Source organism: Adiantum capillus-veneris, chromosome 12 (genome assembly GCF_014529385.1).
Source record: "Adiantum capillus-veneris isolate H3 chromosome 12, ASM1452938v2, whole genome shotgun sequence".
Lineage (NCBI taxonomy): Eukaryota > Viridiplantae > Streptophyta > Polypodiopsida > Polypodiales > Pteridaceae > Adiantum > Adiantum capillus-veneris.
In genome coordinates this window covers 90,694,580-90,766,668 of record NC_140942.1, presented here as the reverse complement: position 1 = coordinate 90,766,668, position 72,089 = coordinate 90,694,580, and the positions used below count along the sequence as shown (strand labels likewise).

The 72,089-nt window shown below is 42.8% G+C and overlaps 1 protein-coding gene and 1 pseudogene across 2 annotated transcripts; one reads left to right on the top strand and one right to left on the bottom strand.

The window, feature by feature from the left end:
- The first annotated feature begins 30,087 nt into the window (after nucleotides 1-30,087).
- On the top strand, nucleotides 30,088-30,636 carry LOC147446118 (pentatricopeptide repeat-containing protein At4g18520, chloroplastic-like). The gene has a single exon (XM_086524672.1). The coding sequence runs from the start codon at nucleotides 30,088-30,090 to the stop codon at nucleotides 30,634-30,636; it is 549 nt and encodes a 182-aa protein (XP_086380798.1).
- A 15,299-nt stretch (nucleotides 30,637-45,935) lies between these two features.
- Nucleotides 45,936-71,177, bottom strand: LOC147446117 (pentatricopeptide repeat-containing protein At2g13600 pseudogene; annotated as a pseudogene). The gene is made up of 2 exons (XR_015189856.1): nucleotides 68,996-71,177; nucleotides 45,936-46,148 (listed from the first exon to the last, which is right to left on the bottom strand). The product of XR_015189856.1 is annotated as a pentatricopeptide repeat-containing protein At2g13600 pseudogene (transcript).
- Nucleotides 71,178-72,089: the final 912 nt, after the last annotated feature.

The window sequence follows — 72,089 nt, the reverse complement described above, 5'->3', positions numbered from 1 at the left end:
ACGAGGCCAGGCCATGATGACATTTTCAGTCACAAATTGCTGACGTGTCAAGCCACTAAGACCAAGAGGGTTAGGACTCCCTGAGCTTAATCCTAGCCAACCTACAGATTCCGGCCGAGGGGTCTAAACCCTAGCGGAAGCAGAAGAAGAAGAAGTTTTTACCAACTTACAGGTTCTTGCCGAGTGGCCTAAAAAAAATACAAGGGTTGAGGAGTATTAAATCTTAACCTAACCCAACTTACTCTGCCCCGTCTAATGGTACACATACACTAAAGAAATTGCATACCGCAGAGATGATGTGGCAGCTATACGGACGCTCCACGTTTTGCACTGGCAATGATGACATGGTAGCAATGCACGGACAAGCGCTTGCTTTTAGGACTAGATGCTTTTAGAACTCAATACTTTTCATGTAACTACTTTTGGATGGGCCTAGGTGCTTTAAATACGTATTGTGGGCTCTCACGCTCGCATTCTACTCGTGGGAGATGTAAAGCATAAGTTGTACCTTGTTGAAGCAATATAAAGAAATACCGAAAGGGGCACTAGGGTCTGGGGCAGTGCCGTCTAGGAGCGGAACTCCACCACTTTGTATCTCTTGCATGGATTTTCTCTCTTTCTCTTTCAGTTCAGTTGTTTTAAAGACTTAAAAGTCTATTCAGTCTATTCTTTTCAGTTGGCAAGTGGTGCCATCGTGTAACATCTTCTTCATAGTCCTCCATTATCCACGCAGAAGTGAAAACTCTCTTGAATTTTACACACTTCTCAGGTGCTTCTCTGTGCAACAACAGAGTAGACCACTATGTCTCTGCATTTTCTTTCAAGTAAGATGCCACCCTTTGTACCTTGGAGCGTTCCAAGAACGACCTCCAAAGAAGGTGACCTCAGACTGCATGAATTAAAGGGCTCGATGGGGTCGTGGTAGCTTCTTTGTATCAAATTGGACTGCTTTTGACCCCCATCCTTGAACTCCATTGCTTGAGGCTCAGGAGCATCAGTGAAGCTGGAGGTGGGGCTTGGCCTCTTTATCAGATGGAGGAGAGGCAGCCAGATAGCAAGTGGATTGAGACTCAGCTAGGCCCGCTTGCTCAGGACCTGAAGAATATGAAGGAGATTGCAAAATCCTTTTACAGCACCCTTCTGTCAACTCAGCAGGCATGGTTGCTTGTCGAAGAGAGGTTTGGGCTCATGTTATTTGGAGGGTCACTAAGGGAATGGGCCTCTATAGCTTTATCTAGCAAAGTCCCATGAGCTAAAAACCGAGGTGTCATGAGGTCCTACTAAGAAAAAACTAAGTTTTTTCTCTAAAAGAAATTTGTCACTTGCCTATGAATGGGTCCTTTGCCAGGACTTTTAGAACTCCATAATAAAGCCTTTCTGTGCCTGTTTGGTTCCAACTAGAAAAGCCCAAGGCATCTCTGTTCAGCGTAATCCATCGCCTTCGATACAGGTTCAAATCCCAATCTGAAATGAGAATCCCTGTATCTCATAATATATTGGGCATTGACATATGTAATGGCTCTAAGTCACAGAGCTGGCATATTCGCTGCTCTTGGGGAGTAGAGAAGTGTATCTACCTGTCCCTATCTACAAATGATGGGAGGAGGTCCAAAGCTGTGCATACCAACGTCTAGAGTCTCCCCTCATGGCTAGCTGTCGAGAAGACTCCAAGGCCAATCTAGCATAGCAATAACCTGAAATCCCCCACAAGCCATGTATGTAAGATACTGATCCGGTCAGCGCCTCAGCCAGCTCCCAATTCCTCTTCCATGATCTCATGTGACATGGCTGGCTTACATCAGATGATGTAGGGACTAGTGGTTTCCATATCTCTTCATCCATCAACTAGACTACGATCGTCTAGACTAGGTCTCCCAATCTGTACCAACGCAATAATGTGAAACAACATCCATGTGATCGAGTCTCTTCAATGACAGCTTGAAGTTTAAGTAGAAGGTTAAGTGTAGAGAATCCTCTCCTAAATCCAGCCTTTCCCTATGCTCAGACACCTGTTCTCTCTCTCTGCCCAACAGCTCATCTCCAATCTCAGAAACATAAAGCTTGGCCAGTGAATGGCCCATCATGATGTTACCATAGTTACTGGGGAGCATAGGATCCCTAGCCTTCAATATCGGCACAAATGTGTTAGTGCTCCAACTCGAGAGAGAGACTTTGCTTATGGTGCTGATAAATATGTGTGCTAACAAAGGTGCTAATGTATCTCACGCGTGACATAAATGCTCAGTAATTAGAACATCATGATCATGTAATCTACCAGTCAATGGCATCATATATCATACTGACAGTGAAGAAGCTGGAAGTCTAGGGTCGAGACATCAGTGACAATATTGAAATACACACTCTTCTTTTGCCTCACCAGATGTCGGAAGGTAATCTGTCCACTGTCTCTGCCTCTCTCTATTATCTGGCTCTAGACTTCCAACACTCAGCTGCAGCTGCATGAATAGAGTCTAAAAGCTTTTGTGTGAGTTGTGTCAAAGGTGCATGGGGATCCACCTCTCCTATTAATTTAAAGATCTCAGACGCGTAGACATGATCTCTCTCCCTAGAGAAATGGCATCTAGGATAAGAACGTTTTTGTTGGCTATCCATGGATTGCGTTAGCATAGCAGCAATCTACTACCATGAAAGATAAGTATGCATGATCTGCAGCAACTCACTAGAATGGATAGCTCTTGAATATGTGGTATAGGAGCACATGGCTTGTTAGTGAATAGCAAGTGCTTCTCAATACCATTCTTGGCCCCGTATGATTTGAGTACTTTAGAAAACACGCAAAGAAAATAAGCTTATGAGACTGCATATGGCACTTGAGAACATGTATTTGGTTCTAGTTTAAGATGTACAAACTAATACAAAAAAAACCTAACCACATGGCTTGTTAGTGAACTCGGGGTGCCGACTAGGAAATATGTAAGACAGGACATGGAAACAAAATAAGGGATTTATAATTAGGTACATTTACAAATAAATGTACTTACATAAAGGGTTTTTTAATTGAGAAAGTGAATTTTCATACATAAGGGCTAGTTATTTTACAAAAATGCGTACATAAGGGGTACATATCATACTTGAAAATATTTAGGTAAGGGATTATTTAAATATCTCTTGTTCGCAAGTGCTATATGCAATTTTTACATAGTGGACTCCTCGGGTTAGTGAATAGCAAGTGCTTTTCAATACCATTCTTGGCTCCGTATGAGTACTTTAGAAAACATGTAAAGAAAATAAGCTTATGAGACTGCATGTGGCACTTGAGGACATGTATTTGGTTCTGGTTAATCAGTATTTGTGTATACATTTGAGGATTACTTGATGCTTATGAAATCGACGCCATACAGAATTACAACTTCTCAAAACAGAAGAATATGGAGCCTGCTTGAATAGTTGGGTATAATTTTTAATGTGCTTTACTATATGTCTTATTGCATGCCATCATCTGTAAAAGGTGAACAACTTTGTAAATAAAATTCATTATTTATAGTTGATGTTCAAATATATATACACACAAAAAAGGCTCAAATAACCTTATCAAATCTCATAATGTGGTGATCAAGGCATTGATTTGTCATTCGTAGCCTCTTATTACTTTAAGGCCAATGAGATAATAATGGACACTATCTAGACTACTCTCGAGAGTGTGTTGATGCATGAACATGCATAGATGAGCTCAAGAAGGAGATTAATTTCTTAAGAACATGTGTTACGCATGCACAAAGACGAGGGATATGAGGATGGTGTAGCTAGATGATGGGTATACGAAAAAATGAATTGGTTAGTGTTCAAAAAATTGAGCACAATGCTAAAGGTCTTATATCCCACAACACTCACTAAAGTTCAAAATTAATAAGCTGGATGCAATTTCTCAAGTTGCTAGACTTGTTCTCCTAATATAGAAGTTTTTAAGGATACTAAGGATGCCCTTGGGAGGTTATAAGAATGGGGACAAAGCAAATACAAAGAGTTTACATCTTCTTATCTTGAAAAATCCCTAGAAAAAATGGCAATCATCCATATGGAGTCCAAGGAAGAATTGTTTCAAAGTAATGATGGACAAACCTCGATGCAACAAATGTGAATTCCATTAGTGCTCTAGTCAATAACCACAATTTAGATGTCACAATTACTATTCATAATATTTTCAACCCATGTTTTTCCTTGCACACACACCACTCAAGTCAGTATCAGCTAATGCAAACCTAATGGGGTTGTTATTGCTAGCTTTCTACATATTTTGGGGGTACAAATAGTCTCAATTTTTTCTTGTCTTGTGGGGAGGACAGTCCATTGACTATTTTTACAATGATAATTGATAAGTAAGCCCAAGTACTAAATTGGCTTCATTGAATTCAAGTAGTGCTCCCGAAGATCGTTTTCTATACAAGTAGAAAAAAATGAGATATTGAAATTCACAATTACATCATGAAAAAACCTACAATCTTTTTATTTCACCAGTACCTGATTTGTGCATTGTAGATATTTATGCATGTCCATTGAACATTGGTAGAGTCCTTATTACTCCTTCATTAAAAAATTACTCAAACTCTAGCCAAGATGCATATGGTCCATGCCTTCATGAACATGTCATTTCCTTAGACATATGGGGCATTTTTGCACCTACTGCCTACTGGCAAGTAAATTGTAATAGCCATAACAATACAAGTCTGTTTGGCTTGTTTGTATGCTCAGAGTACTCAAGCATTGTTGGCTACTAAGAAATAACATCCTTGACATAAAAGGATAGTTAATTGTGGGAATCCAATCACATCTTTTTTAGGATCAAGACCATATTATAGTTGGAATGGCACATCTAAAGGATCCACCTACAATATGCCAAAAAGTACCAAATTAAAGTGAATTTATTTCGATATGGAAAATATATTGGAGTCTTGCTAAATGTTTTTGTAGAAAATCATAGCTATCAAAAGTAAAGTACTCCATGAGGACTAGGCACATCCTCTACAAGAATGTGGATAGCAAGGGGCTGAGCCCATTAGCAAGGGGTAAAAAAGGCCCCCCTCTTAACCTGCAATTGGGCAAACATTGGGTGATTCTTCAAAGGATTCACTCCCATGCTCCTTGTATCCCCTATGCATAGGCATCCGTATTGTAATTGTTATATGTAGTATGAATTAGAATTTCTAATCCGCATGACCTTATTAAGTACATTTACAACTTGGGGGGTGCACTATTAAGAACCCCCCTATATAATGTATGTTCGAGGTGTATTTAAAAAAGCCTTTTTCAACATGTTGGAATTAATAGAATGACCCCTCATTTTTGGATTTTTTTTCTAAAATGAAATTAGAAAACCAGTTGTTAATGTATCTCTATTAATTTGCCTAGATTTGTGTGAATTAAAACCCCTCTTGTTCAATTCCCGTGGTATATTAACATGATTATATAGTGCACCTCCCAAGATTTACACATCGCCATATGTTTGCTAACACATGGAGTGTTGGCTTTACACGTAGGGCGTATGCAATTTTCATTATCTTATTGATTTGGAATCTTTATAAACCAAAAGCTATATCCTATGGATTGAGCCATTGAATTTTGGCCACGTGTCCATGGATCAAGCCTCCAACCTGTGGTAAATTTATATGGTTGGGGTTGAAGACCATCTAAACTTATGGTAGTCCCCTTTTTGTTCCAATGCAAAGGCACCATGTGGGAGTGTTTTTATTCCTCCAAGAAAAATTTCCAAGCAAGTGTAGTTTTCGATCAAGCCATGAGATGGTGTGGAATCTTCATACTAAGTTGTCCTCTTTCATGTGCATGTTTATCTCTCAGGGTAACAAATTGATCTATATTAATCCACCACAGATAATTCTCAGACTCTTCATGACATAGACAACATCTGCTACAAACGGATGCGAGGTGTCCCTACAAATCTACATGAAATAGTATGTGACAAGTGACAAAACCACAAGTATGCATACTTGAAATATCGTACACACACGAATCAAAGTGAGATTGATAAGTGAGGATTAGAGAACGAGATAAGTATGATAGTATGTAAGTGAACCTCCTAGAGCGGAGTGCTACAGAGGTACGGAGAGAGGAGAGGTGAGAGGGGAGAAGAGAAAAGCAGGGCACTAGGTGCAATCTTCCTCCATGCAAGAGTGAGCAGTTTTCTCTTACACGTATTTATTTATAGGTTTCTTCAATGCTCAGAAGGATTACAAGTCATCCGCTTGGACATAAAGTGATCATAGCTCATGAAGGGCTCTTTAATATTAAAATATTAATAAACTTACTATCCTTTGTACATACCATAAACCAAGTGTGTCTTTATCATATGTTAGCTATAATAAATAATCATTGGTTCAATTCCATTACATACCTCTCTGTTAGGAAGAAATTGTCCTCAATTTCTATGTTTTTAATTTGCAAATCATACTTGTTAAAATCAATGGTTAGGACTATGTGTCAAAAATATCATGTATCAAAACAAAACTCATATTTACTTAAACAAATGAATTTGCCTATGCATATCGTCATCCACATACTACATGTTTTAGTGTCCCATACCACGATAATAAGCAGTAACTATCATATCTAGATATATCAGGATGTCATTGCTCAAGTCATCGTTCAATAATCAATTTTTATATGACAAATCCAATTTTATAAACACTTTCGAGAGAAAATTATCATAAATAAAATCCAAATTTAATGCCAAGTACAAATCTCTTGTTACCATATACATGTGGTAGTGATGTGTGTGAACACACTAGGAACGCCGGGGCAGTTTTTCCCTCTTTAGGAGGTTTTTTTCCACATGCATTGTATATACGCTCATCACTCTAGGGCTATCTATCTTTCCATAGCACACTAAGTAATACACTCTCAGTTGTGTGCCTTGAGCTTCCTTCGTCTTCTCCAAGCTGTGTGTGTTTCTCTGCAACCCTAATGTCAACAATTGGTATCAGAGCAAGTTGCGTCCTCGCGGGCTTAGTTGCCAGCACCTCCAGCACACGCTTGCTCACTTTCTCTAATTTTTGTGAGCTTTGGCAAGCATTCGTAGGTCGATAAAAATTTCGGGGTAGTCTGCTCAGATTTTTTATTCGGGCTCATTTTGGCCTCCATTTCCACTACAGCCAGGTCTGTGCAAGCAATTTTGTCATTTTGTACAAAAATTTTGTCAGTGCCGTTTTCTGCATAACAGGCATGAGGGAGGGGGGGAAATGAATTGACATGGGTGTTGGTATTTAGGAGGCAAGACAAGGTGAGTGAGGTGGGTAAGGAAGGAAGTAGAGATCTTGCCTCCTTCTAAGTGCAATATGCAAGGTACTCGAGGTCTTCTACATGACCTTCTACCATTCCTACTACTAGCTCCGTTTTGCCTTTCCATTTACAGAGAATCTTCACAAATTCTCTCATAAGTAATGAGTGGAATGATGCTCTCCTAATCACCATTAAAATCGTGTTGCAGTAGCCTGAACTTGATCTCAACACCTCGTGCTTAGGTGACTCTCTAAATCTACCCATGTCCCCTCCTTGTCACGCCCTCCATGAGGCCAATCATGCCCTCACATCATGTCGTTTCCACATGGCTAGCTCCCCGGCATGTACAAGCAACCTTTGCTTGTTTTACAAAGGGTATCTACTTAGATATCCACCTACCCATACTTATTTGTACATAACGTCTTTTTTGGAAATGCTCATTAGAGCTTGTTTTGAATTAACTCAAAATAATACATGCAAACATTGGCATATCCTTTGCACAAGGGCTACCGGTCAAGATGTCAAATAGGACAGTAAATCTGTTAATCGATGATGGACGCTTTATCACATTTTTTTGAGTCATGGGCCGGGATTTTCGGTCCTATAGGTGCTTGGGTGATCGTTGATGAGAGGCGCACCACATATCGCATGTGACAATAATTTTTACTTTGACCGACTAGTGTGGGCGTCCATGTGTGAATGGGCAAACCCATATAAAAGGGCCATTATGACCTTAATCCCTCATTCTAAAGGGTGCATGCTAAAGAAGAGTTATCTTGCCCTATCTCCATCTCCTTCACCATTGTGCTCTCTCTCTCTCTCTCTCTCTCTCTCTCTCTCTCTCTCTCTCTCTCTCTCTCTCTCTCTCTCTCTCTCTCTCTCTCTCTCTCTCTCTCTCTCTCTCTCTCTCTCTCTCTCTCTCTCTCTCGCTCGTAGAGAGAGAGAGAGGGAGAGAGAGCGATTGATAATTGCAGCGGCATCGGCGAGGAATCCTTCATGGAGGCGAGCGTAGAGTGATGAATGACACACCCTTGCTCTCTTTGAGCTTGCTAGGTTAGCTTGGTTGTGTGCTTGCACCGGCACCCATCCGTGGCTTGCACACGGTGCTTGGCAAGTCCCTAGCTCGGACACATGCGATAGACGTGCACATTTTTAGTGTCGCTAGAGCACGAGCATATAGAGAATTCTTGTGTTTACATGGGCACCCATTATCCCTCGACATTAGACTCTAGGCCCTCAGCAAGAACCCAAGGCAGTACTACTCAAGACCCCCACCTAGCAGTTAATGACTCTTCCTCTGACTCAGACGTGATGGAAGGTTATCCTATACAAAACCGTGAGGAAGAAGGACACACACCCACCGAGGCTCCACAACATAGTGCTAGAATGTTTTGCCATTTTATGGAGACATTTAGTAGAGCTACTCGCTCTAGACCCGAGGCCAAGGAAGCGTACGAAGGGGGTGGGGAAGTAGATTCTCTGTTCACATCTCACATGGGCTCCACATCCCCTTAGAGTGTCCATGTGGATTTTCTAACTACATCCTTCAATGCAGGCCCTACCGAGCTACCTCCCTTGGAAGTTCCCTCTAAAGTATCGACCACAAAAGGCAAAACAATGGGGAGAAACATTACTTCCACCTCACAAGGGACCTCTAACATGTCAAGTCTAGAAGGGTTAATGAAAATTGAAGATATGACCTCCACACTGAGATGTTGACGGATCTATACTCTGACCACTCCTACCATGTAGGTTGGATAGAGATTGTACAATCCACATGTAGGGCCATTAATATTGAGGAGCAACAAAGAATAATATGTAATGTCATCCATGGCATCATCCACTCGAAGAGGCAAAATCGAGGCGTAAATGTACCCTCAACTAGCCCCATGAGATTTTTGGATATGAGCAAGGCTCAGCCTACTCTATCACAAATGGAGACTCCTATGATGAGTCCCATGGACCCTTCATATGTCGTTTCTCCTAGAGTCCCGATGCACTCCGAACCCACAAACAACAACTTTAGTTTCCCTAATTTGGCTCAACTTTCTCTCAGAGAAACCGCGGCGCCTACTCTAGTGATGGATCTGATAGAGAATGCACCCATGCCATCTAGGGCTAGTGCAGTACCGCCACCTAGTGGCCTAGTACCTAACACTGGACCTCGACCATATGTGCCTGCAACCACTTATGAACACATGGCTCCTACACCTGCGATCATACCAATAGCATATGCTCCACAAGTGCCATTCTCGAGCCCTTATCCAACGAGGACCGATCTAGTGAGTCAATATAGATGTAAATTAAAAGTGGGTCCTAGGCAAGAAAAAGAGGAGCTATAAGAAGCGGCAATATCGAGAAAATGTGTGTGCTCGAATGAATGAAAAGAAATTCATTGTAGAATGGCTTTGTTATGTGGGAGCTTTGGCAAAAGCTAGTAGACAATTTGGGTAAATACCTCCAAAGTATCATGTGGTGCAGTCCACAACCCCATGACCCATTGCCCAAACATAGAACCTGGAGTCAATCCAAAAACAAAAAGAAGCGGAAGCTAAGGCCAAGAACTTAGAACAACAAGAGCCTGTAGACTTACACCCCGCACCTGAACATTTCAAATCTTATAGCACAGGAGAACGTAAGGTGGTCTACACCAAAGGCCAAAGGACGCCTATACTAGAAAGTAAGGGAGTATATGATGGTTCGGAAACGGTGAAGGAGATCAAATTATTAGAACCATGTGAGGAGTCTAAACCAGTCTTTATTTCCCAAGACCTCATAGAGAAGGAGGAGGATGACCTTAAAGCACTGCTTAAGGGATTCAAGGATGTATTTTCTTGGACATACCATGATATGAAAGGTGTTCCACCTTCTATGGTACACCATATATTTTCAATGGTTAGCATTGCTAAACCGGTCTAGCAACGTCCCTACCCAATGAACCCTAAGTATGCAAAGATAATTAAAGAATATCTTGACAGGCTTATCAAATGTGGATTCATATACCCTATTGAGCACTCTAGATGGGTGTCCCCAATTTTCATCGTGCCAAAAAAAATGGGAAGCTCGGAGTGTACGTGGACCTTCAAAAGGTTAATGCAGCCACTAGGAGAGATCACTATCCATTTCCATATTCATAACATCTACTTGAACGAGTAGCAGGTAAGGCAGCTTATAGCTTCCTAAATGGGTACTCGGGCTACAATCAAATTACAAATTCACCTTCATAATTGAACTTGGTGTATTTGCAACTCGAGTGATGGCTTTTGGCTTGACCAATGCCCCTGCTACATTCCAAAGATTAACACTGCCTTCAAGGAGTATCTAAGGGATTTTTTTTAGGACTTCTTAGATGACTTGTGTGTTCATTCCTCTTGGGAGGAGCATCTGACCTGTTTAAGAAAGGTATTTGGAAAATGCAAATTATATCGCATCTCATTGAACCCCTTCCAATGCCAATCCTGGGTTAAACATGGTGTGAGTGTCCAAAAATGAAATTTCTACAGATGAGAGCAAGATTAGAGTTACCATTCATGTGGAGACTCTAGATGGAGTTGAAACCATGGGATTCCTTAATGGGAGTAAATTCAAAAGGTACTATGATCCTCTAAGAAAACAGGAATTGCAAGCCATCCATCAAAAGAAGGAAGCCAAGAGACAAGCAGATCTTAAAAGATACAAGTCCAAGCCGAGGCTCGAGAACGACAACAATGTCTTAGACGCCAACGAGAGGCTAATTTGGAGATTACCCAAGAATTTTTTGAGGAAACCGATGATAATTCATTAGAATATGAGCCACCCCTATGATACTCGATTGAGCTAAAAATACCCTATGGGAAAGTGTTATATATTGCCTTGTTAGATACGGGAGCTCAACATAATTTGATGTCATATGGAGTATGGTGCCAGTTAGGAAAACCTATCTCCGAGTACCATGTAATTCAAGGAACTTAATAAGAACAAAATCACTATTTTTGGAGTCCTTTAAACAAGTGTTGCCTATGAAAATGGGAGTGTAGGCCAAAGCTTTTTGGTCATGCCTGCTGAAACTATGGAAGGAAACATAAACCTAGGACGGAAGTGGATGTTGGAAACCAAATGCACTAATGACTAGGGGACTGGGAGTGTGAAAAAATACAAAAACCGGCTCTTCTCTCTAAGAAAGTCAAGACCACATCACGTTGGATTCCTAAAACACCTGTTAGATTCCCAAGGATACTATGATGGGATGATCAAATTTGGGTCCCTAAACGTAAGGTATCTTCCTCTATCTCACTCGCCACACCACGCAGATTCAATTCTGCAACCCAAATCTCAGTTGAGGACTGTGGCAAATGGAAGATTCTAGAATACCCTGCCCTTGTTCAAGACTTAGTTTGGAAATCAAAGCAATTTCAATCTATTCCATTCATCTCAAAAAAGGAAGAGTCCCAGGAAGCTTCTAGTTCCTCATCTAATTCATATCTTTCTAAAGAAGCTCCTACACATCCTGCTCATACCATTGTGAATTGCAAGGAAAACATGGAAAACTCCATCATAGAACCTATAGAACCATCAACTACTGAAACATTTTAGGCACATTCATGGGAGATCCTTGATGTGGCACTTGGGGTAGTGAGAACCTATCGGCCTAAGTCACCTCCCATCACAAACTGAAACAATTGGTTCCAAAGGGTGACGACAACTTTTCAAAGAGTATGATCTACCCAAGGAAGGGGGAGGTCCTCACTCGCATCAGTATTTTGGATTCCTATCCTCTTAATTTTCCTTCCTTGACATCTCAAATTTCCAATTGAGGGACTGTATTACATAGCCTTATACTTATAATAACAAAAAAAAAAGAGAAAAACATAAAAAACAAAAAAGAAAAACAGTAAAACTGCAAGAGAGACTAGCAATGAGAGTGCATTGTATCAGATCCAACACATAGCCCAAATTCACCATATCACATCAAGTAGCACAAGAAAAAAACCCTTATGTTTTAGAGACCTAACCAAATCTACATGTATTCCCAAATATGGATAGTTCACCAAAGACGTGCGCTTCTATTTTTTATGAAAGGTACCCTTTTTATTTTTCTATTTTTGATGAAAGGTATCACTTATGGACACTCGCGTGTAAGAAAAATTTTGAGGAATTAGAATGGTTGATACGTCTAAGGAATACTAGTGATCCCTATCTAGTATCGAATGTTTCTCCAATAGGATATGCCTATTCTTTTGCACAAGATGAGTATCCACGCATAGTGAGATTCTTGATTAACATATGTGCACAAGAAGATGATGAAGAATCAATAAAAGACTCTGAGGAAGACTATGGCCTCATTGAAAGTGACTTTGTTTATCTAGATGATGAGGATAGAGGCCTAGCCTTAGGGATGCCACCCAATCTATATATTATCCTCTGCCCTTGATTCCATAAGTGGTGACAGATAGGTCGGTAAGGGGTCTGGATTCTATTTGAGCTTGTTTTTCTTGAATTTTTGGTCTTTTCACACGGACATGCATCCTTGAGGTATAGTTCCTTGTTGCTTGATATTTTTGTGTAGGAGCATTGAGAAAACTTATATGGATATCCATTGACGTGGATGAGGACATCCTCTTCAACGACATGAGCTACTCCATACAGAAATATGTATAATTCTTCCATGATTGCTTTTCTATTTTCACTTCCATTTGTTTTATGTGTATATGTTGCTAGTATGGCATGATCATAGAATGTGAAATTATGTTTCTACTTTGCCATATACATGGCGTTACCATACACATGTGGTAGCGATGTGTGTAAACACACTAGGACCGTCAGGGCTCTTTTTCCCTCTTTAGGAGGTTTTTTTCCCCCGTGCATTGTATATACGTCCATTCATTCTAGGGCTATCTATCTTTTCATTGCACACTAAGAAATGCACTCTCTATTGTGTCCCTTGAGCTTCCTTCGTCTTCTCCAAGCTGTGTGTGTTTTCCTGCAACCCTAATTCCAACATTTGGTATCAGATCAAGTTGCGTCCTCCTGGGATTAGTTGCCAGCAGCTCCAACACACGCCTACTCACTTTCTCTGATTTGAGCTCATTTCGGCCTCCGTTTCCACTACGGATAGTATTGCAGAGGCTATTTTGTCATGTTGTGCAAAATTTTTGTCAGTGTCGTTTTTTGCATAACAGGTCCTTACGGTCTTCTAGGGTTTGTGCTATATAGCACGTGTTGTTCTCGCTCTCCTTATCCTCTTTTCGGATAGTTTTCACATCAGGTGCAACATTTACCATGGCTAACAACTACATATATGTGTTCAAGATGTTTGCTACTAAGGACAGATTGGATGGGGACAATTACCCTATGTGGGCTTATATGATGCTACATGTTCTTGTGATCGAAGGGCGTTTGGAACATTATGTAGGGCATTGATGTACATCGTGGCTCTAAGGATGTAGGCGATGTTGAGGATGTTGCAGGTCTTGCTACAAGGATTGCTGATGTTAGAGTTATTTTGCCTACGGCAGAACAAGCTCGTTGGGATGTAAAGGATGTGCAGGCTCATGTGTTGATTGCGTTGTCTGTGCCTCCTCACATTTGTTCAACGAAATTTGCAAAAGAGGCTTGGGATATTCTAGCTGGTCTTTATGCAAGCCGCAATGAGGCAAAAATTGCATTGCTTCGTAAAGACATGGAGTCGAACATTATGCATGATGAAGATGATATGGAAACTTTCCTTGCTGTTGTCAAGGATATCAATGAACAAATTATTTCTGCAGGAGGTGAAGTCATTTCAGACAGTTCCCTTGTGCAAACTGCTCTCGATGCCTTACCAGATTCTTACTAGACTTTTGCTAGTACTTGGAGACTTATGACCCAAGGAAATCATGAAGTTGTCAAGTTTGATGCATTATGCACATTGCTATTACAAGAGTCACTTTCCAAAAAAAATTAGATTAGGCAGCGTGCAGTTGAACAGGCTTTTATTGCTTCTCAAAGAAAGGGTGGTAACAACAATGCAAACACTTCTTAAGTTTCTTCTGCGAGTGGAAAATTACCTATTCCTAATACTTCTGCTGGCAGCAATTCGTCTGGAAATGCTGGTGATAAGGACAAAATAAAAATGTGTTGCCATTATTGTAAAGCTAATGATCACTTGATCAAGCAGTGTCCTAAGTTGAAGGCCAAAGAGGCTAAGAAGAAAGAGGGTGGTTCCACTGTGATATTGATGTTGATGTAGAATGGGCTTTTAGTGCATAGTGCACTTACAATCCTGATGTCCATGATGCATGCATGTCAATTGCTGCAGATTCACATGTGTGGTATTTCGATAGTGGTGCTACGAAGCACATTACCTCACATTGTGAATTGTTCACCTCTCAAGAGTCTGTCCCTCATGGAAATTCGGTCACTTGTGCCAACAATTCCTCTTATACGATTCAAGGATTTGATAAGATTGTGCTGCTTATTGCTGCCAATGGAAATTCTTTCACACTTATTGATGTACCTTATGTACCTGGGATCAAGAAGAATCTTTTGTCTGTATCTGCACTTACTAGACTTAGACTTGTAGTCAAGTTTGTGGATGACAGATGTACATTCCATGATCTCAATTTTGGTGATGAAATTGTTTCATCTGGAATATTATGTCGTGGACTTTATCCTGACTTTATAAGCTCACTTTGTATGACAAGTGTCAGCAAAATTTTCCAAATGCAGTTATGGATTCAAAGGCTATTTCAGATGCAAAACTTTGGCATACATGTTTTGGTCATCTGAATTTTTCCAGTTGTGCTGCGTTTGTAGACATCTGATATGGTTGTTTCTTTGCCGCCTCTTGAAGCACCTATCAAACATGTTTGTGGAGGCTGTATTTTGGGTAAGATGCAGCGTTTGAACTTTCCAAAGGATGGTTCAGTTAGGGCCACATGCAGGTTGCAACTTGTGCATAGTGATGTTTGTGGGTCCATGCAAACTTCTTCCTTGGGCAATTACCTTTACTTCATGACTTTCATTGATGATTACTCGATACATGCATGCGTTATTCCACTTAAAGCGAAGTCTGAATTTTTTATGTGCTTTCAACAATTTCTAGCTATGGTTGAAAATGTCTCAAAAATGTACTATGGGAACCCTCCATTCCGATTAAGGGGGGGAGTATATGTCTCAAGAATTTAATGCATTTTTGGCTAGTCGTGGGATAAAACACCAATATATAGTGCCTTATACACTTCAACAAAATGGTGTTGCTGGGAGGAAAAACAGGTCACTTATAGAAATAACACGATGTATGATCAAAAGTCAAGCTTTGCCACATTCTTTTTGGCTTGAGGCCATCATGTGTGCCACTTATGTACTAAACAGGTGTCCTACAAAAGCTTTGCAGTCTATTACTCCATATGAAGCATGGCATGATAGAAAGCCTTCTATTGAGCACATGCGTGTTTTTGGTTGTTTGGCATATGCTTTGGTGCCACAAACACAACGCCAGAAAATTGGATGATAAGGCTGTCAAAATTATTTTTGTTGGTTATAGTGTTGAAATCAAAGGTTACAATTTGTATCATCCACAAACAAAGCGTATTCTAATTTCTTGGGATGTTGTGTTTATGGAAGATTCTGTTCAGCCCTTGCTGTGTGAAGGGGGTCGGGGAGCACACCACAGATGGAGAGTGAGAGAGAGAAGGAGACACACGATGCAGATATGGGTGGGGAGACTCAAAGAGTGAGCAGCCCCCTATACACTTATGTTATGTATAAGGTATACAAGTCAGTGGGCGCCCAGACTCTGGGCGGTCGAGCAAGGCACAGACGCCTATACCCCAACAACCTCCCACTTAAAGGCGACTGTGCCTTTAAGCAAGAGAACCTAGTCTAAAGACTACAAAAGGCGAGAGAAAACCGCTCTCAACCGATGCCCACTGGCTGGCTGTGATCGTGTGCATCCGGCTGTCCTGCTCCCGTGTAAGTCCATACACCACCAGACGTACCACACACGTACTGCAAGTATGTACGCAATACCTGCATATCTCCCTCGTGCACTATGCCATCATCAGTCAACAGACGACTGACAACCCCAACTGCAAATGCTCCCACTGCAGCTGCGATATCCGGTCTCAAGATCAACATCTCATACATGAGACCACTGAATGCCGATGCAATGCTAGCAGGCCCTGCTAGCTCTACGGAGCATGCATCAACATATATATCCCTGGAAATAGGCATCTCTGACTGACAAGGCGTGTCAGCCACATGCATCTCCTGACTGTCTGCAAAAGATGCATCAACCTGTCATGCAACCTCAGAGCAAACTAGCTGCTCTAGGTGTCTGCTGGAATACATATACTGCACAACTATATCCCCATGCTCACTGTCGAGCATAGAAAGGAATGACTGCATAATCGCTGACATCTCAGCCTCCTCTACAATCATCCACTGTAAACATGACCACTCAATCTACTGTGACTCACTAGAGCTCTCATGCTCTAACTCCGTTTGCATAGACTCTTGCACAACGTCCTCCTGTCGTGACTCACTAGAGCAAGACTGCTCTACCTGTCTATCCTGCATAGAAGTATCTCGCACAACTGACTCTCTGCTTTTCTCAGTCACTAGAAAAGCATGCATGTCTGACTCTGTCACCTCTCTATGTGACTGCTCAAGTCGTGCCCCAACTGTGTGCACAACGAGCTCACTACTCTCCACTCCATGCAAAGTACCCTGCAACCCATGAGCAAAAGAGACTCGCCTGCTCTCTCGCTCTCTACCTGGCTGCATGATCACAGAGACAACACCGTCTCTCCCGTGATCCACATGCAATGGGTAACCTGTACCACTCCTGGCACCTCTCGCAATCACTAGCGAACCCAAATGCATCACAAAATCTCACTCTCATAGCGAAATCTAACATCCACTATCCCGTAACTGTCTGACTGAGATCAAATCCCGTCTCAGATCTGGCACATAATGCACATGACGCAAGGTAAATCTAATACCACTGGGCAAGGACAAACATACGTCTCATGCACCCTCAATGTCATACAAAAAACCATCAGCCATGTGCACACAACCAAGTCTCCCACTAGAAAACGTGCTAAACCACTCACGATGCAACGTGACATGGAAAGTAGCATCTGAATCTAGTAACCAATGTGAAGACAATGTGCAATCCGATATGCAATCCGTAGACATAAGATCGTCTGAAGACAAGCTAGATGTGAATGTGACATCGCCGTCACAAGCATACTCAGTAACCACTGTACTGATCTCACTAGCATCTGTCATGCCCAAATCTGCATCACGCATCTGTCGCCTCCATTGTCTCAAACGCCTGAAACATCGACGCCTAATGTGCACTCTATGTCCACAATGCCAACATGTCAAGTCTCTATGCCGTCGAGACTTGCGTGTGGGACCAATCTCTCCCATGGACATAGAAGTGGGACTAGACTCCCCTGTAGACATGGATGTCGTGTACATAGCATGTAAACTCTGCCATAAAGCATGAGTTGTAGTCTCCCTCGAGACCTGCCAGTAAACAGACTCAACCAGATGCAAACAAATCGTAGACATGGCTAACTCATCAAGATCCTGCCAATCATCATCACGCATAGAATTAGGCTTCGCGGATAAACCATGCAAGGGTTTATCCTGCCCCAAATCCGCCAATGCAACAAGCATATGTTCCTTCCAAGCAACAAAATCTACACCATCAAACTGTGTCAGACCATAACGTTGGAAGTCAAATGAAAAATCAGTCATAATGCTCGCAAAAGAGCAATCAACAATGAGTAGCAAATGTCAACCAAATCAGCCCTAAACTGGCTCAAATCGCATCAACAAAAGTCTGCAAATATGGCTCAAAACCTGATGCAAAGTTGCACCAATAATCGTGCAAAGCCTTGCACAAAATCACAAGTCAATATGACTCAATCGCGCATAAATATCTGACAAAATTTTGGCAGTCTCCTTTGTAACTGGAGCAAAATCTCAACAGTAAACCTCAAAGAGACAATAATATATGCCACAATGGCCAATCCGGGAATAAACTCGACCGGAATCACCTCACAAAGTCATACATATGAGCATACCCGCTCTTGCCGGAGTACCACTCAACGGCACCTCAAATGACATACATGTGAGTGATGATTGCTGCCAAAATACCTTTCAATCGATGACCAAATGTCTGCCAGATAACTATAGCAACATTTCGCAAAACCTTGCAAGATCTGTCGCTATGCGCAATACGAAATACGGCACACAAGGGCATACACAAGTGACTCCAAACTCCAACCAAACGATGACTGAAAATCACCTGTCAAAGTGGGAGTAAACTCAACCACTAAACTTTCAAAGAGCAACCTACAGATACGTAGAATCTATGGCGAGAACCTGGATAAAATCCAACAGATTTCTTCTATAAATTGAGCCAAATCTCAAATAATCTCAGCCACAAACAAATACACAAATCCATATATGGCATACATAAACCGCCAAGACCATGGCAACATAGCTCACTCTCGCATGAGTGGCTCTCTGGAAAAATTCATATCCAAAAACCTGTGTACACCTATGAATTTGTTGGTTGCTGCAGAAAATACTCCGTGTGTGTGAGATATACCAAAAACAGTGTTTTTGGGACCCGAAAGTGCACAAATAAACCTGCTGCTGTACCTGCTGTAATTCAAAGCATAATTTCAGCAAATAGACATCACCATCACGTCCGGAGCATGCCAAAACCCTGACCTAGACTCCAGGATCATGTAGATCTGACTCTGTATGACGGAGCTATGCAAAAAACTGCGTTTTAGAGCCCGAAAATGGCAAAAACGAGCTGCACACAGTCTTGAACCTGATCCTGCTCCACTATGCGTGATGCAATGTCCTCTCAATGCAAGCTCCAACGCAAGAGCTCTGCCACAATAGCATCCAAGCACTCGAATGTCAAGCTCTCCTCCGTTGAGCACTTCTCTAATGAGGTCCACTGAGCTCAAAAGCTCCTATCACCAAGGAAGCCGCAACCGCCTCCTCGACCAAGCTTGACCACACCAAGCTCCTAAGCTCCAAAGACAATGCTCCTCAAGCTAAAATCTCTCTCCGTGAAACTCCACGATCGAACTCCACTGTCGAGAGCGAGCGAGCTATCGTCTCGAAGCTCTCAAAGCCGTCGTGCTCTCCGCGGTCACCATAGCTCTGATACCAATTGAAGGGGATCGGGGAGCACACCACAGACGGAGAGTGAGAGAGAGAAGGAGACACACGATGCAGATATGGGTGGGGAGACTCAAAGAGTGAGCAGCCCCATATACACTTATGCTATGTATAAGGTATACAAGTCAGTGGGCGCCCAGACTCTGGGTGGCCGGGCAAGGCACAGACGCCTATACCCCAACACTGTGATGTACTAGAGACAGTAATGTAAGCTCACATAACATTTATAACACTTTGTTGCCTCTTTTTAGTGGTGGAAGTACGAATATAAATTCCAAGGAGGCAAATGTACAGCCTATGGGGGTTTCAAAAAATGTTACAGATCAGCCTATTATTGATGTAGATGTATATGATGTACTTGATGAGGAAAGTGCTGAAAATGAGCAGGCTACAGGTATGTGAAAATGGTTGGTGCACACTATATGTGACAGTAAATTGGATGCTCTTTTGTCTAATTGTACTCGTTCAGGTTCTCATCATGCCTCTTATGCATCAGATTGTTATGCTTTGGCTATGTCTAGCTTACATGATGTTGAGGAACCTCTGTCTTTTGATGAAGCACAAAATTCAAAAAATTGGATGGCTGCCATGCAATCAGAATATGATGCACTTATAGAAAATGACACATGGACTTTATGTGATTTGCCTCCTGGAAAAAAGGCCATTGGTCCAAAGTGGGTTTACAAGTTGAAATGCAAGCCGGATGGTGAGATTGATTGCCATAAGGCTCGACTTGTTGCAAAAGGCTATGCGCAGAAAAAATGCATAGATTATGAAGAGATTTATGCTCCCACTTGTCGTATGACTATTGTACATTTTCTATGTGCATTGGTAGCTCATTTGCGGTGGGATGTACATCAATCAAACATTTTTACTGCTTTCTTGAATGGTGGTATATTTGAGGAAGTTTACGTAATGTAGCCTTGTGGTTTTGTCAAGAAAGGACAAGAGGAAAAAGTGTGCAGATGTAAGAAGGCTTTGTATGGTTTGAAGCAATCTCCTCGTGCTTGGTATGAAAAGGCTGACACTCATTTGGTCAAACGAGGCTTTTATAACAGCCCAACAAAAAGCACATTGTATGTCAAGCGTGAGGGCGATGTACTTCTCATTGTTGTTCTTTATGTGGATGATTTGTTGATCACTGGTCCCAATGAGGCACATATTGCTAAATTTAAGGCTCATTTGAATGCTACTTTCAAGATGAAAGAGTTGGGGCTGTTGCATCATTACTTGGGCATACAATTTAAGTTGTGTGATGGTGGTATTGCCTTGTGTCAAAAAAGTTACATAGAGACGTTGCTATGTAAGTTTGGACTTGAGGATTGCAAACCTATTGCCACTCCCATGGAAACAGGTTTGAATTTAAGTCTACATGCAGGGATTTCATTAACGTAATCACGATCGGGTGATTACGTAAATAACTCTAGTATTTACACAAAAAAAATCACGTGATCATGTTAATTGTTAACGTGACTTTGATGATGACCTGCAAAAACCTAAAGAGACAGTTAGCCCTTCGAGCTTTCATAATTTCCCTGCGGGAACCGCAGAGCTTTTTCGTTTTCCCTGCGGGCCCGCCGGGCTAATGCAGTACCTTGGCGGGCCCGCCAGGAATACGAAAAATCCCGACGGGCATAATTATATATAGTAAATAGTGTGCTAACCCCGGTCTTTTAGCTAGGCAAATCCTTGGGGAGTGTATCCGAGTGCCGGGTATTTTCATCTCCTTGTGATTTGACCTAAGGTTACAGAGTCACAGGTCCTTTTTTGGGCCGGACGTGATTCTTAATTCGGTAACCACTTCTAAAAAATTTGAATTTGTTTACCGACATAAAGGTACAAAACCAAAACAACTGAAAACTTGGGGAATCATGCTCATTGCGAAGAAGCCATTGGTCCAAATGAGGGCTGTAATTGGTTTTGGAAGATGAGCATATGTAAATGTTTAGTCGATAGTCAAGGGTCGCATGTCCTCTACTAGTGTACCGGCCATATAAAGATCCTGGAAGTCTTATATTTGAGTTGATTTACAATATAAGAGCTATAATCCTTGATTGGGTTAAAATAGCTTTTTTATATTGAATTGGTTGCATGGGTGGGCTACAATCCTTCACTGGGTACAAGTAGTCCCCAATTGGGTGATTATATTGAAGATTTATTTGCGTTAGTTCATGCATTGGTTTATACAGAGATTGCATTATTTATTACGATAGATTATTAGTGCATGAAATGACCAATTATATACTTTATTGCTTTCGTTTGTTTTTGTAGCAAATGAAATTAGATGTGTCTTATTGTTTTCAAATCAAAGTGGACATATAAATAATCATTATAATAATAATTGTATACAGAGATTCATAGCATTGTTATGGTTATTACGCCATGTATAGATTACATTGCAATGTGTATGGTTGCTCACAATATAGGTGATCGATATGTGGATTGACTAGCGTGCATTGAAAATCTCATATTGTGCATCATGGTTACTTTCATATTGAATGGTTTTTAAATTATAATATATATTGAAAATAAAAAAATTGTTTCCAGTTTGTAACATCTTGTTCTTTTCTCTTCAGTTTTAGTTTAAAAGCAATGGAGCAAAATGTGGGCATAAGTGGTACAAAGAAGCCAAAAGCTCCTGGCAAAGAGTAGGATTATGCTCACAACATATGCGACCGATATATGGAGTGGCAATGTAAATTTTATCACACAACAAAATCTGGCGGTGCACCACGTATTACGGATCATTTTCTGGGTAGCGCTAAAAACAATTGTAGAAATGTGAACATTCTCAGGCACCTGCAGTGCAAAGTGTTTGAGAGAAGAGCTCGCCAAAAAAGGTGGCGAGAAACGACAAATATATAGCTCTGTGCCTTCGAATCAAGAGTTCCCAGAGCCAAATATTAACTCCGTAGATCCTGTAGTGACGTCAACTAACCTTGGAGAGCAACCTGCGCAAGGAGAGGAAATTCCAGGCAGTATTCCTGTTAAACGTCACAATGAAGGTGGACTTTGTCAAATGCATCAAAAATCATCACATCAAATCTTTCGAGTGCAGTCTCTAGAAGAAGCACAAACAGCACTCGCCAAAGCAATATTCTTTACTTGAAGTGCTTTGGTCATGGTAGACAGCAATCATTGGAAGGCTGCTTGGAAGAAAATCGGTGAGTTTGGTCCAAGATTTTCAGCTCCTTCTTATCACACGATAAGAATTTTTTTCTTGGAAAAATGTTACATCGAAGTCAAAGAGCGTTGAATTACAAGGAGAACCACAACACTCAGACTTAGAACCAGATAACAACTCAACTGATTCAATATAGCTTGAGAGTAGAATGAGAAAATGTCAAAAACCATTGCAAAAGACCTTGTATTCAAATGTGTTTTGAGTAATTACAATGCTTCATATTCTCGATAGTACATAGTTTGTCGCGATATTACATAGTTTGTCGATCTCAATTGTGTTGCCCTGAAGCAGCATCTTGCTCATCAAACAGATTTCTAATTGTGCTAGGGATATCTGGGCGTGCTTGCTTGAATTTATATTCATTTGCCATGCCAAACATAATATACATTCCTTGTGGAATATCTTGTGAACACATTGCGCATCGACTATTGTTTTGCATCAAACGAATAAGACAAACTAAATGATAATAGTGACCACATGTCAATGTATAGTACCTACTCCATCCATCAAAATTCTTGTAGCAAACTGGACATTGGGAAGATGAGGATGCATCTGAAGTAGACGAGGGGACCAACTCTGGATGCAAAACAAGGTGGCTGATGTGTGTCCCTTGTACAGGTGTTGGATTCATTTGCTGTGTTAGGGTTTGAACGTCCTGACTTAAGCAGTGAATGCTTTTCTCCATCCGGACTTGTGAGGGTTGCGGTGTCTGGGTGGCTACAGAAAAACGTGTTATTTCTGCATCTTTCTCTGCCAACTGTGTCGCGTAAATATCCTTCTCTTTCTTTAACTGTAGCTCGGCGCCTTCCACTATCAATGCCAGCTCATCTCGGGTGAAAGTGACACAACTCTCCCTTAAATCATGAGTGGCAACAGTTGTCTCCTTTGATGAGAAGTCTACTGGTCTCGCTGTCGCACAAAGTGAACATATAACATTTTGGCAAAATATAGCGCACAATCTGCATTGTGCAGGGGATGGCCATAAACCTCCAAATAAATCCTCTCAGCGTTATCTTTGATACCATCATGCGTGCACTTCCAACCTTCCACCTTCCTTTCTTGATCTCTGCATCCTCACATGGCCATATTGTCTTGATCATGTCCTTTGTCACTTCTTTATTGATCTCTTTCCACTGCATATGGTTTGGATTTGCCCACTTTGAGAGGGTGAGCAGTACGCGTCGCTTGTTGTGCCGACATGCCGTGTGCCAGAGACTTCATGCGCTGAAATGCATTAACAACCGCTTGTTGTTGATCATCAGACAGTGATTGGGTGTCAATGTCTTGTTCTTGATCGGCCATTTTCTCTTAGAGCTGCAGTCAACAGAGTGGAAAATATTCAATATCATTGGCAAATATATATTCTCACTCATTGGGACACTGCGCTGAATCCACTAAAAACCACCACTTCAAATGCAACTAATTGAACCACAAGGCAAATTTGAAATATTGACAGTTAAATGAAAAATTTGAAATGATTAAAGATAATTGACTCAATTAGGTGAACCACTTCAAACCAGATAATACACTTCAATAAAAATTTGAATACACTTGACAAGACATGTATATCATAAAAATGTTTAAATCGGATAAAATGATGGTGCAAGTTCAACAAGTGGACGTTGCAAAGGATTAGGGTATGTCTTTAAATGTTCTTTGAAAAACATCAATACGTCAGAAGCATTCCTTCTTTGGTTCCGATCTTTTAACTTCATCCAGCAATCTACTTTAATTCGAATAGCCCTCATAACATCTTCGTCCGGGTGGTAAAAAACATCGTCTGGAAAATAAAATTTTCTGGCTACACTCCAAAAATCTCCAGCATGTCGAACAAGTAGCCCAATGCATAAATGTCGCTGGCTTTTGAGTTAACATCTGCGCACCGTGGATCGTATAGTTCGAAAGCAATCCACGATCGCTTAGCCATCTCGGCGTTCCCTGCTCTATGTGCATTCAAAACTGCTTCGTTCGACTGTGCGGTTGGAGATAAATAATTATTTGTTACGCGCATAGCAGGTGTTCTTAACATCATACCCCAATCAATGATATTGACGCGGAGTTTATTGGCGCGAGTAAAGTCCAACATTACGTTGAACGGGTGTAGGTCATTGTGCACTATACCGGCTTGGTGGGCAGCCACAACGCCGTCGATTAAGGCATGACAAATTGTCGACATCTTCTCGACCACTGCTTTGATCCGCACCGTGTCTATCTTGCTTACAGGGTTGTTTGCTATAGGCAATGACCTCCAGCCGTGTTGTAGCATGTGCATGTGTCGTCTGAACAATCCGTGAGCGAACGGTAAGCGGCACATCATGTCGCCCATGGTACCCCCATTGTAGTATGGGAATATCGTGATCCAGGGAGACTCTGTAGTAAACCCAATGCACCTTACAATGGAGGGGTGAAGCGTTTGCATTCCCTGCTCTGTCTGAAAGTTGTCAAATTTTTCCTCACTCCCTCCCTTGTAACATTTTTCCACATATGTAATGTGGTCTAGAAAAAATGAGATGCCTTTGATAGTGTACAATGTGCACACACCGAAGGAGCCAGCTCCAATCCTCATACCTTCTACCAAGGCTTCGTGAGGGATGCCGACAAGATGAGCGCACTTTGCATTCAAAGCAGTGCGCATGATTGTGCCGGTGCCGCTGGCATCGGATCGACCTCCCAAAGCTGCTTGTGCATCTTGTGCCATCTTCAATCTCTTGGGTAAAGCTGCTTGGTCCTGCGCTTTCACATGCTTCATCTTTACCTTCTTATCTTCCCAGAATTTATCCCAGAGCTCTAACTTTGACATGTCGCAAGCAGGTGGGATATCTTCCTTTAAGTCTCTGCAACATACTTTCATATTTCCCAACACTGTCCTGACTTTATGGTGGGGGTCAAATTCTCGTATCCCACCTGGACTCAACAACTCGTATTGGCCTTCAAGTCGCAACCTGCGCTTTGTGTTCTCCCATATAGCGCTAGTGATGCCTTTGATGTAGACATCACTTTCACTAATCTGTTGTATGCAGTCAGTTGCACATGATGAGATTGCCAAAATACATTCTTTAGGAATGGCACGCATAATACATTTCTTTTGATCTGGCGTCATATTTGCACTGGACAATACAAAAACAGCATATCAAATACAAATTCATGGTTGTGAATGACACTGCCACTCTCACACTATCTCAGGTAAACTCTTAACCACCACTTGAAGACTTTAACAAATGTTATGGAAATATTGATAAAATTGAATATAATCTTCACTTAAAATTGCAATCTGTTAGACGTGTAAAAAGCAATTTAAACAAATGGTTTATAAGAACTTAATTCAGATCAAACAATACATGTTAACGGTCTTTAACATTTCAGCATATATTGAATTTTGTAACTTATATTTTTCTCCGTGCGCACATACTAATTCAAACAAAGTACACACCAACTTAAAATCTTCAAAACATTTAAAACATTAGAAGTATACAATTGGACTAGCAAATTGTGTTCACACACTTTTTTACATAAGCATTTATGTAAATATAGCAATCAAAAAGCGATGATAATTGATGCTCTTTAAAAAGATATAAAAGAATATTTAACATGCAAATTGTATGTATTTAGATTTTTGCAGAGAATTTATGTAAATGAAGCATTAAAACTAGCGATAATGTTTGAGAGTCTTTTAAAAAGATTAAAAACGAATATTAAACATGCAGTTTGTGTGCAAATATTTTTTACATGTAATTTATATAAATGAAACATTTAAAATAGCGATGATTGATAAATAAAGTATTCTATATAAATGACACATTTAAAATAGCTATGATTGATGAATAAAGTATTCTATATAAATGGAACATTTAAAATAGTGATGATTGATGAATAAAGTATTCTATATAAATAGAACATTTAAAATAGCGATGATTGATGAATAAAGTATTCTTTTGAATATAATTAGCTAGTATATAATTTCAAATGGACAGTTAAAAACAACAAAATCAAACAATTCATACATTTTGTATATGAAATACTCTTCTAACAAACGACACTCTATTAGCCGTGTTACTAACCGAATGCCGCCTCAATCTAAGGAAAAACAATGGCCTACATACAAACATCTCTTAGCCGCATTACCGACCGATGTCTATATGTTTTTTGGGAAAGGGGAAGGGAAGTTGACTTACCATAAGGATACTAGATTCGTCGCGTTACTGTCGTAGTACCCAGACAGTAAGCCAATACTTACCACAAAGACACCATCTTCCCCGCGTCACCGAGGTGATGCCCCCGTGATAAGCACTGTTCCGGAGAACAGCTTACACACACACTCCCATTGTGTGGTAAGGTACCTTATTAATGCCGCAATACGACAAAAGACATGCTACCACACAACGTATACAGACACACACAACACATACCCGCATCGTGTGGTCAGGTACTCTGTTGCTGCCGCGCACTGCGACGCAGAGCACGCTCCCACACGACCCCCTCTCTCCTCTCTCATCTCGACGTACCTGCAAAGGTGGTGCAAGCGCTCTCTCTCTCTCTCTCTCTCTCTCTCTCTCTCTCTCTCTCTCTCTCTCTCTCTCTCTCTCTCTCTCTCTCTCTCTCTCTCTCTCTCTCTCTCTCTGAGGGCGAAAGCAGTAATACACCCAGCGGGCCCGATCGGGCCCGCGTATATATAACGCAAATAGCCCGCCGGGCTTTTTTGTTTCCTCGGCGGGCCCACAAGGAAAATAATAAAACCCGGCGGGCCCGCCGAGGAAACAGAAAAGCCCGGCCGGAGTTTTGTGGGTCTGCAAGTCACCCTAAACCGGTTTCTGTGTAATTATGTTTACTGTGATCATGTAAATGTGTCAATAAGACCTTGTGATCACACAAAATTTGACGTAATTACGTAAATATGAAATCCCTATCTACATGATGTTGGTGATCCTACTGATGTCACTCTTTACCAAACCTTTATTGGCTGCCTCATTTATGTATGCAACATGAGGCTAGACATTCAGTTTGCAGTCTCACAGGTCAGCAAATTTATGCATAGCCCGGGGTCTAAGCATTGGCAAGCTATTAAGAGGATTTTCCACCACTACTTGAGTGGCACTTTACATCTTGCCTTATTTTATCCCAAGGGGGGATCATTGCGCGCCAAACTTACATGATTTTTTGGACTCAAATTCGGCTGGTTGTTTTGACACACGAGTGTCCACAAGTGTTTTTTGTTTCATGCTTGGAAGTTCATGTATATCATGGTTGAGCAAGAAGCAACCTATTGTGGCCACTTCTAGTTGTGAGGCTGAGTACAGGACACTCTTCACAGCTATGGTTGAGTGTGTATGGCTCAGATGCCTTATGGCTGATTTGGGTGTTGGACATGATACTTCCAAGGCCCAACACTATCTATATGATAGCAGAGCGCATTGGAAGTTGTGAGGAACCCAGTTTCTCATGCTCGCACAAAGCACATTGAGGTGCATTACCACTATGTTAGGGCTCTTAGCAGGAGAGATCAGCTTGGCTTATGTACCAACACAGGACAACCTAGTAGATCTTTTCTCAAAGGATTTATCTCATGAGAAGTTCGAAGAATTCTGCAAAGCTCTGGGCTTACTCCCTTTTGTGGACTGCTCATGTCCTCAGGGCATGGCACTTCCCTTTCCTCATGTGTCAACTCTTGTTCACCGCATCACTCCAGGGGGGATTTGTTACCATATACATGTGGTAGTGATGTGTGTGAACACATTAGGACCACGGGGGAATTTTTTCCCTCTTTAGGAGATTTTTTCCATCGTGCATTTTATAGACGCCCATTCATTCTAGGGCTATCTATCTTTTCATTGCACGCTAAGAAATACACTCTTTGTTGTGTGCCTTGAGCTTCCTTCGTCTTCTCCAAGCTGTGTGTGTTTTTTTGCAACCCTAATTCCAACAAATGGATTGACATATTTATGCATAGCCCACAATCTAAGCATTCACAAGATGTCAATACGATCTTTTTCTACTTGAGTGGCACTTCACATCTTGGGTTGTTTTATCCGAAGGGGGGATCAATGCTATCAGATTTACATGAATTTCCGGGCTAAGATTGGGCTGGTTGCTATGGCACATGCTCAACACATGAGTGTTCGTAAGTGGTTCTCGTTTCATGCTCAATGGTTCATGCATATCATGGTTGAGCAAGAAAAGACCTGATGTGGCCACTTCCAGTTGTGAAGCTGAGTATAAGGCAGTCTTCACATCTATAGTTGAGTATGTATGGATCAAATGCCTTATGGCTGATTTGGGTGTTGGATAGGACTATACCAACATCATCTATAGTGATAGTCAAAGTGCATGGCAATTGCAAGTAACCCAATTTTTCATACACACACAAAGGGCAGTATCACTATGTTAGGAAGAGACACTTAGCAAGAGAGATCAACTTGGCGTTTGTGGCAACACACAATAAATTTGATGATCTGTTCACAAAGGCATTGCCTCATGAGAAGTTTGAAGTTTTCCACGGAGCTTTGGGATTTCTTCCCTTTGTGAATTGATCATGTCCTCATAGCATGGCACTTCCCTATACACTAAGTGCCATTTCTCGTTCATCGCATCACTCCCAGGGGGATTTGTGTGGTAATGATAAGGAACCCCAGCACACACTTACAGTGTGTGATTCCACCCAATCCTCTCCTCTCTATCTCTCCTCTTCCCTCCTCACATGTACACATCTATGCACACAGATATTTACAATTGGTATCAAAGCCCCAACTCTCTGTGCGGCATCCTCATAGGCATCGTTGGTGGGTACCCTTCTCTATGTGAAAATTTGAAGAAAAATAGAATTTAATATCTATTGCACTCACATGATAGCCACATGATTATTAAGGGACGCATCCAAGCTAAAACTACAGCTCTTTATTTTGGTGAAATGTTAGAGAAAAGTGTAGAGCCTGATAAGGTGCTCTTTGTTGTCTTTCTGAAGCCCTGCACTGACCTTTTGTCCCCTGACGGAGATTGGAAAGTGCATGCTTTTGCGGTTAGATATGGTTTTGAGCTCAATTCACAGGTGGGGAGTAGCCTCGTTCTCATGCATGTTGAACTTGGATTGTGCGCAAATTGTTTTTAACAAGATAAGGGAGCCAAGTGTAGTTGCATGTAATTCATTGATCATGGGTTATGTCAAAGCGGGTTTTAGTAGAGAGGCCTTTACTATTTTTAGAGCAATGCAAAAGGTTACTGCCCTAGATGACGTGACATTTCTAAGTGTGTTGCAGGCATGCATCAACTCATAATATTTGAATGATGGAATGGACGTTCATGCACAAGCTATTGAAAATGGCCTCGATTTGCACCTCATTGTAGGGAGCATCCTTGTTCACATGCATGGTAAATGTGGTAGTAGTGAGCACAAATATGTATTTTTTAACAAGCAAGAAGGATGTAATGTTTTTTCTTGGACTTCTATGATTACAACATTTTCCCAGTGAGGAACATGGGAGTGTATGTTGGACCTCTTTGAACAAATGCAATCGAAAGGTGCAGCTCAACCCAATGAGCTAACATATGCAAGTGTTCTTTGCGCATGCAGTGGCCTTTGTTTGGAAGAGAAATGGAGGCCGATGCATACATACATAGTAAAACGTGGCTATGACTTTGATGTTTTTATTGCAAGAACCCTCGTCGACATGTATGCAAAGTGCGGATTTTTGGATGACACGGTTCATGTATTTTCTTACTTTCCAACTCCAAATGTTGTCACATATAACTCCATGTTTGCAGGATATGCACGAGAAGGTGTTGGAGAGAAGGCGCTTGAATTATTTGAAACGATGCAAGAGAAGGTCCGAGGCCTGATATTGTCACCTTTGCAAGCATTTTGCAAACATGCTCTTGAAAAGGGCAAACCGATACATTTACAAATCATGAAAGATAGAATCAAGTCACATGTTGTAGTGGCAAGCAATCTAATTTCTTTGTACTCCAAGTGTGGCAGTATGGAGGACTCACAAGTTGTCTTTGATAACATACAAGATAGAGACATTGTGTTTTGAAATACACTAATAGCAGCTACTCTCTCCATGGCCCCTCGCAGATGGATTTTTCTATGTTTGAGCGAATGCAAAAGGATGGTTATAGGCCAAATTTAGTCACATTTGTGAGTGTCTTAAAATCTTGTGCCAGCCTTGCAGCTTTAGACCAGGGATGTTGTTTCTTTATGCACATGGTGAAAATTGGCATCGGTTTAGATTTGCTTCTTGAAAGTACCAAAAATCTCTAACTATTTTCATCGGATGCAAAGAAAGTATATCTCTCCAAATACAGTCACCCATACTTTTGTATTGAAGGCTATCTTACATCTTGAAGGCATGTAGCTCTACGCAAGTGCTCGAGCAGCTTCCTATCCGGAGTGTGGACTCTTCAAATGCACTGATAGTGTGTTTTCAATAGATGCAAAGCGAGGGCCTCTCCAGATGCAATCACCTACACAGGCATCTTCAAGGCATGTGGCTCTACGCAAGGTGTTGACATGGGCACAAAAATTCACAATTACATTGTTGAAAAAAAGATGTCGTGCTTGGAAGTCTTGATCGATATGTATGCCAAATGTGGTGTGCTTGAGAAAGCACAAAATGTGCCTGAGGAGCTTTCTGCTGCCTCTTGGAATGCATTGACTAGAGGATGTGCGCAACAAGTGCACGCCCAAAAAGCTTTAGGCTATTTTCAGCGGATGCAAAGCATTGGAATGCACTAGTCACGAGATACACACAACAGGAGCATGACCATTTGCGAAATGTGTGCAACAAGAGCAACATAGAGGCCATTGAAAGAAGGTTTCGTGCTTGGCACTCTCTTCGTTGATATGTATGCCAAATGTGGTGCCCTTTTACAAAATCACAAGAAGTGTTGCAACATGTGTTAGTGAGTGATTCTTATGTAGCTGCTAGCATGTCAGAGATGACACAAAAAATTTGAATGCATGAGGATTAAGAATGGTGCTCAAAAGCAGCCACGTCATAACTGCTAGATTGATGCAAGTGGAAGGGCTCGATGATGTATTAATGAAAATATAAAGTAACTGTGAGGCAAACATATCTAGTCACAGAATATCATATACACCTATTGTGCTCATCTCTGTCCCCTACCACTTCAAAAGAGCCTCTCAGCTCTTCCATACCAAAGCTTTGGTGATGCAATTTCAGTCTTTGCCTTGGCCACCCCGCCTCCAGTCTGCACATACCATGCTCAAAATGGTCACTGTAAAAGAGTTCTCTTGGCTCTTCCATACCAAAGCTTGGCAATGTAGCTTCAGGCTTTGCAATGTACACTCTGCCTCCACTATCATGTTTGTTTCGAGTAGTGCGGTCGTACGGAAGGTTAACTACAGCCTACTTGCATCAACGATAATCACATGATGAGTAAGCATTACCATTTTTTCATTTTTGACACTGAGAATGCAATTAATGAACACTGAAAATTACATGTTGCCGTAGGAATGGCACGTTCCCTCGTATTATAAAAATTGGGGAGGACTGTGCAAACTCCCCCATGCAAGGAGACTTTCCCTCGATTATAAAAATTGGGAAGGACTGTGCAAAGTCCCCCATGCAAGGAGACTTGCATGTTTTTCTTTTTTGAAACATAAAAAAGTAACAACAAACAATTAGTAACATTGACATCTTGTATGATTACGAACATTGAGATTGACAAAACTCTAACCCTTCTTGTGAGGTACACTTCTGAAACACTACAATCGGTATCCCAAGCACACTCTCAAGTAAAATAAAACTAACACTCGCTGATAAAAACCCTCTCTCTCTCTCTCTCTCTCTCTCTCTCTCTCTCTCTCTCTCTCTCTCTCTACGCACGCGCTTCACTTTTATGTCTTTCCTCCTAATTAATAAATATCTTAGACATAATTAATAGCATCAAAGAATAGAACTTGTCTTTTTCATTGGAGAAGTGTTGAAATGGCATATAAGATCTTTCAATACTTTGCTCGATCTCAATTCCATGTGAAAACAACTAACAAAGCACTCTATTTCCGTGCTTTGCCTTGTACAGAATTTGTTGCTCCCACACAAATTACTTCTTTAGTGCTCTATGCACACGATCCGTCCCTTAATTGCCCTTCCTACACGAAATATCCCTTGGTTTATACTTTCCGTCGAACCCTTTTTTTGTGTGAAAAGAGTAGAATTGTTTTAAAAAATAAACTGAGAAGGGTACAAAGGTCCCACAAGTAGGGGGTGGGACAGCCCCAAGGCTAGATTAGACATTACATCAGTTGGAGCATTTTGAACCTAATAGGATGATAGAACTTAAGAGGCAATGGATTTCCATTTTTGCCATCTCACTTCCTTGAGCATGGAGCAAACAAAAAGATATGTAGGAAGAGCTTCTTGAGCTTTTGTACATAAATTCAGGGCTGAATGCTTTAAATCATACTTCAAGAGCTATATAGGGTATATAGATTGATTCCTAAGGACAACTAAATTCCTCTAGTTCAAATGTACCAAAGAATGAGACCTCTCTAAATGTTCCACAACAAAATGTCTAGTCCTTTACAATTGCCAAGGATGAAGGTTTTGATGTCCAGAGCTTGCAGGTTAATTTGACTAATAACATCGTGCACCACTTTTCATACTGCCTCATTTGACTTACAATTGAACAATAAGTGAGCACTATCTTTCACTGTTTTGCAACACCTGGAGCAAATACCATTGCTCACACCTGCTCTTAGGACTTTACTCCCAGTCCAATTTCCCTGATGAAGGACAAGCCACATGAGAGTTGAATGTTTAATCTCCATTGGGAAAGCCCAGATACACTTGAACCTGTATGTCCACTGTTTATAGCTCCAATCAGTCTTCCAGAGTTTATTTAAACTTTTTAAAAAACTTTCCTCCACCCCTACTTTAGGACCATATTGCTTGAAAGCTTTTGCTGCAAGGCTTGACAGTCTGCTAGTAGTATACACTACTCTGGCTGGAAGGTTGATTTTCTCTAGCTTTTGGTGGACCCTTTCATGACACCATTTAGCTAGGGAAAGAGGGATTGAGTATGGCATATGCATCAGCCTGGCTGTCTTCACCTTCCCTTGAGAAAATACATATGCCCAAACCCTGACGCCGGCTTTATGGCACTTGTGAGGTCTTTTGCATGGCTTAGTCTTTGTTTTCCCTGCGAAAAAGCCAAACCAAAAAGAGTCTAACAAGAAGTTGATATGGTTAGAATCAAACTCCATTGTAGGCTTCGAGTTGGCTTTGATGGAGTCCCAGGCCTTCCACATCCTACACACCAGTTTGGTACCTACTGGGTGTATAGGAACAATAGAGAGCATTATTTCCCTGAGTTGGAGATAATTTGTCCACGAGCTGCAGTTCCAAGCATTTGGATTTATGGATGTCTCCTTTTACGCCGCTCGTTGCCTTCTCCCCCTTGCTTGCGTTATCTCCTCAAGCTCTGTACTGCTCGTCGACTCCAGCTGGTTGCTCTCGTGGCAAAGCGACCCGAGCGAGAGCAACCCGCAGTCTCCACACGCAGTTTTTGGATCTGCGACGTCCGGACCACAGGCTCACTGCATACCCATATGCTACATTCGTACATTTGCGAGGGATGGCATGGCTGCGTCTTGTTATCAGAAAAACAAGTGATAAAATCACAAGGCCTGCCTACAAGATAAAAGATAAGCAAACATATGAGAAGTGCATAAGGTAAAACATGAGCAAGTATATGAAGTGTATGTAATGGCTAGGTTTTGTATAGAGAATAGCGCTTACCAACAAGTGATAAAACCACAAGGCCCGTCCTTGGAGAATATCTTCTAAAAGAGGACGAAACAACATTCGAAAAAATTTAGAGAAAATTACCAAAATACCCTTGTAATTTGTGGAAGTTTCTAAAATACCCCTCAAATTTCAAAAATTCCCAATGTACCCCTATTATATTGGCCAAAAATTTCCCAAATGCCCTGAATTTTTTTCCAAATTTCCCTAATTAACCTCGCAAACATCTGGTAAAACATTTCTTTTTGCCACTCCTTGTAGGAAGAGTGGTTCTCATCAAAAGAAGACGATACCACTAGGATTTTAGATGGTAATTGACCTTTTTTATTTGAAATTGTTCATCATTTTGAATGCATATGGCTCTATTTGTGAGCTTATTGGTGAAAATTTTTTGTCTAAAATGCTAAAAGATAGATCCCCACTGTGATAAAACATTACACTATGCAAAAATTGGGACAATTCCATCCCAAAATGATGCAAGGGTATATTGGAACTTTTTGAAATTTCAAGGTTATTTTTGAAATTTCTACAAATTCTAGGAATATTTTGATAATTTGCCCTTAATTTTAAGAGTAGCTAGTATGTTCTCCAACAATTTCAACTTTAAATGAAACAAGTGACATCTTCTCTACTCAAGACTAAGCCGTGATGACGGCCATTGCTCATGATAGTGCATTTGTCTTTGCTTGGAAGGGAGAGAATCTTCAAGAATATTATTGGTGAACTGAGAGGGCCTTGGACTAGGGTCCTGGTGGTGGACCAGATCTGATTGCTGATGATGTTGGTGATGCCAATCCTTATTTATGAGAGTGTGAAGGTAGAGGAAGATAATGCCAATGATGGCACCATGCCAGATCCCTCCACTGAGAACCAGGAGTTTCAAATAGTTCTCACAATTATTCAAGATGTCATTAAGAAAGACCCAAACAAAATGAAGCACACACGTGTGGGTATTTTTAAAGAGACTTACCACTGAAGTGCACCACCTTTACCAAATGCGAACTAATGCAACATTGATAGACATGCATGGTTTGAAGACTTATCTGGAGCCTCAAATTGATCACTCGGTCCTCTCTGAAACAAAATCGCACATCATTGTGCTGGAAGGAGGGCATCATTGTGCTGGATCCTCCCTGAAATAAAGACGGGCATCATTGTGCTTGCAGAGGGAGATGATGAATTTGAGACATGCACTGGGCACCCCAGCACTTACGTGTCCATGAGTCAGCACTCCAACAGATGGGCTTACTTCTAGGACACCAGAAGGCTGTAGTTGTTCCTTATTCCATTCTCCAACCATGTCACATTTCATTATGAACATGCCATGTCACATTTCATGATGAACATCGGGTCTATTTCCCTCGATTCAAACCCAATATTGTCCCAATCAACATCAGACATGCTATCACCGTCCCTCTGAAACGAACACAACAATTAGGAAAGACCGATGACTTTGGAATCTAGACAATGTAGCCACATGCATCTACAGCAATCGGTTACACAAGCACACACACGTGCAACCGTCTTCGAACATACAGGCATGGTACCATTCGCTTTCAACTTGAAGATGGGAAAATTTCCTAGAGACTGAGCTGTTAGTTGAACTGAAAGATAAATGGGGCACCTATTTTCCCAAGTCACCAAGTCTAGGCTGTGAAAACTTATTGTGTCACCTTTAAAGCTACCGAAGTAGACATCATAGACCTTAACTAGAAAAATGCCTATTAGAGATCTGCAACAATGTTACTGAGATAATAAATATCCAAGAGACTTGAACTGCCATTGGAAACAAGGGTATCCTCTTCCAAAATGACCCACATACTTGCATCGATGCATACATACATATGCTGTCAAGAAAAGTCGATGACAGTGTTGGGGCGCACGGTCCACTACATAAACTTGGACACTGGCGTAGACTAGTCTAGAGAATCATACTTTAGCAGTACATTGAAGTGATTTGTACAAGAGAGATAATACTTCTACAATAACCTCATCCGACTTTCTATAATTTGAGATGTGTTGATGCCGTGCTCCTTCACAAATTAGGTGACTACTCAGTTGGAGTTGTGGAATGAAAGGAAGCCTGGCACATATGTCAAGCAAGTATTATATGTTTTTTCACCATTTGAACGAGAAGGTTGTTGCTCTGCATATGACCAAGCTTGGTACCAAGCTAATCAAACATTCCAAGGATCAAGCTGCTTACATCAATGTTGATGTGGAAGGCCCTTACAAGCCAGGTCACTACCACTATTGAGATAGACATACTTGATCTGATTAGAGTAGGGCAAGCTTAAACTTGAACAGATTCAAGCCGCACCTGGCTTGCAGCACTTGTGTGAGGGCTTTAGGATTGCAGAGATAGAGCACAAAGGTTGAGCAGAGAGAGGAGTTGGAAGTTGAGGAGGTTGGTGTACGTTAACTACAAAAAGAACCAACCTTCACCATAAAACCCTAGCTTAGTATAATTCTCGGCCAAATCAGGATGCAAATAAATATAAGCAAACTTATCAAACATATCTGAAAGCACACCTGCACAGTGAGCATGCAGTACGAGCTCCAAGCTGTGCACAACAGTGATCTTGCATAGATGCAATTGAACTGCAAGTACTCAGAAGTTCATGTCATAAAATCTAATATCTAATATCTAACCAACCCAAATGATTTTCTCATATTAAATTGATCACTTAATGTGGGAGAATAAATGGGAACAAGTGTTAAGATATAGACATGTGCTTATAGATCTATCTCAACACGGGGCCAATGGTAAAGGGGCCCAAATGAGATATGGTCTATCAAAGAGCAAGGCTAACAAATGGAGCACAAGACCTTAGGGTTAGCTTCATTGAACACCTCCAATAATGTGTGTAAAAGGCCTTTGACCTTAGGTAAGCTAGGGCTGAGAGCTTGAGGCACGGGAACCCGACCCAGCTCGAGGTGCTTGTCCTGCTTGTCATGCTTGATGATTGAGGTTCTTGAGATGCTTGAGGTGCTTAATTATTGAGATGCTTGAGGTGCTTGACATGCTTGAGATGCTAGGGTTGCACTTGAGGTGAGAACCCAGCCCAAGATTAAAGTGTTTATGAGCCAAGCTTGTGGTGGGAACTGGGCCTATACATGAGGGGCTTGAGGTGTCAAAAAGTCAAAGATTCAATCCCTACAAGGAGGGGGTGAGCCCTACATGAGGAGGGATGAGAGAGAACACCCACACACTCACACAAGGCATGCATGGTACAAAGAAAGCAAAAGGGACACTTGTCAAGTTCCTCCTCATGCTGCCCTCATGGTGTGCCTAAAGTCTATTGGTTGGCCACCCAAGGGGTCCAATAATAATTTAGGAGATTTAATTAATTGATTTAGCATTTATCTAGCCCTCTCTCTCAGAGGGGAAAGGGGGGCACTTGTCTCAAGGCTACCCTTGCTGCTTGTAATGCCTCCTGCTTGTGATTGGCTAGGCCTGGAGGGGTCCAATGAGCTTCAAGCATGAGCTACAAGGGGGGGTCGACCCAAGCAAGCTAGGGGGTTGCTTAGGGGGTATACTCACCCACACACACTCACAAACACTCTCATTGTGTGCTATGCAAAGTGCAAGAGCTCCCTCTCCTTCTCCAAGCAAGTAGAGGTTGAGAGCATACACCAACACTCTTGGATATGGAGTGCAAATCCAACCAAGAGCCATGATTCAATGCTTAAGCTTGCCATCTCCTTCTTCTTCATTACTATGCTATTACGTATGCTAGCAACAAGAGTTATGATAAGTGAGGAACTAATTCTTTCTCCTACGAAATGTTTCTTCTTCCTCTTCCCTACCCTCATTCCCTGCTAGCTCTCTCCACCTTCGAAGGTGTTTGAGGTCTTGGGACTGAGGCTTGGGATAGTTAAAGGTTTCTTCAAGTTTATGTTATGTTTGTGATGCATGAAGCTTTCCATCTTCATTGCATCACTTAGGTCACAAGGAACACAAAGATTGTATTGTAATAAGTCTCTCTTAATGGGAGAAATCATAATACAAATGCCTATTGGAGGGGAGACCGGCTCCACATAAATCCGGTCCTCAACTCTTGTCATGTTCTCTAAATTCTCTCTCTTTCAAAAGTATTGTTCATGCCAAATTAACTAATTGCTATGATTATGTTTCTATCTTCAATTATGTTCACCCGCTATGCTCACAAAGTCATTTCTCAAAAGTACTCTCATTAATTTCCGCTACTCTCAAATTAAATAGGCCAATTCCATTACATTGGTATCAGAGCATTTGGTTTCTCTTTTCTTGCTTAAGAAGAGAGGTCCTTAAGTAGCCTATAAATGGTTGATGTTGTTAATTATATTAGGGTAAGTGGAACTCGGATCTATTATCGGTTTTGTTGAGCCCACTATGTGGGGGCTGGTGCACACCTCGGGAGCTTTGGACTTAATAATGGATTCTTTTTAGACTTGCCTACGGCTTTACCATTATTGAGCCATAAGAAGTCCGAAAGGAGCTAGCCCTTGGCAACTCTGCTATGTTAGACCTACTCCTATACTCTCTATAATTAACCACTTCGAGCCGTGGGTGTAGATACTTAAGAGCCGATTTTCAAAGGCTAAGAGGAGTGGCAACTAAGGTTTTGAATTGCTAAAGCATACACTAAGTACATACATAAATTTTGTTAACATGGCCAACAATAATCAAGAGAGTAGAATGAACATTGATAGCTTTGATTTTGCACATGAAGGTGCTAATGATGATGCTCCCATGTTTGTGAATTATCTCGTCACTAGGTTGCAGCAAGCTATGGGCAACCCTGCTTTGCAAGCCGAAGTTACTCAACAACTTCGTGCTTATGGAATTTCCCTTCCTCTCCAAGAGGAGAGAGAGCTTAGGAGGCCTCTTGAAGAGACCCCCAAAAGAAGACTCTCTCCCATTTGAGAGGAGGAATCCAAAGAGCAAGAAAGCAATGAAAGTTTAAGTTCCTCTGAAGATGTGGCTCCACGAAGACGGCGGTCTAGACGATCGCCCACTCCTCCCAAGAGGAAAAGATCAACACATAGTCCTTCTCCTCATCACTCTGAAAGGCAAGAGAGGAAACAAAGGAAGAAAAGGGCTAGGAAGAGGTCACCCTCTTCTCCTTCTTCTTCACCTTCCTCCTCTTCTGACGAAAGTTATGGTTATTCTCCTAGAGAATACAAGAGGTGAGGACATCGCAAATCATTTCCTACATGGCGAAGGTCACAAAAGCTAAAGAAGTTCTAGGAGGGAGGAAAGAGTATCTCTTTTCTCACCTATGATGGCACCTTTGGTGCTACCGACAAAGTGCTGGACTTCATCCAGCAATTTGATGCAGCCTTTGGAGACGAGGGCTTCACAGAGTCCTCCAAGCTACGCCATGTAGCTATGCACTTCCAAAAATGAGCTCGTCAATGGTGGGCTAGCCTTCGTGGCAATGGTGAAGCCCCAAAGACATGGAAAACTCTACGAGTTTCCATAATGAAGCAATTCCTTGGAAGCGATGCAAAAGACAAAGTGCTTACTTAATGGCGCAGCTTGAAGCTTCTCTCTCATGAGTCTATCCACAAGTACGTAGACAAGTTTTGGGATTTACATCTCAAGGCTACTGTCTTTCAAAAGATAGACTTTGCCGAGCAAAGGCAGCAATTCTGTGCGGGATTACCTGAAGAGATGGCCGAATACATCAACTCTCAACGGCCTGGTACTATTAGCGAAGTAATCCATCACACCATGGTTGCTTCACGCATCAATTTCCATCAAGGGGCTAGACGTAATGTCAAGCCCATGGAAAACAAAGACAAAAATGATGCAAAGGGGAAAACCAATGTTCAAAATACTTCCCAAGTCACTTCCAGCAACAACAACAATCGGTCCAAGGAGAAGGGAGTTTACAAAGGTAAAAAAAAACTCTCTCCTGAAGAGCTTGAAGCTTTTCGCAAGGACCATAAGTGTTTCAAGTGTGGGGAGCAAGGACATGGCTCTTGTTCTTGCCCCAAGAAGAATACTCGCAATGAGACTCCTAGGGCTTCCACCATCGAAGCTCCAAAGCTGTGTCGTGGACAACCCAGGCTACGAGGGGGAAAACGTTAGCCCTCTAGCTAACATCAGAGTCTAATTACAGCCAAGTTGTAATATTTTTATCCTTTTTAAGCAATAGACGTCTCTAGCCTTAAGCCTTTGTAATTGATTGATCTTTGGATTTAATTTGTAAACAGTTGTGTGATTATGAGGCAGACAAAGTGGGGCTAAATTCTTCTAGATTGTATCAGTAAAATCCCAGGCTATAACAGAGTTAAAAGACTCTTTCCATTTTTGACCCAAAACCTTAGGCTAAGGTAAAAAAGGTAATTTTTATAAAACCTAAGGGAATATTTTTGGATAATGAGCGTTACAACATTTTTGTAAAGCACCGTGTACTCTCTTGTTTTCTTCTCAAGCTCATAACTCCCTCATGAGCTCATGGAAAAACTGTGTTTCTGCTGCTACTAACCTCCTCCTTAATCTACTCATAACTTAGGATTTACATAACAAAGCTGCATTTAATGCATTGGAGGGGTGTTGAGGCATCATTGCTAAGCTCTAGGGTGCATTTGGTCTTGAAAACGGTTAGGTCAAATCTGCCATGTAGATAATGAGCGTGATTTTGGCCAGTAGTCAAAAGGTGGATCTGAGGGCATGGACATGTGTCTTAAAAACGGTTAGATCAAATCTACCATGTAGATAATAAGCGTGATTTTGGCCATTGGTCAAAAGGTGGATTTGAGGGCATGGACATGTGTCTTTAGATGTATCCTATAAATTTTGTCTCGTTTGAACTTTGCTTGCTTAGTGAATCAACAAGATTGCCTTGCGGTGTCATAGTTGGCATTTGTTGTCTAACATGCAGTTGAATGTAGCTTCAAGTAAATAGGGATTGAGTGTGGTCTCTAAGAGATTGACAACCTCTCGTAGCATCCATGCACTATCAATTCAACTCCATCCCACGATGTGACATTTATGTTCGTGTTTCTCGTTGTCACTACAATAAGATAGCGAGGCTTGGCAATCGAGGAGATACACACAGCGGCTCTATTGCATCATTGGTTGTGCTTGTCTAATGTGGCATAAGTGGTGAAGGTTTCAATGGATGTGCTAGGGAGTTCAGATTGGGTGGAATCCATTGTTAGAGGAGAAAAGGATGCACAATAGATAAAGATGAAGAGCGAAGCAAGAAGAGGAAGAAGAAGAAGGTGGTGAGACGACAAGAAAGGTGGTAATAGGAGGGAAAAGAAGGCCATGAAAAGATTCAAACACTCTTTTGGGTCAATGAAAGAGACCTTCTTGAGGTAAAAACACCACCAAATGTAAAGTTACCTCACATCGTGGCTCAAAGAAAATTCACTTTAGAAAATCAAAAGCAATTTTCAAAATCAAGGTCTCGTAATGGAAGTCCTTCTCTGATTGGCCTAGAGCAATCACTCTCTCTCTCTCTCTAAACATTACAAGGCAAAAAATTAGACAAACTTTTCCTAATGGTAAAGGCGATATGCCTTGCCTAGGCATACCGGGACATACAGTATGTGTCCGGGTGCCCACTCCATTTTATATCTCTTATTATTTATAGATAAAAGAATAAGAAGATCCCTCTCACATAGCTGATGAAGAGGGTGCTCCACCCACATTGTGTGTCTCTCCTTCTCTATCTCCTTCCTCACCACATAGCATGTACATGCTCCCTGCTCCCCTTGCACTCTTCAAGTGGTATCAGAGACACGGCTATTGACTTGGCTGCGGAGAGGGATTGTAAGGTACCTCCTTCCTCACCACATAGCATGTACACGCTCCCTGCTCCCCTTGCACTCTTCAAGTGGTATCAGAGACATGGCTATCAACTTGGTTGCGGAGAGGGATTGTAACGTACCTCCTTCTTATCCACTAAGTTAGAATGCTTTTACTACAAATAGCTAATGAAAACTCCAAGTTAGGTAAAATATGATATTTTATGAATCTTAAGTTGAGCATTACTTCACATTTAGAAAAATCGCTATAAAACAGACAAACTTAGACCCTTGAAATTCAGATTGATACTTTATTGTAACCTTAGACTTTGCAGATCTTTTGCAATTTTTAAGGGCTACAAATATGCAATCCTATTGGTTAGAATGGGTAAAAAATCACATGGATTCACATGGGGGACAGTGTGGAACTTTAATCAGTCATGGCTTGGAATCCCTAGAACTTGACCAACTGGCTAGAAGTTATAGGTGGCATGCAGGATCTCATGAGGTAGATTTAGAAACATGTGGTGAACTCTACAAGTTGGGGGCTACTAGCTCTTGCAGTGGGGGGGGCAACGTCAAGCAGGCCCCCTGCTTTACAAAAGTTATACATAGGCTTAGAGACCTCACTCAATCACACATTGTGTTGGCCATATTCTATCACACTGGAGATATATACTTCTACCACGAGAAGAGCATCCACACCACTTAGAGATCAATACCTCATAAATTTACGAGGTAATTAAGTGTTATTATACCAATTTTTCCTTTAAAATCTATGCACATGCTCTCTCTCTATGTTAGAATCTCTAACTAATTTCTCACTTTATGCCTAAACAAGAGTGATTATGCTAATCATGTTTGGTATATTATGCATGATTAAGCTTAATTAAAATTGATTTAAGAATGATAATGATGCTCTCATTAAGCATAATGCATCACTAATTTATCAATTAAATATTTTACGTACTTATATGTAAAAGAAGTATTGATGAGCTTCATTTTAATTAGTGAAAATTAGCGAGACTATAACCTAATTTTAAAAAGTAAATTTTTAATTGTATTCTCTATTCCATGATTAAGAGACGTACATTATCAAATTTTGCAATTTTAGCCACATGCCTAATTTGGGCTATTAAAATAGTGGAATATAAGTTTTATCCCTAGAAACATGGTACTTGGTTGTAAACTAAGAAAGAAACTATTTACTAGCATTGATATCAGGTGGTGGTAGTTGTCGTGGCATGAGATGATGCCTAGGGGTGCATCATTGTCGCTATGATGGGAGTATGTTCAGCTTGGCCCAACGGAATACTATAGACTTCTTGTTTTTTTGTGGCATGAAACAGTATCCAAGTTGGCACTGTTGTTGTTGTAGCAAAAGTACACCACCCAGGTTGGCTCAATGAGTTTCATGAAGGGCGGTATGGGATGTTTAGAATGGCAAGGGTTTTTGGATAATGTATACGCAGATCTATCATGATTGTGCAAGTACAATTTCTAAGAGGAACTTATTCTAAGTAGAATTTCTAAGAGGAACTTATTCCAAGAGTGTCTTGGAAGAAAATAATATAACTTATTTATCTTTACAAGAGAGTTTTTCAATATTGTTTGAAAGGTTGTTGCAATGAACATGGGGTATAAACTAATAAAGTGTAAAGTTAAGGAGGATCCATAAAGACTTTTATTCATATTAGCATAATTGATAAACACATTAATTAGACAATGCGAGAGAGAGAGAGAGAGAGAGAGAGAGTAGAATCAAATGATAACTTGTGCTCTCACATGCTCACAAGATGACTAGATTGCTGATTGTATAAGAGGTCGTGCCCATAGATTTTGAGAGGTCTATACAAAGGCCATAATCCCAACATAAAGAACTTGAATGGTAGTAATTAAAAAAAAACCAAAAAAAAGTGGTGTGAGTAGGGTGTGGATCCACAAAGTTGGGACTCACAACCCTATAGTGCTTGTGTAGAGTTTAGAAAGTAGAACGTCACTAGCTGGTTATGGTTTTTCGTTTATATTGCAAGGATCAAAAAATATTGGAGCTTTGTGAGAAAGCAATGGGATCTTGTGAACTCAATTGAGGGTGATGTTACACATTGTACATGAAAGTGCCCTAAAAGCTGTGTATACTCTCACAACAACACTATTTTGTAAGCCACCTTCCTCCTTATAGGTTGCATATATGAGATTTTTCATGTCATGCCCCTTTCTTTTGACGTGGTCTATAACTCTGCAAAAATGAAATAGTTTCAAAATTCCTCACCGTTTTGCTACTATCTTGCTCAAATTACATATAGAAAATTTCAATGTTGAAGATGCAATTTAATCTGGTGCAAAGTGCAATTTAAAGTTTTTGACACATTTGGGGAAAAAAGAGTACAAAAAGACGGTGCAACTCAATTTTCTTTTTCTTTTGTTTATCTCCAAAACATAGTTTTTGCATACCTCTTATGGACTTGGATATAACCTTGGAATTTAACCAAAGGTTTTGACATGCTCCAAATGCATTGGTGACATTAATTTTTTCTTTTAATCTTCAGCCAAATGTGTTTTGTGGCTTTGACAAATGTTTGGTGCAGTTGAGAGACAAAGTCTTTGAGATTGTGGTTAGCCATAGAGTGGCTTGTGGATTGCTTTCTATAGGTACTATTGCACATAGGTTTTTACAAGGACACGTTAAACAAGTTTCCCATATTGGCAATACAAGGATTTCCTACATATTGATGAAATGTGAGATGTGCATGATCGTTTGATAGCTCTACGTCTATGCATATGTTAGCATTGAATTGACGCAATGACTTCTCCATTTTGATGTGGTTATTGGATATCTATGAAGTGTAATAAGCCAATAAAATTTAAGACACTTCGCTTGATGTACAAAAGGTTCTCAAAGGTATTATTAACATTCACTTAAGACGCACAAGCAACTTTATCCAAAAGCTAGCAAAAAGGAATCTCAAGTTTCCTAATGCTGATACTAACTCTCTTTCGCTACCCCCCCCCTCCAAAAAAAAGGTAAAACATTATGAAAGTGGGATCATGTCAATGCCTTCTCAAAAATGCAGACTTAAGTGCACTTAGAGAAGTATGCTTTTTTTTAAATAACATTCCCCAACCTCAAAATGGAAAACCACACAAAAAGTACCTCACGCCCAACACTCAAGCAAAAAGAAAGCTTGAGAATGGTACTAATAACATAGAAATAGAATCTTTGAGACCAATATCCAATATCTTATTCTTTCGAACGCTCTCCATGCCAACATCAAGCAAGAGTGACATGTTGCATTGCATATGCGTACCTAGGTAACACACTAAGGAGGTTTATCTAGGTACATATGTGCAATGCACTCTTCCTAAATGCCACCTTGATGTACACATAGCACTCATTTTGCACTCCCGTTTTGTACTTCCTCCGGGTGATAGGTTGTCGACCATCCCCAAAGGTATATTTGTATACAGTATACAGCTCCATTTACCCACCCCCAAAATGCACACACACCGAGAGGCCAAGGTTCAATCAGCTCACCATCAAGAAGGTCTAAAGACGTACTATGAGTGTACAAAAAGTATACAACATTGGTCGACTTTGGACCAAATCCAAGGGCCCACATTGTGGCGGCAATGAAATCCCACTGCATTGTACCAAAAGCCTTTTCAATGTCTACCTGCATTATGAGAGCATCCTGCTGTGTATACTTCGCATATTCCATTCCAATCAATACATTAACCACACACACATGTACCTAGATAAACCCACAAGAGCCTAGTTTCATTGCTAAAGGAAGACTCAACCATGATGAAGCCTGGCAATAAATAAAACAGTTAATAGGCATACTTCTTAAAACAAAAAGGCAGCTGGTGGGACATGCACATCACTAATGATGGAAAAATCCAACACCAAGTCACCTTGCCACATCGATGAACTTTCACAATATGAAATCCACATGTCCACTGATACAGCTGTAGCATGTACCCATGAATCTATGGCTAATGTTCGGAAAACAGCACGGCCCATTGAAAACCTGTGACAAGAAGATGACTAAAATTCATAAGAAAGTGATACCCCTGAAATAATAGAGAGAGGGTATTAAATAGGGGGGAAGAAAAGTCTTTTTTATTCCTGCTACCAATTGTCCTTATTCTACCCACCCGGAACCTGTAAAGTAAAGCTCTTTAATCCCCTACATTGTAGTCAAGCAAATGCACGCACTCGCGCGGTCCTAAAATCTTGCACACAGAAGGTCTGTTAGACTTACACCACTCTGCTGCTTCACAGGTCTAGGGCATACTTGTACGGCTAGTATGTCTCCGGGTTGGCCACCCATAGTCTAGGTTGTACCTGGTCCGACCGCCTGAGTTTGGGGCCAGCCACCCACTTTGTCCAGGCACCCTCCTATATTTCCATATATCATTTTCTTGTTGGGTTGTGGGGGATTTTCCGAAGTCACCCGGAGCTTGGCTTGGATGGTAGTGCAATTGCTCGTCTATACTCTTGATCATTTGGATTGCTACCTTCACAGTTGCTTACACTCACTTCGGTAACCTTACAGCAGACTCATCCCCTAACCTGTGCAGCAGGTCACTCCCAGCTCATTCACATTGAGAGCCACACTAAGCTGCGGTTTGGTGGCAATGCTGGCATGGATTCAGTTTTGGTTGACACCGGAGGATTGGAGGCAGGAGATACAGGGAAGAAGGCACAGACAGATTGGTCTGGCCACTCCTCTTCTCAAAGGATCTTCACAGCGCAGACTGCTCACTCTGGCTTCCCTTCTTCATATAGGATGATTACAGTGCAAACAGCTTGGTCCGACCACACCTCTTCTCGAAGGCCCTTCACAGCGCAGACTGTTGAGTCTGGCTTTCCCCTCATCTTGGATTACCCTACCTACTGACAGGACACCATCTGGTGGTGGTCTGTGCGGTCTGTTGGTGACTGCTGCAGCTTACGGTAGCTTCTATAGTGCAGCCTGATTAGTCTCACTTTCCTTGATTTGGAGGACGTTTACGGCGCAGATTGCTACATCTGGCTTTCCTTGAGTTTTACACAGCTTAGCCACACTGGGTTACAGGTTCATGCATTGACAGGCTTCTGGTCATTATCACGAAGGTTGCTGGGCTTCCCCATTTTTTCCAGACGGTTTGACTACAGACACCACAAATCCTCTTGGGCAGGACACTTGCACTTCTTTCACGACAAGGAGTTGTTTTCACACTCAGTTCAGGACCTTCACGCAGTGCATTCACCTTGTATCGGCAGAGTATAGCAGTTTGCTGCACTGCCCGTGAATCTTCATCATTTGCCTCACATCTTCTGCTTCATGCGGTTTGTTCAGCATCAGGTGCTGAGAGGGGGTGTTAGACTTACACCACTCTATTGCTTCACAGGTCTAGGGCATGCATGTACGGCTAGTGTGCCTCTGGGCTGGCCACCCTTTGCATATGCATTTAGACTGCACTGTCCGGCCGCCCACCTTTGTCCGGGTGCCCATCTTATATCTCATATTTCATTTATTTCTTGTTGGATCGTGGGGGATTTTTCCAGGCCTTGCCCTACCTCCCCTTGGCCACCTATTTATGAAGCCAAGGGGGTACCCACTTCCACACTATCTGGTCATTGTGTTTTGGCGTTTGTGTTCTCTCTCTCTCTCTCTCTCTCTCTCTCTCTCTCTCTCTCTCTCTCTCTGCGCACGCACACTCTCACAGTCTGTCCCAGTTTCTCCGAGGGACAAGTGCTAGGGAGTGAGGGCTGTTTTGTGGCCGTGCCCGGCCAGTGTGAGGTAGTCTCTCATGTCTGGTCGTGTCTAGCCATGTTTAGCTCGGGTTTTGGCTTGGTTCCATGATCTCTTGTGTTCCTGCAAGCTAGGAATATTATTCCCCAGCCTAGTCATATTTTTCCCCCTAAGCCTATGGGCATCCGTAGCCCTCTCCTATTTTCCCCTCTTCCCAAGGTCGTGGGGCTGGAGGTGTGGGTCGGGCAAGCTGAGTATTGGCCTATATAGGCAGCTAGGGGGGGATCAACTCATGCAGTGTGCAGTTTAGCCCCAGTCAAGGGCACCTTCTCTTGGGTGCCCCAAGGGGGCAGCTTCTGATGCCTGTACTAGAGGGCCGGAGGGGATGGAAGCCTGCCATCAGCCTGCAGAGGAGGGTCAGCCCAGCGTTTTTCGTGGGCAGCAGGAGCAGTGCTCAGAGTTCATCTCTACGTGCAATACCACCTCAGGGCAGTCTTTCATAGCCCTTGTGACCATGCAGTGGCAAGTTTCCTCGACCGAGATCTAGATCCACATCTAGATCTAGCCAGGAGTAGATGCAACAGATCTATGCTCTCAGAGCATGTTGGAGGTAATGCACATGTCGAGGTCGTGTCAGTGGTCTCGAGTGCAGGAGCAGTTGGCAGTGTCAGTAGCAGTCGCAGTTGTGTGCACCTCAGGTCTATTCATTGGGCATGTCAGTTCTATGCCGGACCACCCTTGGTCACTTGTATGAGCAGATTGTTATTAGCATGGAGAGCCTTTCCCAAATCTCTCTCTCTCTCTCTCTCTCTCTCTCTCTCTCTCTCTCTCTCTCTCATTCTCGCATGTCCTGTCTCTTTCTACATCAATTATCTCTCTTCTCCACAGGTGTGCCTTCTTCATGTGTTTGGCATTGCAGGTGGAGTCGAGATACCCGCCGGATCACGAGCCAGTTCTTGTCTTCATTGCATATTCCGCTGTCACTTGTGACAAATACCTCTCTAGCAATAGAGAGGGGGCCCCTTGGAGGGAAGTTTGGGACCCCATCTGGTGTTGATCTTCTCTCTCTTCTCTCTCTCTCTCTCTCTCTCTCTCACACACACACACACACAATTTGCATTCTCTCTTGTTTTGGTCTATTGCACAATCTCTCATGAAGTAAAGGGGGGCTCTCTCTCCCCTGTAGTAAAAGGAACCTTGGGAACGAGCTGAGCACTCATCCTGAGCATTAACCATCATTCACTTCCGCTACACATTACATCACCTCCAAGGGCAAGAAAAAAGAAGAAGAACGAGAACTGGCATCAGCACCCGCACCACTCAGTACTCGTAGCATCAGGACCTGGCGTTTTTCAGCAGCACTCCATCGTAGCAGACCAGCGTTTTCAGCCATAGTCAGCAGCGTTTTTCAGCCCACAATCCCAAGCATTTTCAGCCATAAGGGTTTCATCCCTTCATCACCAGCTCATTACAGATTCCAGCCCTTCCGAGCATCAACGTTTTCAGCATTCAGCCTTAGCCTCGCAGTATCAAGTATCCAACGCAAGTACCCCTCAGCATCTCAGCAGTACCTAGCATCTCTAGCAAGTACCCCTCAGCATCTCAGAAGTACCAAGCAAGGTAGCTAGGTACGTAGTGCTCGGAACAAATACGATAAGTAAGGTACGTAGTACAAAATGGATTGAGTTTTTCGGTACGTATTCGTCCTTTTTAAAAGAAAGCCTAAAACTGAGAGTACTTCATAGCTTTACTTATGCATTCACCAAGACTTCAAATAAAAATTAGAGTCCACGACTCTAACCGAATAGTGAAAACACAAAGCTAATCAATGTCTATAGCCAAACAGTGTCGAATGTCTTATGTCGTTGGTCTCATAACACTAAGAGCATTAAAAAAAAGTACGTAATGATAATCCAAGACTGAAGTATGAAGTCCTGACTCTAATAAATTCTACAAACCTCACAATGCACGATTTTTTCTCTTTGAAAACAAGCAATATACGGATCCCTATCCATACGTACGGATCTGTATTGTACGGCTGTATTGTACGGACCTATCCGGATGCAACCTTGGTACCGAGCATCTACACCAAGTACCCATCAGCATCTCAGCATGTAGGATCATTGTAACAGCATTGTGCAAGTAAATAAAGAAAGTACTTGCTCTGTTAACAGAGCAAGGGTGCCCTTGAGGGTGGTTGAGACCCGGCATGCAGTGTCGTCTCTCCTCTCTCTCTCTCTCTGCCTCTCTCGTTCATTGTCTTCAGTTCACTTTCTCTTTTCAAGTGAAGTAGAGTAACCTTATGTTTGTGCCTGTGCAGAGTACTAGATCCGAGCAGAATCCTTAAAACCTAGCATTGGTATCAGAGCTCTGTGCGTGCTTCGGCTTCGCGAACTAAACTAAGAACCCAAGCAGAACCAAGAACCCAAAGAACCTCTCTCAGTTTTTTTTTCTCAAAGAAGCTTCGCGCCCGTGCCCCGGACTTATTAGCCACTCCCACCCTTAGCCCATGGCGCATCAGGCGCGCTCCCTTCTTCGTCACTATGTCTTTGGACAAAAATCGACATCGGATACGCAAAAATCCAAATCTTGAATACCAAGATTTGCTTTCCTTGTATGCGGATATGGCAGGAGTTGGTGCAACGATCCCTAACCCTCTTCTGCATTCGCGTTCGCATGTGGCGTGCATCCACTTCCGTCGACAAGTAACCCTTGGAAATACCTCTAAGCACCTTACCTTTCATCTTCACCCGCAACGTTTTCACGACAAGGCTATTCGAGTGGTAGTACTTGCTCAAGGCAAAGTCAACGTCAAGGCTGGTATTCCGCGATAGTAGTAAGGCTACCTAGTAACATGTATGGTCGGTGTTTACATCGCAGTAGTACCTACATCTGCAGTATCCACAAGTTTCAAGGAGTTTTCATATGGTGGGGTCAGTTTATGGCTACTCGACCCAGTATGGATTTTCTTTATAAAGGACCTAGGGGGTCACCTCCTAGGGCAAGAGTCCCAAGCGTTTTCAGCCATAAGGGTTTCAGCCCTGCATTGCCATTCCAGCCCTTCCAAGCATCAGCATTTTCAGCATTCAGCCTTAGCCTCGCAATATCAAGTATCCACCGCAAGTACCCCTCAGTATCTCAGCAGTACCCAGCACCTCTAGCAAGTACCCCTCTAACATCTCAGCAATACCAAGCATCTACACCAAGTACCCATCAACATCTCAGCATCTAGGATCATTGTGACAGCATTGTGCAAGTAAATAAAGAAAGTACTTGCTCTAGTAATAGAGCAAGGGGGGCCTTGAGGGTGGTTGGGACCCGACATGCAATGTCGTTCAGATGCTCTGCAGAGTGAGGCCCTAGGGGCTCTTTTATTCTTACAAGGGATGCCCAAAAGAAGAGCCCCAAAAGCAAGCAGGTTCAAAAGCACTAAACCCAAAAGCAACTGATCCCAAAAGCTCACGTAAAAACTGCCACGTCGGCAAACCAACGAAAATTGCAAAAATCTGTACAGCCTGCCACGTCAGCATGTCAGTGCGACTTACAAAAATCTCTCCCAGAGTCCAGGCTTTTGGTCTTTAGGGTTTTAGGCCCCACGGCCGGTGCTTAAACGTTCTTCAAGTTGGTCGGTTCAGTTTCTCTTGTCCACTCGGCCATTCTCTTCCAATTGGTCATGCTACGTCATCACTTTGTGACATGTGAGTGGCAAAGAGGGGCAAGCAATGCTCCCTATAACTAATTTGGACCCTTAATTGGATTTCAAGTAACTAGTGTTTGAAACCATGGGTCGGAGTTCAAGGCATATACATCTGGCAGGGAACCAATCAGACATATCTAAAACACTATGAATGTGTCCACCAATCCATTGTTGTTGGCCGGATTATAGACAGGATGTGTTCCAAATTTCATTATCCTTGAATATTTTGGACATGATGTGTTCACAGTTCGCAAATGGGGGTTCTTAGATGTACTGTGGTCTATAATTCAAAATTTTTTGAAAGGCAACCAATGCTTAAGATGGCATTCCTCAAAGGTACAAAGTTGAGGGTAGCAAATCCGAGGTGTATCCACCATAACCGGTGTTGCTGGGGTGTCCATGGTAGCTTCTTTATCGACTTGATCTCACCATTTATGTCCACTATGAGCTACAGAGAGGGTGTTAAGTGTTATGGAATCTCAAGTGAGCTGCCCAATGTAATCCCATTATTTATTTTGGCTTTTAGGTATTTATTTTACTTATTTGTCAAAGTCTGGGTAGGGCAATTTACTAAGATGGGTATATATGAAACCCATTGCCCCCAATGTATTAATCATCAATTATTCATTGCCAAGATTGATTGGTTTAGGAGACTCTCATGCTTACTCTCCTTGGTCTCTACGCTTCCGCATCGTCAACTTTGACAATCTGAGCATTACCTTAAGGAAAGATGCCGCCTTTCCTACCCAGAAGATTTTGAGAAGGGGACCCCAGAGAAACTGGTGTCAAACTATTGTATGTAGGCAACAGCTCAAGAGGCATCTGTAACAGACTTGGACACTCCAACTCGAGAATCTACCGCGACAGGACAAATAACCACTTCAAAACAGTTCACAGTTCACAATTGATTCGACACTGACCCGGCGGAGTTCCGTGTCTAGAGATATTGGCCCCAAAGACTGACGCCCCTTCAGTATTTCTTTTTATATTAATCTGTGTTCAAAGTACAAGAGTGTGGACAGGCGCTCACACTCACTCTGCGTCCAGATGCTCTGAGTTGTGAGACCTTGCCCACGAATTTAAAGAGTACAAGGGATGCCAAAGACAGAGCCCCAAAAGCTTCTCATAAAAAACTGCCCTCTCCCTCCCAACAATTGCGTAAAAAAGCAATCCCAAAAGCTTCCAAAAGCTGAGCGCTGCCGCAAATCTGTTGCCACGTCATCAGCTGTCTGTGAAGTGCGCTGACACGTGTCACTACTGCAGCCACTTCATCGCTCTGCCGAATCTGCCACGCCAGCATTTGGCCAAGGGAGGGTGTCTGTGAGCGAACATTGAGCAGCCACGTCATCATTTTGTGACATACCCCCCTCTTGAAAGCATTGTAATCGCCCTCGATTACGCCTGCAAAACAGACAGAAGCCATAAACTGTCTTAGCAGACGCTGACTATTGGTACCTACGCACCAGGAACACACGTCTAACACATGTACCAATCGACAGTCACATCACACGACATCATAGGACATCACTTGACATCACAAGACATCACATGACAAATCACATTCAACATTCATTCGGATCTTAGACCATGATTTATCAGCAATGCAGTTAGCAATCGCATCTAGATCCACTCAGGACCTCATAGATGCCTGATTGACTAACCCCTATTGCAACCATGTCTATTCGAGATCAATTAGACCAAAATGCTGCAGTCATTTCATCTATCAGTTCCTACACTTAAAAACAAGTCAAGAACAAATTAGTTTCATATTCAGGAATTCCATTTCATAAAGTCATACAACAGAATACTGTCAGCTCTCAGTATCCCTGAAGCTCAAAGAGACATCAGTGAATTCTAGTATTCAAAAATCAAGGCATCTGTTGACAAAGGAGCGGAGTAACACCCCTCTTGTGCATCCCACTACACCATATCTGCGGCCAAGCTGAATTCTGGGTTCCATTTGGAATAGACTATGCTAAACCAAAAGCTTCAAGGTAAAGGTTCACAATCTAAGGAGTATCTGCTCGGTCCTCCTCCTCCATCCACTTCGCATCCAGTGCAGAATAGTTCTTGAATTTAACCAAGAACCGCCTTCTTACTTTACCCTTATTCTTTGTGTCCTTATGTGCCAAAATCTCTTCAGGAACAAGGATCTCCTCGTTTTCTTCCACTTCAGGTTGCTCATCAGGCTCCCCATCTTCGGGCACATCACCTTTGAAAGGTTTCAAGAGACTCATATGAAATGCATTGTGAATCCTCCAAGTGTTGGGCAGTTTCAGTCGGAAGGAGACATCGTTGATCTTTTCACAGATCTGGAAAGGTCCGTAGTATCGTGTCACGTGACACATCCAATCCTATGTGTCCGTGGACAAGCTACAGCACGACAAGGGTTCAATCAGTCCAACCAGTCTAGATTTAGAGGTGATCTGGCACTTTTGTGAGTCTATTCGTAGACCGTGCATGCCCAGACACTTAGTGTAGATGCATATCCTCTAGTTGCACACAGCATGATCATAAGCATTCCCATCAAAATCCATCAGAATCCTTCACGGAAATTTTCCAGTGCATTTAGCCTATTTTTCCTATTATTGACATTTTTCACTTATTATTTTCAAGTGTCTTTTGTTGGAAAGTAGGTAGGGCAAATTGAGTAAGTTTGTATATATGCAAACCTAGACTAGCACTAATTGGCAGAAGAGGCAGCAGGAGCACCAGTGCTCAACAGGCCTTCTCAGCAAGAACCTCCCTTGGTGGTGTTTTCTCCTCCAAGCAGACTCACCTAGCCCTAGCGTTTTTCATCCAGACTAGCCTGGCGTTTTTCCTCATCAAATCAGCCTCGGCTACCACAAGACAACAAGAGCCTTAGCGTTTTTGCAATAGAACAGCAGATCAGCCTAGCGTTTTGCGTAGCAAGACAACCGGCGACAGATTTGCAAATTTTCAGCCCTAGCGTTTTTGCATCCCCTTCACACCCTAACGTTTTGCAGATTCACCGCGACGGAAACTCAAGAACCATCAGCGTCTTCAGTTTTCATCCCTTAGACACCGTAGATCAAGTCCCGAACCTCGTAGATCTCACCTTCCTGCGGCAGTTCCTCGCCGCACGGTCAGTTTCCACAAGGTTTACAGTTTCAGCCCGGAAAACGCAGATTTCAGCATCTGCGTTTTCAGCGCGTCGTCGTTGTCGCATCGTCGCCATTGACATCGTCACCGACATAGAGTCAGAATTCAGCAGATAAAGATTTGCAGATTTCAGCCCTTAGCATTTTCAGATTTCAGCCCGTCTCGTCGTCCTCAGAGTCGTCGACATCGTCGGTAAGTCCAAGCATTGTAGAGATTTGTGCAATCATAAGTAGACCGCTCTCGCCATAGAGAGTGGGGCCTTCGGAGGAGGGTTTGACAACATTCCGGTGTCGTATTCTCTTCTCTCTTTATCTCTCAGTCTCATACACTTTCATTCACAATGTCCCTTCACTTGTTTGTGATCATTGCACTCTCTCATTAAGAACGCAAGGCTCTTCCTTCCATAAGAACAAAAAGGAACCTTGAGCACAGTTCGAAGCACTCATCTTGAGCAAAGTTCAAACATTCATTCCGCTACACCTAACATTGGTATCAGAGCTTTGGCAGTGTTTTGTATCACTCAAGGAAAGAACCACAAGAATCACAAGAATTTTTTTTGCTTGTTGCGGTCACACGAACCCAAGTTCGCTTGGGCGTGTCAATTCCTAATCATGTTTTTGAAGAGTGACAGGAATCCCAAGAAAGAAGGTCTTGTCCATCCTCCCCTTGTGCCTCTTTTCACTCATTGAGAGCGGACCGTGCACTTAACGGCCGGCCAATCGACGTGAGGTGGGAATAAGCAACCTTGGTGTGAGCGCAAGGCCGCCAAGGGGTGCGCCCACGGAAAAGAGCAGAACTCGGGTGAAGAGAAGATCCTTCTGTAACACAGATTGCAAGCGAAAGAAGAACCACAAGAACCCCAAGACCCTCAAGAACCTCAAGACCCACAAGAACCTCAAGAACTCAAGAACCCAAGAACCAAGACCCCCAAGAACCCACGTTCCTCGTGAACTTAAGAACCCAAGACCACAAGAATCCACACGAACCCACGACTTCAGTAGATGGTCATCACTCGAACCGGAATGGATACTTCGCTTAGAGGTGATGAGCATGAGAGAGGCGAAGAAGAATTTTCCCCACCAGGAGGTTTTTTCGACCCTTCCCCTTCCCCGTCTACAACAAGGATTGCACTAACTCCTATGGAGGCTTTGGACCAGATGTTTATGGAAAGGAAGTTAGAACGCGAAGCAAGACAAGCAGAAAGAATGGCAGAATTTGATCATGAATGCAAAGAAAGAAAAGCAGAAATGGATCGCAGACACGCAGAAAGAAAAGCAGAAAGAGAAGTAGAAAGAAAGGCAGCCATAGAGCGTGAGCATGAGCAAGCGCGACACATGCAAGAGTTGTTGCGACTCTTTTCTCAAGTGCAAGCACAGATGCAAGAGATTCAGGAGAAGGAGACTCTCTCAGTCTCTTCTTCTCCAAAGCATGACACACAGGATTTGCATGATGATAATAATGAGCTTGATGATTTGGATGACACTGACAAGCATCATGATTTGCATGATGATCAAGATGTGATTTCTCACAAGCATGATGATTTGCATGATCAAAATGTGATTTCTCACAAGCATGATGAGTTGCATGAAGATGATGTGTTAGTTGATACTTTCTCTAGTGAAGCTAATCTCATTGCAGATTCGATCAGTCACGAAGAACCGATCTTGGCTCTTGAGCCTAGGTCCAAAGAACCCCTTCAGGAAGAACCGATCTTGGCTCTCGAGCCTAGGTTCAAAGAACCCCTTCAGGAAGACCAGATCTTGGCTCTCGAACCTAGGTCCAAAGAACCCTTACAGGAAGTACTATGTGTTCGAATGATTTGTCAGCACACATTGTACGAGTGTTTCATTCGTGATCGTTTCTTGTATTTTCATGAACGTCTTTATGTGATCCCTTTTCCTAGGCATGACATATTGTACGTTGAGCACGTTTCACTCATGAATAAGCACGAATGTATGCGGATAGTTCATGAAAAGCTGAAAAGTATGCATTCAAGGACGTCACATTCTATCTCCCTTCCTTGGCATGACACATTCGTAGAACGAGCACATGAAAGTATGAGCACCAAGCATGGGCATTTCCGTTGTGAATTGCCACAGTTGATTGCTTTCGATCATAAGAGAAGATTAGATCTCATTGTTTGCGTATGTGTGGTGAACGGTTTGGCACTCCGTCTCTTGGTTCATCTACATCGCATGCACAGTCTATTAGGACGACAAGAATTTTCCACTCACTTTACATGGAATCGGTATGTTCATGGTTTTGTGTTGGAAATGGTTTCGGGAATTTTCAGCCATGGAGATTCTTGAAGAAGAAAGAAGCATGACTATCGATGAAGTTGAAGCATCGAAGGAGCCACAAAAGACTTTGGGTCGCTTTCGGCGCGGCCCAAAGAAGAAGGCATTGCAGACCTTTATGAAGTTCAAGTATCGCACGACCCACACATCAGAGTGGTCCGGCGAAGAGTCCCTTCCAGGATTCCGGATGCTATTGGCGATCTCCCTCAACGCCATACACTTAGGTACCAGTACCTCGCTTTGAAAAGGAGGGATGTCACGTGACACATCCAACCCTATGTGTCCGTGGACAAGCTACAGCACGACAAGGGTTCAGTCAGTCCAGTCAGTCTAGATTTAGAGGTGATCTGGCACTTTTGTGAGTCTATTCGTAGACCGTGCATGCCCAGACACTTAGTGTAGATGCATATCCTCTGGTTGCACACAGCATGATCATAAGCATTCCCATTAGAATCCTTCACGGGAATTTTCCAATGCATTTAGCCTATTTTTCCTATTTTTGACATTTTTCACTTATTATTTTTTAAGTGACTTTTGTTGGAAAGTAGGTAGGGCAAATTGAGTAAGTTTGTATATAAGCAAACCTAGACTAGCACTAATTGGCAGAAGAGGCAGCAGGAGCACCAGTGCTCAATAGGCAACTTCTCAGCAAGAACCTCCCTTGGTGGCGTTTTCTCCTCCAAGCAGACTTCCCTAGCCCTAGCGTTTTTCATCAAGACTAGCCTGGCGTTTTTGCTCAGCAGATCAGCCTCGGCTACCACAAGACAACAAGAGCCTTAGTGTTTTTGCACTAGAACAGCAGATCAGCCTAGCGTTTTGCGTAGCAAGACAACCGGCGACAGATTTGCAGATTTTCAGCCCTAGCGTTTTTGCATCCGCTTCACACCCTAGCGTTTTGTAGATTCACCGCGACAGAAACTGAAGAACCATCAGCGTTTTCAGTTTTCAGCCCTTAGAAACCGCAGATCAAGTCCCGAACCTCGTAGATCTCACCTTCCCGCAACAGTTCCTCGCCGCACGATCAGTTTCTGCAAGGTTTACAGTTTCAGCCCAGAAAACGCAGATTTCAGCATCTGCGTTTTCAGTGCGTCGTCGTCGCGTCGTCGCCATCGACATCGTCACCGACATAGAGTCAGAATTCAGCAGATAAAGATTTGCAGATTTCAGCCCTTGGTATTTTCAGATTTCAGCCCATCTCGTCGTCGTCGACATCGTCGGCAAGTCCAAGCATTGTGGAGATTTGTGCAATCATAAGTAGACCGCTCTCACCATAGAGTGTGGGGCCTTCGGAGGAGGGTTTGACAACATTCCGGTGTCGTATTCTCTTCTCTCTCTATCTCTCAGTCTCATACACTTTCATTCACAGTGTCCCTTTACTTGTTTGTGATCATTGCACTCTCTCATTAAGAACGGAAGGCTCTCCCTTCCATAAGAACAAAAAGGAACCTTGAGCACAGTTCGGAGCACTCATCTTGAGCAAAGTTCAAGCATTCATTCCGTTGCACCTTACATATCGCATACTAAGCTTTGGAAAAAGCCTCTCCTTTCCCTTTTTCTTTCTAGGGCGTGCCTTCTCAAAACGTAAGAGCACCCAATCATCCTCCTTCAATTTCCAATCGCGAGATGGCGATCCGCTTCCTTTTTCTGTCTTTCCTGAGATTTCTGCAAAGCCTCGTGAACCGTGGCAAAAGCCGTATCTAAGTCGCACGTATACTCATAAGCTTCAAAAATCTTATCTTTTGTGCTTAGGAAGGTTGGAACCTTCGCAGCACCTTCAACAATCTCAAATGGCGCCTTCCCCGTCGAAGAGTGTATCGTGTTGTTGTAGGCAAATTCCACCAAAGATAGATACTTTTCCCATTGAGTCTTTTGATCCGAGATATAAGATTTCAACAAATCTAAAACCACTAAATTGGCAATCTCAGATTGCCCTTCAATCTGTAGGTGGAAAGATGACGAGAATTACAACCGCGTGCCAATGTTCTCCCAAATTGCCTTCCAAAACAAACTCGTAAATCTAGGGTCCCTGTCGAAGACAATCGTCTCAGGCATGCCATGTAATCTGAAAATCTGGCCCACAAACAGTCTCGCTAAGTGATCCGGCTTGACTGTTTTCTTCACTTAAATGAAATGAGCCTGCTTGCTAAATCTGTCGATAACAGTCCAGATACCATCGTGACCACTCTGTGTTCTCGGGAGATCAAAAATGAAATCCATTGCAATACTTTCCCAAGGGCCGGTGGGTATGGGTAAAGGCGGTAACAATCCCTGTGCTTTATGCTTGTCAAACTTGACCTTCTGGCATACCAAGCAACTGCGCACAAACTCGTCCACATCCTTCTTGAGTCTCGGCCAAAAGAAGTATCTCTCTACCCCTTTCATGGTGGTAGCAATGCCGCAGTGACCCGTAAACGGTGGACAGTGGCATTCAGTCATAACCTTTTCTCTCAACGGCTGTGTAACGCACAACATGGTTTTCCTCATCAAGTAGCCATCCCGAATGGAATATCCCGCTACTGTCTCCCCATCCCGTATCCGTGTGAAAACGTCTACAAAATCCGGATCTGTGGCATACTGGTCGACCATATCCTCGAAGCTCCTATGATGTATCACGGAAATAGCCAGAACAAACAGCTTCCGAGACAAAGCATCTGCCACCAAATTCTTATGTCCCTATACATGGACAATATACCTAGATGAATCCAGGGTAAGCCCAGATTCATCTTGAAGTGAAACTATGACAAGATGTTCGCCCACCGCATCTACTTTTCCAATAGCTGCTTCTGTGACAAGAAGTAGCGTAAACTCTGATGGTCTGTAAAGGCAGTAAAATCGGCTCCGAGTAGGTAATGCCGCCACTGAGTAAGAGCATGGATAACCGCCAAAAGCTCTTTCTCATAAATTTGTGTTGTCAATTCCGGCCTTGAGAACAATCGGCTCTTATAAGCAATGCCATGGCCTTCTTGCATTAAGACCGCACCCAGACTACGACCACAAGCATCACAATATACTTCAAATGACTTCTGCAAGTCCAGTAAAGTCAAAACTGGTCAGGTAGTCAATTTCTCTTTCAAAGTCTGAAAGGCAGTCACCTCTGTGGGTCACCACGAGAAAGGGACTCCTTTCTGCATTAAGATATGCAAAGGGGAAGCAACCTCCACAAACTTTCAAATGAACCGCTTGTAGTACGAACACAATCCCAAGAAGCTTCTAACTTCATGGACATTCTTCAAATCGGGCCAATCACGGATAGTCTCTATCTTGGCCGGATCCATCTTCACTTCTCCTGCTGAGACAATGTGTCCCAAAAAGTGCATCTCTGGTAGGAAAAATTCACTTTTCTTTGCATTAATCACTAACTTGTGATCTCGTAATGCCTGAAAGACCTAAAGCAGGTGATCTCTATGTTCCGCGTCATTCTTAATGAAAACAATGATATCGTCAAAGAAAGTGCCAACAAATAGCATGTACTCTCGAAAAATCTTGTCCATCATCTGGTTAAATGTCGCAGGAGCATTGGTTAGGCCAAAAGGCATCACCAAAAACTCAAATAACCCAAAAGTCGTCCGAAAGTCTGTCTTGTAGACGTCTCCCGATGCGATTTGGATCTGATGATATCCACTCTTCAAATCAATCCTGCTAAAGCACAAGGATCCCTAAAATCTGTCGAGTATATCATCGATCCTAGGAATCGGAAATCTGTTCTTGATGGTGATTTTGTTGAAAGCTCTATAATTGATGCACATTCTCCAAGATCCGCCTTTCTTCAAAACCAACAACACTGGAGAGCAATACGGTGAAGTACTAGGCTGGACAAGACCCTTTTCCAAGAGGTCTTTCACTTGGTTCATAATCTCTTTGTTTTGGGCTCGGCTCACACGGTAAGGTGGTCGGTTCGGTGGTGTGCTTCCAGGTATTAGATCAATGGTATGATCTTCAGGACGAGCGGGTGGTAACTCGCCTAGCAGGCCCTCTGAGAAGCAATCGGCATGAGAGTGGAGAAAATCTTGGCATTCTTTATCAAGTTCAGACATATTTGTCCTATCCTCATCACTCAACTCTTTCAAAAAGATCGAGTAAACAAACAGACTGGATTTCATTAACTTTGAAATGGCCAAAGCCAATACAATAGGGACAGACTCGCCCGTAAGTTTAATGTCAAGTACAATGGTTCTGCCCTTCTCTGTTGTCAATGTCGCTTTCCTCGCCCGATAGTCGACCACAGCGTTGTTCTTGTGGTACCAGGGAATTCCCAAGAGGACATCATGTAAGGTGCAACGGAATGAATGTTGAACTTTGCTCAAGATGAGTGCTCCGAAATGTGCTCAAGGTTCCTTTTACTTACGAAAGGGAGAGCCTTCCGTTCCTTTAGTAAGAGAGTGCAATGCACACAACACATTGTGCGTGAAGGTGCATGAGATTGAGAGATAGAGAGAGGAGAATACGACACCAGAGACGTTGTAAAACCCTCCTCCAAGGGCCCCACTCTCGATGGCGAGAGTGATCTACTATTGATTGCACAATCTGGTACAAGATGCTGATGCAAATCTAATGGGCCATGTCGATGCCGACGGTGTGGACTACGAGGACGAGACTATGGCTAGAAACTGAATGCTTCAATCCGGTAACTGTGACACCAAATAGGTGGATGGTCTGCTAACTTGATGGCTGAAAATTCCTGAAACCACTTCCAACACAAAAACATGAACATACCTATTCCATGTAAAGTGACTGGAAAATTTCTTTTCCTAAAAGACTATGCATGCAATGTAGATGAACAAATAGACAGACTGCCAAACCATTCACCACACACACGCAAACAATGAGATCGAATAGTGTCTTTCTGATCTAAATCAATCAACTGTGGCAAAACACAATGGAAATGCCTATGCTTGATGCTCAATCTTTCTTGTGCTCTTTCTACGAATGTGTCATACCAAGGAAGAGACATGGAATGTGACTTCCTTGAATGCATACTTTTCAGCCTTTATGAACAATCCGCATACATCCGTGTTCATTCATGAGTGAAATGTGCGCAACGTACAATATGTCATGCTTAGGAAAAGGGATCACATAAAGACACTGACTAAAATACAGGAAACGATCACGAATGAAACACTCCATCAATGCGTGCTGACTAATCATGAGAACACATAGTACTTCCTGTGAGGGTTCTTTGGACCTAGGCCCGAGAGCCAAGATCGGTTCTTCCTGAGGGGGTTCTTTCTGAGGGGGTTCTTTGGACCTCGACTCGAGAGCCAAGATCGAGTCTTCGTGATTGATAGAATCTGCAACGAGGTTAGCTTCGCTAGAAAAAGCATCAACTAAACCATCATCCTTGGGAACAATCACGCCTTGATCATACAAATCATCATGCTTGGGAGAAATCACATCGTGATCATCATGCAAATCATCATGCTTGTGAGAAATCACATCTTGATCATGCAAATCATCATGCTTGTCATTGTCATTCAATTCATCATGCTTATCATCATTCAAATCCTGTGTGTCATGCTTTGGAGAAGAAGAGACGGAGAGAGTGTAACAAACTGCCGACGTGTCAAAGCCTAAAGAATGGAGTCAACTTACAGACGCCGGCCGAGGGGCCTAAACCCTAAGAAGAACAAGTAACAGAAGAAGAAGTCCTATCAACTTATGGGGACCCCGTTCGATGGGACCCCAATGACATAAAGGGATTAAAATAAAGCAGGAACTGGACACATGCCAAAACTGCTGACGTGGCAGATTTCCAAAATTGCACTGGCATGATGACGTGGTAGCCTGTACGGATTTCCGTGACTTACGCCGACAGCTTTTTGGCATTGCTTTTGCACCAGATGCTTTTGAATTAAAAGGCTTTTCATGAAAAACTGCTTTTCAGGCCAAGGGCCTTTAAATATGAAGTTAGGGCTCATTCTCTGGCATGCTTCCTAGAGAAGGTGCAGAGTCTGGAGTACCGGCTTGTACTATATTGATGCAATATAAAGAAATATTGAAAAAGGCGCCAAGGTTTGGGGCCAATGCTCACTGGGGTGGAATTTAGCCACTCCGTGTCGAGTGTCGTCTCTCTCTATTTCAGTTCAGTTGTTATTTGAAGTGCTGAAAGTCTGTTCAGTCTGTTCTTTTCTATTAGCACGTGGTGCCCATCATGTGACAGAGTCTCCTTCTCCTGATTCTGTTCAAACGGCGCTTGCACAATTGAAAAGAGTCGCAAAAACTCTTTCATGTATTGGTCGCTCTCGTTTTTTCGTGCTTTATTCTCGCGATCGAATTCTGCTCGTCTTTCTTTGGCTTCCAAGCGTGCTTGCATTCTATGGCTGCCCTTCTTTCTTCGTAAGCCTTTCTTTCTACTTTTCTTTCTTCGCGTTCTAACTTCCTTTCCATAAACAACTGCTCCAACTTCTCCATAGGAGTTAGTGCAGTCCTTGGCGTGGATGGGGAAGGGGGAGGGTCGGAAAAACCTCCTAGTGGGGAAAATTCTTCTTCGCCTCTCTCATGCTCATCACCTCCAAGCGAAGTATCCATTCCGCTTTGAGTGATGACCATCCACCGAAGTCTTGGGTGCTTGTGGATTCTTGTGGTCTTGGGTTCTTAAGTTCAAGAGGAACTTGGGTTCTTGGGGTTCTTGGTTTCTTGAGGTTCTTGCGGGTCTTGACGTTCTTGAGGTTCTTCTTTAGTTTGCAATCTGTGTTGGAGAAGGATCTTCTCTTCACCCGAGTTCTGCTCTTTTCTTGCGAGCGCACCCCTTGGCAGCCTTGCACTCACACCAAGGTTGCTTTTTCCCACCTCACGTCGATTGGCCAGCCGCTAAGTGCACGGTCCGCTCTCAATGAGTGAAAAGAAGCACAAGGGGAGGTTGGACAAGCCCTTCTTTCTTGGGTTTCCTGTCACTCTTCAAAAACACGATTAGGAATCGACACGCCCAAGAGGTCTTGGGTTACGTGCGACAGCAACAAGCAAAAAAAATTGGGGTTCTTGTAGTTCTTTCCTTGAGTGATGCAGAACACTGCCAAAGCTCTGATACAGGTGCAGCGGAATGAATGTTGAACTTTGCTCAAGATGAGTGCTCCGAACTGTGCTCAAGGTTCCTTTTACTTACGGAAGGGAGAGCCTTCCGTTCCTTTAGTGAGAGAGTGCAATGGACACAAACAAAGTGAATAGACACTATGCGTGAAGGTGCATGAGACTGAGAGATAGAGAGAGAAGAGAATACGACACCAGAGACATTGTAAAACCCTCCTCCAAGGGCCCCACTCTCGATGGCGAGAGTGGTCTACTATTTATTGCACAATCTGGTACAAGATGCTGATGCAAATTTAATGGGCCATGTCGATGCCAACGGTGTGGACGACGAGGACAAGACTATGGCTGGAAACTGAATGCTTCGATCCGGTAATTGTGGCACCAAATAGGTGGATGGTCTGCTGACTTGATGGCTGAAAACACTGTTTTTATGGCTTGCAAAACGCTGAAATGCATGTGCAAAAACGCTGGCCCGCATTGCTGAAAAACGCTGCTGTTGTTGTACAAAAACGTTACTGGCTGGCTGATGCAAACGCTGAATAGGCTGTCCCTTTGCTGGCTGAATTACCCTGCTGGAATCGCCCAAGGATAGGGCTGATGTAGCTTGGAAAAAACGCTGATGAGGCTGGCTGAAAACGCTGCCAAGCTGAGGTAAAAACGCTGATCTTTCTGGGCTTCACAAGCGCTGAAGGCTGAGGTTTTCAAGGCTGAAAACGCTGAAGGGGCTGAGGTGAGAGAAAACGCCAGGCTGAGGGGTTGTTCTTGTCTTGCTTGAGAAGGTTCTCCAGAGGCCTGCTGCACTGAGTGCCTGATGCTCTCCTTCTTCTGTCAAAAAGTGCTAGCTCTGGTTTGCTTACATATTATCTTAGCAAAATTGCCCTACCTAGTTCCCAACAAAAGTCACTTAATAAATAAGTGAAAAATGTCAAAAAATAGGGAAAAATAGGTCTATGCACTGTAAAAATGCTCCCGATGGAAATCTGATGATCATGTTGTGTGCAACCGGAGGATATGCATCTAATCTAAGTGTCTGGACATGCACGGTCTGCGAACAGACTCACAAAAGTGCCAGATCACTTCCTATCCTAGACTGACTTGACTGAATTGAACCCTGGTCATGCTGTAGCTTGTCCACAGACACATAGGGTTGGATGTGTCACGTGACACATCACAACCTTCCAAAGGCATTATGTAAAAGTCCTCACGCCCCAAATACACCTGACAATGCAACCGAAGTTTGCCAATGACAGGTGTAATGGCTACATCCCTGCCAAGTGCCGCTAGAACTGCCTCCGCAAGTGGTCCCATCCGATCAGGAGTGAGCTCGAGCCGCGCCGCCAATTCGGGTGAGATGAAGTTGGCCTTGGCTCCTCCATCAAAAAAGATCAGGGCTTCTTGGTCTTTCAGCTCGGCAAAGTTCTGTATTCTCGTCCAACGTGCTCGGATCGGTACCCACGCAATCTGGAACCAGTCATGTTTTCATCTTGTCTTTTCTTCCACATTCCTTAGCTGCTCTCGAACTCTCAGGCCTCTTGTCGTCCTTGTCGTTCTGTTCTTTCTATGCCTTTTTAGGGCACTTCGCGGAGATATGTCCAGTTTCCCCGCATCCAAAGCACTTCCCTTCCCGATGTAGCGAGCTCTCTCCTGAGGAGTGAGCTTGGGTTGTGCATCCTTCTTTTCTGGGTTGCTCTTCCTCTTTCTATTTTCATTTGTCAAAGTCTGTTCGGCTCTTTGTGTCATGATCTCATCGGTGGGGTAGGTCAAGCTACCAGAGTGAATGGCAAAACCCCGTTTTGCATGACTCATCAACTCCTGAATGGAAGCTGACTTTTGTTCCAAGCAGTGATCTCGGATCTCTGTAGGAAGACCCAAGGTAAATCACTCAATCTGTTCCTTGAACGAGATTTTCTTAAATGAAGAGGCGGGTAGAAAAGGGCTCCAGAATCTCTCGCAATAAGCGTCCACTGTATTCTTCTTGGTCATCCGAAGATGGTTCCAAGCAGTTCGTATGTCGCGTTCATACTCTCGAGTCAGCCAAGAAGAAATCAAAAGCCTCTTGAATTTCAGCCATTTAACTAGCGCAGTCTTGTTTAATAGAAGCGTGGACCACCAAGTTCGAGCATTCTCCTTAAAATAAGAGGCAGCTCTCCGAATCTTAGAGTGCTCTGAGTAACGCCCTCCCGCGAAAGCGATGTCAAACTGTTGTACAAAAGACAAAGCCTTCGAAGCATCTCTATATCCAGAAAACGTGTCAAATTTAATTGACTGTCCACCTTCCTTAAACTCTCAGACTTTCTTGCTTTTGTCTTCCAGAAAGTCATACTGGTTAGCTTTGTAAAAATTCTTCTTCTTTGTATAAAAGTTGTTGTCATCCGAGTCCGAACTATCTGTAGACGAGTCCTCTGTAGAACTGTCAATCCCAGGGCGAGATTTAGACTTCTTTGCCTTTTTCTTGCTCTTTCCAAAGCGTTGCTTCTTGCTTCGCTTTTTGCCTTTTCTGTCTTCTTCGCTCGAGTCAGATGAGCTAGAAGAACTATCAGAAGAAGAAGAAGAAGAAGAAGAAGAACTGGGTACTCCTTCAAATCGAACACGCTTCTTCTGTTTCTTTGCCTTTTCAAATGTCGACTAACGACCCAAATAACCCGCGAAGTTAGTGCCTTTCTTCTACTTTTAGTCGTGCTTTTTAGCTTTGTTTTACGCGTCAAAAAGCTGAGCAATTCATGCATCAACCACCTCTTCTAATTCCTTCTTTGTATACTTCTTGGGAGTAGGAGGTTTCTTGAGAGCGGGTTTGCGGGATGGTTTTGTGGTTTTCTGCCGCTGCGTGTGCACCTCTTCAAAAGAAGTCTTGCTCATATATTTAGCCAATTTCGGGTCCTTGGCAAAATTAAGAATCATCTTTGTTGCATCGCCGATCAATTGTCAACACTCCATCTCTTGACGCTCCGCCTGAGTAGGCCGAGACGGGCCATACTCCTCGCGTGAATCTTCGTTGTGATCCCTTCCCGCATCTCCGAATGCAGAGCGAGTCGACTGATCTTTGCCCGAAGCCATAAGTGCCGCGGAAAAAATAGGGATCGGATTTCCCATAGAAGAGAAATCGGCCGTGCTCTGATACCACTATAACAGACTTGGACACTCCAAGTCAAGAATCTACCGCGACAACACAAGTAACCACTTCAAAACAGTGCATAGTTCACAATTGATTCGACACTGGCCTGGCGAAGTTCCGTGCCTAGAGATATTGGCCCCTTTCGGTATTTCTTTTTGTATTAATGTGTTCAAAGTACAAGAGTGCGAGCATGCGCTCACACTCCGACTCTGCGTCCAGATGCTCTGTGTTGTGAGTCCCTCCCCACGTATTTAAAGAGTACAAGGGATGCCAAAAGCAGAGCCCCAAAAGCTTCTCATAAAAAGCTGTCCATAAAAAACTGCCCTTAAAGCAACTTTCAATTTTTACCTCTCACAAGCCCTCTTATGGAGTTTAAAGCAAGGCTTAAAAAAGATTACGTAGCTTTCTCTCCCTCCCAACAATTGCGTAAACAAAAGCAATCCCAAAAGCTTCCAAAAGCTAAGCGCTACGGCAAATCTGTTGCCACGTCAATCAGTTGTCCGTGAAGTGCGCTGTCACGTGTCACTGTTGCAGCCACGTCATCGCTCTGCCGAATCTGCCACGGCAGCATTTGGCCAAGGGAGGGTGTCTGTGAGCGAGCACTGGGCAGCCACGTCATCATTTTGTGACAGCATCCTTAAAACCTAAAAAATTGTCGAACTGTATGGCTTGACCTCATCCATGAACTCTTTGGCCTTCTTTTTCTACTTTTCCAAACAATCAAACTAATAATAAGGTGGTTTTTCTTCTTACCATAGATGGTACACAAAGTGTAAGAATCACTGTCCAAACTGTCTTAAGAGGACAATGTGTCCTCCTTTGAACTGCTAGATTGTTTTTTGTGCTCTCTAGACTTCTTCTTTGATTTGCTTTACTGTGTCTTTCTCCGCTTCTTCCGCCTCTTCTCATCCTCGCTGGAATTAGAGGAAGAGGGACTATTTGAACTCTCTAAAGGCAAGACGAGAAAGAATTGGGGCCATCCTTGAAGCCAACATGCTTCTTGGATCCAGTAGCCGCCACGAAAGTCAATTTTCGGCCTAGGTAGCCGGGGTAGTCCTCTTACTTGCTTATGCCATTCCTTGATACGGATACTCACACGTCCGAAACAAGGAACGCAGAGTTGAAACGGGACGTTGCAATGGGAACGGGGAACGAAGACTGGAAAATGGCCATTCCCTATAACCATGATCCCAACACTTGCTTCTATTTCTCTTCTTCTGCACTCAGGCTTTTGGCCATTAATCAACTTGCTTCAACTTGCTGAATTTACTTGGGAATTCATTGAAAGTGACCTTAACCTCTTTTGTATTGTCTTTTGGCCTTTTACCAACCTGCTGAATTTATTCAGAAATTCATTGGAAGTGACCTTAAGATACATGTGCCAAGTGTCATAGTCGGACCTGCACCAAGTGTACTTGAATAAAAGGTTTTTTTCCCATTTTTCACGATTTCACTTTTCTAACTTTTGTCATCCCTCACCCATCTCATTCCCGACCCAATTCCTCGTTCCATATTTCTGAGGTGCAATCAATTTCATCGTAGGTTTGTACCTAGCTCTCCAATTAGCCATTGATAACTAGCTCTCCAATTAGAGGTTTGTATGTAGCCCTCCATTTGGCCATTGATGGACAAAGTTGTTTATCTTTGTAAGTCTACAACTAGTGGCTTGGCTCTTGCCCCTTGTTGCTTATGCAAACATGACATCAGTGTTGCAGCCTAGACAATGGCATGGGATGCTCTAATTCCCCCAGCCCCCTTCTCAGCTTAAACGCGATAGAAAGAAGCAAAGGAAGAAAAGATTGAAATATAAAGGACAACTCATGAACACCAACTTGAAAGATTGAAATATAAAAGACAATGCATGAGCATCAACTTGAAACTATACCTGCTTTCTTCGGACCATTGTGCAAATGCTCCTGATTAAGAAACTTGTGCCTGGATCGACAATTTGCATGGACCGCTTGGTCAAACCAAAATGAATCTCACTGCTTCTTGAATTTTTTATTTTCCATCATCTTCCTTACTGATTCTGCCTCCTCCCACATGCCTGCTTCACAATAAATGTTGGAAAGCTGTACATAGGGAGCTGCGTTATCTGGATCCAACTGCAACAATTTCTTTGCTACCCACCTTGCCCGCTTCACATCTGCGTGCTTTTTGCAGGCACCTAGCAATGTCAACCAGGGGAGGGAAGAAGTGCCAGGTGGCATGCTCCGTAGTAGTTCCTCTCCTTGATCCAATCTGCCCATTCTTCCCAGTAAATCAATCATACAGTTATAATGCTCCTCAACTGGCGAAATGCCATACTGGTTAACCATGGATGTAAACCAATAGCGAGCTTCATCAATGAGGCCAGCATGGCTACAAGCAGTCAAAATGCTGATCAGAGTAATCTCATTAGGAATCAAACCAGCACGTTGCATTCTCCTGGAAACCTGCAACACTTTGGTGGAGTGCCCATGCTGGGCATAAGCGGCAATCATGGCGCTCCATGACACTAGGTTTTTCTCAGGCATCTTATTGAATAAACTCTCTGCAACATCTATCTGGCCACACCTGGCATACAGATTAACAAGGGCAGTGTCGATAGCAACATCAGCTCCAAATGTATAATGAACAATGCGTGCATGCACTCGTTTCCCTTCACGCAAAGCTGCAAAACTGGCACAAGCATCTAAAATGCTGGCAAATGTGACCTCTGTTGGAAATAGGCCTTCCATTTGCATACCATGCAGGTATTGCAAGGCTTCCTTCCCTCGTTTGTTTTGTGCGCATGCTACAATCAAGGAATTCCATAAAATAGCATCCCGGACAGTCAAAACATCGAACAGACTGAGTGCCTCATCTAAACTGCCACATTTGGCATACAAATTGATGAGGGCTGTCCCAACAAGAGTATTGGATATGAATCCATGTCTGGAGATGTACGCATGCATCCACTTACCTTCCGCAAGAGAAAGCAACGTGGAGCAGGCTGTAAGAGCACTGACGATAGTAACTGCATCTGGTACAACAAATAATGCCAGCATGTCCTGAAATGTTTTGAGTGCAGCTTTATAAAGCCCATTATCAATGTAAGCACCCATCATGAGGTTCCACGTGAAAACATTTTTGTGTGGCATGTGAGCAAAAATGAGGCATGCGTCCTGCAAGGCACCACATTTGCCATACATTTGAAGGAGGTGGTTACCCAAATACCTATCTGTATCAAAACCAGCTTGGCGGATTTGTTGATGTAAAAGCTTCCCTTTAAACAGATCTTTTGCCTCGCCACACTTTCGCAAATGGGCTGCATACTGATCAGCAAGCTCGGTAGTAATGGGTTGCTTTTGGAAGATGGAGGGATCTGTGCTCTTGTTTTCCTTACTTGGGTTGCTGGCAATAAATGGTAATGCATTTTTTATTGTCTTTTGGCGTCTGCCTGGTGGGTTTCTGGCGTGCTTACTGCTTTTAACTACACCCAGATGCTTTGAGAGCACCTCGCGGGATGCAGCAGCCATTACACCCAGTCACAAACCCATGACAGAGAAAGCTGGCGGTTCCCGAAGTTGCCATAGCCACAATGGCGCATCACTGTGAAAATTGCATTCTTTAGTAGAGCATGGAACACTTGCCTGCTTAGTCTTCGAAGCAATTCTGGGCAGTACTATGGGGCCACAATTTTGAAAAATAAATTTATTGGAGAGAATCTCAACAGATTCTCTCTCTCTCTCTCTCTCTCTCTCTCTCTCTCTCTCTCTCTGCCCTAGCTTTAGCCCGCTTCTCTTCGCCCTGTGCCAACCATGTCCCCCCCTGGGCGAGGGCAGCCCTTGGGAGGGCGTGGGGCGTAGCCCTGCCCCCCTTGCCTCAGTTCGACAGCCTGCGACACACAGCTCTGTCGCATCTACAGGGCAGCGTTGTTTTGAAACTGACTATAGGGACGGTGCTATTTCGACCTCAGACAGCAGACGAAGTTTTGGTGTTTCGACGTTGCGCGCGGTCAACAGGGCCATGCCTGTGGTCAGCAAACGGCGCACCCCTTTCGTCCAGTGAGCAGAGTCGTCCCTCTCGACTTCAGTAAGCAGAGCTGGACATGAGTTAGCACTAAGGTCACTTTGAAAAGCCACAAGAGTAGGTTCTCACAGCAGGTTTTCACAATAGAGCTTAGCCACAGACTCAAAGGTTTTCGCACAGCAGATCGAAGATTCTTCAGTCATGACTTCTTTCAACACACCGATTTCCCGCACACGCAAGAGTTTTCTTGATGTGGCAGCTGCGCTTAGGAAGGATCTCATCGCTCGCCAAGACGCACGGATCACGATCCTAGAGGCTCAGATCCAAGAGCTTGTTTTGGAGAATGTTGAATTGAAAAAACGCTCGTGTAAGCTCGAGGATACAAAGGCAACGGAGAGTGAAACTTTGCTCGCAAAGAAACTCGAAGTTGAAGCTTCTCTCACCAAGACTGTCAATACAACTCAAAAAGAAGCCAATGAGGCAGTGCATAAGAAGATTGAGAGCGAAATACAAGCAGCCTTACAAGAATGTAGGATACAAGAATCCCTTTCCCTCAAAATTAGAATTGGAGGACTCTCCTCACCATGGTGCACCGAGCAGGATTCCCTCAAAGAATCTATTGTCAAGCTCAATGACATTCTTCAACCAATCAACATCGAGTCCAACATTGTCTCTTGGATCAACGACACACATAGGCGTGTGCCTCCTGGCCAATGCATCCTCACTTTCAAGAACAAAGAAGAACGGATGAGGTTGCTATGCCAATCTTATCACCTCAAGGGGACAAAGCTTTGGATTGGCGAGGAATTGACTGCAAACCAACTCAAGCAAGTCAACTCAAAAAGATGCATGAAGCTCGTAAACAAGGTAAATGGGCAGTCTATCGTAGCGGTAAAGCCATCATTCAGGAGTTTCGAACTCCCAAGCCAGCTCCCCCTCTACTACCTGACCCCCTCTAGGTTTTGTTTTTGTTCTTATCCTTTCCT

What these genes read in the sequence shown, in the direction of transcription:
- LOC147446118 (XM_086524672.1), top strand. Translation starts at nt 30,088, where the DNA reads ATGTTGGACCTCTTTGAACAAATGCAATCGAAAGGTGCAGCTCAACCC.